Genomic DNA, 69765 nt, shown 5'->3' with positions numbered 1-69765 from the left:
CGGGGGCGACCCAGGCCATGAGCAGACAAAGGAGGAAATGAGGGCCAAGTTGGTTGATGATTACTTGCCGTTTATTCCATTCCCCCGGCCCCGTCCCTGCCCCAGTGTCCCTGAGCCCCTCATTCTAGTCTCACACTGTCCCTAATTCCTGTTTCCTCCTGTCTCTCCTGCTCATCTCTCTTCATGTGCCTGCCTCTGAATTCTTCCCCTGCATTCTTCTCCCTCTGTCCCCCTTGCTAGTCTCTCTGCACTCCATCTTGCTGCCCTGGTCTCTCTCTCCAACTCCCCAGCATTAGGGGTAGCCACCACACCCTGTCTGGTAGCAAAATCAACATACCAGAAGCCCTTCCTGACCACCCATCAGGCTCAAGGGCAAAATACCACCTAGGGGTGTTTCTCCTCTCCTTAGTTCAATAACTTAATTAATGTCTTAATTAACATCTTAATTCTACTCCTTAATATTAGTTATTTTGTATGGACACAGGAAGAGATACATTAAGCTTGTAGGGTGGCTCTCCTGGAGACATCTTGCCGCAGACTCAGTCTATAGTACTCAGGCTGGATTAATCATTCCTAACTTTAGCAGTGTCTGAATCTAGTTATTGCTTTTTGGATCATGACAGCATTTGTCCATGACCATGCTCTTAACTTATAGTTAAGCATTATGGCACTTTGGCCAGGCCTATTTTGATGCCAGGGTAGCACATAGCTCACAGCTTGCCCTGGGTCTATCCAGTCCCTCCTCGGGACCCTGCTTTGGGGGTGCTAGGAAGTAAGGGCAACTGAGGCTTAGGTCAAGAGAACAGATGTCTAGGAGGAAACTATCATTCAGAGCCAATTAACTCCCAAATTACAAAAGCATAGTGTTAACTGTCTTCTTGTGTTCATACAAAAAGGACATTGCTCTGAATTAACTATGAAAAGGACTTAAGGAGAAGAGAAAAGCAATATTTACAAGTTAATAGAGCACAGAGAGTAGTTTCAAATAAACACAGAGGAATGGGAGCACTGTTAAGGGAGTAACCCAGTAAACCTAAGCTCCCTGCGGCAAGGCTGAAAGGACAAACCAATGTTATCCTACAGGTTCTATCAGCTTTTTTTCAGTTTGGTTTTGGGGGGACCACACCTGACAATGTTTAGGAATTTGTCCTGGCTCTGCACTCAGGAATTACTCCTGGCAGTGCTTGGGGGACCCTATGGGGTGCTGGGGATCAAACCCAGATCGGCCACATACAAAACAAATTGCCCTACCCTCTGTACTATATCTCTAGCCACTATTTCAGTTATTATGAGACTATTATCAGGTGCATTTGGGGCTGTTGTATCTTCTTGAATTGGTACTCATATATTATGCAATTCCCCTCCTTTTTTTTTTTATTTTTACTCTTTGGGTCATACTTGGAGATGCACTCAGGAATCACTCCTGGCGGTGCTCAGGGGACCATATGGGATGCTGGGAATCAAACCCCAGGTAAGCTGCATGCAAGGCAAATGCCCTACCCGCTGTGCTATCACTCCAGCCCAAATAGTTTCTGTGTTATATATTTTTTATTCATTTGACTTAAAATAGACTTTATAGCATTTATCACTCTTGGAGCTCTTCTTAGATTTAAAATTTCTTTGTTTTGTATTTACATCTGGTCTATCTGAATTAACTTTTGTGAAGAGCACAATGGATGTGCGTAGGCCTATTTATTTATTTTTGCATGTGGATGTATTATTGTCTGGGAAAAGATGGTCTTATCTATTCCATTGGCTAAGCTCTTTGTAAAAGAACACTTGGCTATATTTATGTGAGTAGTTTGGAGCTCTCTACTCTGTTTCATCGATCCACTTGTCTGTTCTTCTGCCAGTCTCACAGTCTTTATTTATATAGCTCTGTTTTTTATTGAACTTTTAAGTTCAAAGTGAAAACAAGCAGAAAGTATAGAGGGTTCCTGTATATCTTGTCCCTATCCAGCATGACCTACTATCAACGTTTGAATAACAAACAGCTTTTAACCAGATGTCTTTTGCATTTTTTCTCAATCAGTGATATGTCTTTTCATTCTCTGTACAGTAACTTCCATAGAAAAGAAAATTTAAGTAATTTAATAAGGCCTCGTCTATTAATCACTTCCGTTATGGATTATGCCTTTGGTTTTATATCTAAGAAGTAACCATCACACCCAATGCCATAAGGGTTTTCTCTTATGATATATACAAGGCACTTTAAAGTTTTACATTTTACATTTATATCTATAATCTATTTTGAGTTAATTTTTGTGAAGAGTGGGTTGAGGATGAGGCTCAGTGATAAGAATACATGTATTGCATGTGTAAGGCCCTGAATGTGACTCCAAGCATTACAAAATTATTTTTTTGTAAAGAGCACAAGATCTGTATTTAGATGAGTTTTCATGTGGGGGACACTTCTGTCGGTGCTTGTGGGACCATGCAGTGCTGGAGATGCAACCTGGGACGGCCACGTGCAAAATCTGTATTTCAGCCACTTTGATGTCATCTCCTGGGCCCTAGATTTTTTTTTAATTTTTTAAAGTTTATTTTAAAATTGCTCACACTAATTGATTACATTCAATATTTTAACACCAATCCCACCACTATTACACCTTCCCACCACCATTATTCCTAATTTTCCCACCACCATTCCAAGCCTGCCGGTCACAGGCATATGCTAGATAATTGATTTTCTGTTGCTTATTATGGGTATCATGAGAGGTCATGCAGCCACAAAAGTGGCCCTGTGGTCCTGGAATTATAAAATTGTAAATCCTTGGGGTCTGGGGACATCTCTGTAGGGGGTTATCTGTAGATTTTTTTTTCTTTTACGTACAGATGTTCTATTGTTGACACAGTTTTTTGAGTTATGATCTTTTGTCCATTGTATTTCCTTAGAGCTCTTGTAGTACATCTCAACATACTATATTTTGTGGGCCTCTTTCTGGAATGTCTATTATGTTCTATCGACCCTTATGTTGGTCCTTTCACTCATACTACATTGTCTTGATAGCTAAAGCTTTTTAGCGAGTCTTGAAGTCAGTAGAATCAATCTTCCAACTTTGACCTTCTTTTTCAATATTGTGTTGAATATTCTGGGCATTTTGTCTCTACAAATAAAATTTAGGATCATTTTGTCTTTATCTACAAAACAACTTGCTGGGATTTTGTTTGGACTTTGGATTTTGATTTTGAATCGATAGATCAGGTTGGGAAGAACTGACATATTGATAATATTAAGTCTTACCCTGCTGAGCATGGATCAGCTCTCCATTTATTTAGTTCGTCTTTGAATTTTTTTATACTTTTATAATTCTACTCATTTATTTATTAGATTTATAACATTTCTTTTTTTTTTTGCGGGTGAGGATGCAAATGGTATTATGTTTTAAATTTCAAATTCTTCTTGTCCATTGCTAGAATATAGGGATATGACTGGCGCTTGGATTTTTTTTCCTTTTGGGTCACATCCAGCGATGCTCAGGGGTTACTCCTGGCTCTGCACTCAGAAATTACTCCTGGCAGTGCTTGGGGGACCATATGGGATGCTGGGGATTAGAACTCAGGTCGGCCATGCGCAAGGCAAACACCCTACCCACTGTATTATTGCTCCAGCCTGACACTTGGATATTAATTTAGCATCTTGCAGCCTTTCTATAATTGCTTGTTAATGCTCACCTGGGAAGATTTGCTTTTTGAGTGTGCATATGGGACCCTGGCACACTCAAGAGTATCTTCTACTCAGGGGACCTTTCATGATGATTGCAGAGGCACTAAAGAACATGAGGCTGGGGTGATGGAAAGAACATGCTGGTGGTGGTGGTGGTGGTGGTAAGAATCCAGCAGATAAAGTACTTGACTTGCAAGCAACAGACCAGAGTTCTGATCTCCTGCACTGCCTATGGTTTCTCAAGCACCACTTGGAGTAATCCCTTAGCACAGAGGTAGGAGTAAGTCCTGAGTGCAGCTTGGTGTGGCCCACAAACACAAACCAACCAAACTCTTTCTTAAAATCAAGTACTAATTTGGGACCCAGGATAAATATGGTCTTCAGCAAGGAAGACCATTTAAGTGCATTAGATTCTCAGATTTCTCATATGATGGGTAAAGTTTGATTTCTCCAAATTAGGAGTAGCTAATACTCTGGCTGGGCAGAGTTCAGATTTAAGGGGTTTTCATCAATTGCGACAAAGGGCTGAAGCAGACCCAAGGGCATTTCATTGATGCAGATTTCAGATTTGTTTTTATTGCCCAAATTCCATTCATATAAGCTCCTGTTTATAAGCATCTTAGTGGCAGCCTACATGTAAAAGGCTTGAGAATTTGTTTGGAAAGCTTTCCAATTATTATTATTGTTTATCAAATTAGGATAATCCTATTGACAAAGGAGCTCAACACAGCACTAAAAAGTGGATGCCCTGGGTGAATGGCTGGGGCCCCTGATCGGCATCATTTATGGCATTCTTGCTGTTTTCCCCGGGATTCTCTAGTGCCCATGTTGTTTGGGATTTTGTTTTGGTCTTTCAGGTTGCACCAAGAAAAATCTTCCAAGTCCTTGGGTAATGTAACTTCCAGGATAATGCTGGCTTCCAGAATTCTTTAGAAAAGTAGAAGCAGTAAAGGGACTATGTATTCTACCATATATTAAAATACATTACAAAGCCACATCAATGAAGAGAGGAGGGATATTATATAAACTTATAGCTCAATAGAATTATAAGCAGTCCAGAAATAAATAATTTTTTAGGGGGGAGCCACACCCTGTGGTGCTCAGAGCTTACTCCTGGCTCTGTGCACAGGGATTACTCCTGGAAGGCTCAGGAGACCATGTGGGATGCCAGGGATGGAACTCAGGTTGGCCTTGTAGAAGGCAAACATTCTATCCTCTACTGTGGCTAGCACCACCACCCCAAAATGATTTTTTTTTTTTGCTTTTTGGGTCACACCTGGCAATGCATAGGGGTTACTCCTGGCTCTTCACTCAGGAATTACTCCTGGCAGTGCTCGGGAATGTGATATGTGATGCTGGGGATGGAACCCCGGTCGGCCGCATGCGAGGCAAACGCCCTACCCGCTATGCTATTGCTCCAGCCCCTGCGAAATGAACTTTCATAGATAGAAAAATAGTAAATGCCCAAGGCAATGTTATGGATTAGTGTAGTTCAATAAATACGACGTTAATAATGGAGGGGAGGCGAGCAGTTAGCACTTTATTTTATTTATTGTTGATATGGACCGATAGCACAGCGGTAGGGCATTTGCCTTGCGTGCAGCCAGACGGCTGAGCCGGGTTCGATTCCTCCGTCCCTCTTGGAGAGTTCGGCCAGCTACCAAGAGTATCTTGCCCGCCGGAAAAGCCTAGCAAGCTACCCATGACGTATTCAAAATGCCAAACACAGTAACAACAAGTCTCAAAAAAAAATGGAGACGTTACTGGGCCCACTCGAGCAAATCAATGAACAATGGGAGGACAGTGTTTGTTTGTGATTATTATTATTATTATTATTATTATCATTATTGAATTTTGGAGCCATACCTAGTGGTATTTAGGGAACTACTTCAGACTTTACTCAAGAGATCACTCCTGGAGATGTACAGGGGATCATATATGATGCTGGGGATTAAACTGGGGTCAGTTGCATGCAAAACAAGTGCTTTAATCTTGCTACTATCTTTCTATTGTAATTATTTTTGCAATGTTAGGGATTGAACCCAGGGTTTCATACATACAAGGAGAGTACTCTACTGCTGAACCATATCCTCAGTCCAAATTGAGCACTTTATTCCTTACATCTAAAATTAATATGTGAACACCCGAGGATAATAGAGATAAGGACTAGGAGGATTGTTCCACGGCTTGGAAGCTGGTCTTACATGCTGGGGGAAAGGGCAGCTCAGATAGAGAAGGGACTACCCAGTAAAGGATGCTTGGAGGGCCTGCTTGGGATGGGAGATGTGTGCTGAAGGTAGACTATAGACTGGACATGATGGCCACTTAATGCCTGTATTGCAAATCACAACACCCAAAGGGAGAGAGAGTGAAAGGGAATGCACCTGCCACAGAGGTGGGGGGAGAGGTGGGGGTGGTTGTAGGGATACTGGGAACATTGGTGGTGGAGAATGGGCACTGGTGGAGGGATGGGTACTCCATCATTGTATGACTGAAATGTAAGCACAAAAGTTTGTAGGTCTGTAACTGTACCTCACGGTGATTCATTAAAAAAAAATTAATATATTTATTTTCTTTCATTTTATTTAACAACTATTTCCCTCCTGTAATGTTCAAGATAGGTTAAAATATTAACTATTAAACATAATCTAGAAAGTGGGATATTATATAAGCATAAAATTATTATAAAGAAAAATATTTAATTTTTTAGTTTTTTAATTGAATCATTGCAAATTACAGAATTACAAAGATACTTATGATTGAGTTTCAGGCATATGTTCTAACACCAATCCCTTCACCAGTGCCCCTCTCCTCTCCACCAATATCCCCAGTTTCCCTACCACCCCTTAGCCCACCTCTGTGGCAGACATTTGTCCCTGTCCTCATTGTCCTACTTAAGTCCTTCCATAACTTATGCCCCCCTGCTGCCCCACTGGCAAGCTTCCTATTGAAGATTGGTTCTCCTGCTCTTCATTTCCATTGCTGTTGAGCATTTGATATTCCCTTAGGAAGTTTCTTTATATCCTACATATGAGAGATCATTCTGAGTCTGTTCCTCTCTCTCTGACCGGTTTCACTGATTTCAACATGATACTCTCCAGATCCATCCATGTTGTAGCAAATGTATGACTTTATCTTTTCTTATAGCCAAGTAGTATTCCATTGTGTATCTATACCATAGTTTCTCTATCCAGTCATCTGTTCATGGGCACTTGGGTTTGATTCTATATTTTGGCTGTTGTATGTAGTAGTGTAATGAACATAGGAATGCAGATGTCTTTTCTGCATTGTGATTTTGGGCGCTAGGGATATATTCCCAGGAATGGAATTGCTGGGATCAATTCTTAGTTTTTTAAAGAATTCCCTATTGTCTTCCAAAGAGGCTGGGGCAATCAGCATTCTCACCAGCAGTGAATGAGTGTCCCCTTTCCCCCACTTCCTTGCCAACACTGGTTGTTGTTTTTTTTGGTGTGTGCCAGTCTCTGTGGTGTGAGATGATATCTCATTGTTGTTTTGATTTGCATTTCCCTGATGATTAGTGATATAGAGCATCTTTTCACACACTTTTTGGCTTTAAAAATTTTTCTTTCTGTGAAGAAGCTCCTGTTCATCTCTTTTCCCATGTTTTTTTGATAGGGTTGAGTATTTCTTTTTCTTATGGCATTGTTCCAGTGCTTTATATATCTTGCATATCAACTTTTTGTCAGATGAGTGGTGGGCAATTAATTTCTCCCAGAGTATGGGCCATCTTTATATTCTAGTTGGAAAGAAAAATATTGATACATTTAACATATATATTAAGGAGGACAAATTAACACAGAGATTTTTAAAAATAAAAATAAATGCCAATAGAGTTGATATTTTCTTTCTATAAAGCACTTACACAAATTGATCGGAAGATATAAAAACTGGCGAGAAATATTAGCCCCCAAAACACCAAAGACAAAATTAAAAACAAACACTCAAATTCATAGTAGAAACAGAAATAGTAAAAACAAAAGTGCTGAGAAGAAAATGTAAAATGTCTTGCTCCACAAGTTCCCCAACTTCTGTGATGAAAGGAAATATTATATATATATATTAACTGCTGCATGATTAATAAAGGAATGAAAACAATATGGGCTCCCCAGCAGTGCTCAGAGAACCTGAGGCTACTCCTGGCCATAATCAGCCGCTGGGTTTAGTGCTCTGGCCCAGGAATTCGAAGCTGCTCAGGCCAGCAGGGCTGGGCGCCCCCAGGGTGGTACTGGAATCAAACTTAGGTCCTTGTGTCTGTCAGGCACACACCCCTACCCACTGAGCTATCTTCCACAGGGAGCCCAAGGAATTACAATAATAAATAATAATAATAAGTCCTCCCATTGTTCATCGATTTGCTCGAGCGGGTCCAGTAACGTCTCCAACATGAGACTTGTTGTTACTGTGTCTGGCATATCGAATACGTCACGGGGGGCTTGCCAGGCTCTGCCGTGCGGGCGAGATACTCTCGGTAGCTTGCCGGGCTCTCCGAGAGGGGCGGAGGAATCGAACTCGGGTCAGCCATGTTGGCTGCGTGAAAGGCAAACGCCCTACTGCTGTGCTATCGCTCCAGCCCCAAGAAATTACAAATTTTATAAAATTATTTTTAATAAAAAATTTTAAAAATATTTCATGAAAACACTGTGTTTTACAAAATTATTCATGGTTGGTTTTAAATATACAATATTCTAGTACCAATCCCACCACTGGTGTCAATTTTCCTCGACCAGTGCTCTCAGGTTCCCTCTTCTAACCCCGACCCCCAGCCTGCCATTTGGAATCACACATTTTTCAGAATGCTGGTGTGGGTACCTCAGAATGAGCACTTTCATATAATACTATTGAAGATTTTTAATGTTTTTTATCTGGAAAAAAAATCTTGCTGTTCTTTTTGTTGCTGTCATTGTCATTTGTTTTTTGTTTGGGGGCCACACCTAGCTGTGCCCAGGGCTTACTCCTGGCTCTGTTCTCAGGGTCACGCCTGAGCCAGGAATTGTGGTGCCACAGATTGAATCCTGGTCAGCTACGTGCAAGGCAAGCACCTTATCCAGTTTACTATCACTCTGGCTCCTCAAAAACAATCTTGAGCAGTGAGTATGTAGAGTCTCTCCCTTCCTCAAGCCTCAGAGGATGCTCTTCCCTCTGCCCACATGCTCTTCCTCCTCATTGACCTGGGTCACTCCTCTTTTGGGTGTTGATTGATGTGCAGCCAGCACCTAAAAGAGTCTTTCTGGTGCTTCCTAGAGTGGAGTCAGATCCTCTCTTTACCTCTCTTGCTCTACGATTGGCATCTTGGGAGCTTTTGGGAGAGTGATGTTTGAGGATCTGGCCCTGCAGTACGTAAAAATCCACTTCAGGGGCTGGAGCAATAGCACAGGGGGTAGGGCGTTTGCCTTGCACGCAGCCCACCTGGGTTTGATTCCCAGCATCCCATATGGTCCCCTGAGCACCACCAGGGGTAATTCCTGAGCGCAGAGCCAGGAGTAACCCCTGTGCATTGCCGGGTGTGACCCAAAAAGCAAAAAAAAAAAAAATCCACTTCATTTCTCTCTGTTTCCTCTTTTTTTGGTTGGGTTTGGGTAGTCACACCTGCTGAAGCGCAGGGACCTGATTCTGCACTCAGGGACCACTCCTGGCGGGGCTTGGGGCACCATATGGGATGCCAGGGCTCAATGTAATTGAGCCCTGGTCAGTTACATGTACTATTGCCCCAGCCCCAACCTTTCCGTTCTTTATGGTGTTCCCATTCTAACTCTGCATGGAGTCTCCCTCGTGCTCTATTCTCTGTAGAGAGCAAGCTTCCTTCCCTCTTCACATTTTTCAGAGTGCTGGTGTGGGTACCTCTGGCTCAGATCAGAGGCTGGAGCCACAGCCTTGGGCTCGCGGCCTGCTGCTGTAGCTCCCCCACACTCTCTCTGACCCTCCGAGACAGTCTGTGCAGGAGGATCTTGTAACTTGCTCAGGCATTTCTGCGCTTCACCAGCCACAACGAACAGCTTTCACAACCCAAAAAAGCCCCTAAATTTTTAATTTAAGTATTTATGCTTTGACCTACTAACTTGGAATGTCTTTCCTTTAAGGAAACAGCATTTGGAAAGTGGTTCTGAGTAGAGCTACACCACAGTGCAATTTCTAATAGGGCCCAAGGGAGAATGGCACTTACTAAGAGGAAAGAAGATGAACTGCAGGTTGGGGCCAGAGAGCTAGCACAGTGGTTAGGTGCTTGCCTTGCACGTGGCTCACCCAGGCTCCACCCCTGCCATCACATATAGTCCCTGAAGCCCTGCCAGGAGTGACCCCTCTGCACAGAGCTAGGAAGAAACCCTGAGCATTGTGGGGGTGTGGTCTCTCAAAAACCAACCAACCACCAAAACAAGCAAAAAAACAATAAACCAAAGGCTGGTCAGAACATTTTGGAGTCCAGTTAGATGGAGGAACAAGCCCAGAGTGGGCTCAGGACCGACCCACATGGCACTTTGCCATATGCGGGGGCAAGGCATGATGGGGAAGGACAGACACTGGAACCTCAAGCAACCCTCTGGGTCAAAAACAGGGGTGGGAGTAGCTGGAGGTGAGGAAGAAGGTCCCAGGAGCCGTTTTCAGTCCTTTTGGAGTTTGTGGGAAAGGGAAACAAAAGCCCTGGAGGTCACCCCTGCAGCCAGCCCCTGGGGCCAGTGAGGCCGCATGCTGGGTGGGAAGGGATTTGCCTTCATGCGGCCCACACTTTCTATCCTGCACAGCCTGTGATGTTCACATGCTCCCCCACGTCACAGATAAGATGACCTTGGAGTGCGTGGACTTCCCAGTGCACCCCACGTGATCCACCCATTTCTTTGCTCCTCAGCAGATCAACATGAATTCAAGTCACAGGACCCAATCTGATTTGTGACCAGCCATCACTCATGAGCTAGGACCCAGCGTAGGGGTCAAGGTTCTCCCCACAGCGCTCCTCAGATCTAATTACCACCCACCGGCTTCACCTCCACTCCTTTCCTTTCACAGTGGGGAAAGTGAGGTTCACTAAGCAGAAGGGGTCACAGTCAAATGAGTGTGGCAGAAGATGTCAGGTCACCTCACTGCAGACTAGGGCTCTTTCTGTGATCTGTTATTAATTTAGATTACCATGGTGCTGAGTTTGTGGGGTCCTAGGTTAGAACCTAACCCTACTCTTCCCAACGAGCTAAGGCTCTGGTCACAGCCCTCACAAGTTCAGAGCAAGCAACTTAGAGAGGGAGTTACCCTCCTCCTCCAAGTTCTCAAATAAACCTGTTTCTGCCTTTCCAGGCTGGGAGGTGGGGGCCAGGAAATACTGACCACAAACATGGGCTCTTGGGGCCTCAGGCCAGGGAAATCTAAGACACTGACCTCTCCGGCACCATTGGCCTCTTACTCTGGAGAGGGCGAATCATTTGCAAGAGACCCTCTGCATCCTAGAGTGAGCTGGGAGTAGCCAACTTCCTTCCTGGTGCAGTTCAATCTCTCATGGAATGGACAAGTGAATGAGACCTATGGGAATGTAAGAGTTTCCTTGGGGAGTCTTACAGACTTGCTGGGGTATCTTATACTATCTTATAATAAACTCCTAAGCAGTGGCCCAGATCGAGAGAGAGAGAGAGAGAGAGAGAGAGAGAGAGAGAGAGAGAGAGAGAGAGAGAGAGAGAGAGATTAGCAGCAGAAATGCAGGAGGGCTTCCTGAAGGAAGTTTTGCTGCAGAGGATGAGAGAAATTTTATTACGTGACTTCCCTGAGTCAGGCACACTCACATGTGTTTTCTTATTGTATTTCTTGCCACGGGTGAGGCAGGCAGTGTTCTTTTATAGATGAGAAAACTGAGCAGAGAAGTGAGATGATTGACAGAGACCTGATGGCTCACTGCAGGTTAGAGGCAGCAGTTAAACGTGAGCCCCGGAGTTAAACAGCTCTCACCTTTCTGTCTTTCCTGGGATGCAGGCGTGCTGAGAAGTTTGCAGGGCTGGACAGTGTGGGGGGAAGGAGTGTTGCAGGCTGGCAGAGGAGAGGATGGAACATGCCAGGTGGGTCTGAGGACCTGGAAGAAGGCTCAGGAGAACACTGAGGGGACTGCAGAGGAGAGCCTGAGACTCATCAGACGGAGCGCCCAGGCAGATGGGCAAAAGTGAGGGAAGTTAGTTCAAGGCTGGCTGTGAGGAGACCCACCCGACTAGGAGAGGGGCGCTGTTTCCAACCTGCCGCAAAGGCGTTGTGACTATCGGAGAAACAACGGGCTGGGGAGCTGGAGCTGGTCCCCTGACGGCAGCCCCAGGCCTGCCCGGGTAGGAAGTTAGCGCCAGCTCACCCAGTGCTGCCTGCACAGAGACATGAGGCCCTGCTAGCGGGGGGCTCATCTCACCCAAACCTCCCACTGCCTAGAATGTACCTCGAACCCTAAGTCACCCCTCGCCCCCAGTGCTCTGCCGTTTCCCTGGGTACCCATGTCTGCCGAGGCTCCCGTTGAGCTTCCACTCAACTTCGTGGTTCTCCCCGTAGGCCTTGGCGCTCAGAGGCAACATTTACTTCCTCTACTCACCCCAAATGTCCCCTCCACTGTGTGCTGCTATCACCTGACTGTCATCGGGGAGGGATGGCAACCTCACAAAGGCATTCTAGTCACCCCTCTGGGGGACAGAGCAGACAGGGCAAAGGTGGGGAAGGACACACTTTCTCCCCACCCAATACCCCAGATCCGGGTGAAGTGGATGCAGGTGCTGGAGTGTGCAGGACTCGGGGACTCTGGGGTCAGCTGCTGATGTGGCCTGTGGCATGTCGCAGGCCATGCCACAGAAGTGGGGGTGGGAAGAGGGTCGCACTCAGGACATTTGCAAAGGCGGTGGGGTGGCGGGGGTTAGGATGCAGGGCACCGTGAGAGGCAGAATGGCTCGAGGAGACTAGACTGGGTAGGGTCAGAGACTCCTCACAGCTGGGCAGAGCCGGAGACTCCTCCCCACTCTGCCTGGCGGCACACCACAAAAACAGACACCCGGCTTGTGATCAAGGCCTGTTTATTTCAGCGGGAGGGGAGGGAGGGAGGTGCCCCGGGTGAGGGTGTGGGGGGATCCAGTCCAGGCTGCATGTGTGAGCAAGGCTGACCCAGCAGCCTCTACCAGCCTTTTTCTCTGAGGACAGGTTAGTCAGAGCACAGACAGTCCTGGCCAAGGGACTCTTCCAGGGATGGGGTGGATCGGCTCTGGGCTTTGAGGAACAGGTGAGAAAGGCCAGCAGACCTCTAACACCTTTGCCCAGATCCCCAGAACTACTCTGCCTGTACCTGCAGGGAAACCAGTGACCCTAGGCCACCAGGAAGACCCCAGATGTTCCAGGACAACCTGCCATCAGGTCATGAGGAGTGTCTGGCCAGCAAGCACCTCTCCCCGCTCCCCCATCCCCAGTCATCTGGCTGTGTCATCAAGGAAGGGCGCCCCAGGCTGCCAGACATCCCGGGACCTCTCTGTTGGGGTGACATGAGCCCCAGGGTCCCTACACATATTGCTTCTTAGAAGCAGAGCTGCTGGGGCGACTAGGGGATTTCCTGCCATCCTGGGACGCCGGGTCCGGGAAGAGGGGTGGCTGGGAAGCAGTGAGCCGCTCCTCCGTGGTCAGGTTGGCCCAGTTCTGCTCGGCGGAGGAGAGCCCGTTATAGGTGGGGCACGGGGGAGACGAGGGCCCCTCGCCCATGGGGAGGTAGAAGAAAACCTGGTCAGCGTAAGGCTCTGAGCCCGGGGCCGGGGCTGGGGGGCCCTCCCTGCCCTGCCGGACCCTCACCCCCCGGCTCAGGCAGCGGCCCGTCAGGTACACCAGCTCCAGGAGGTTGAGCACCAGGGAGATGAGTCCGACCACCAGCATGAAGATGATGAAGATGGTCTTCTCCGTGGGGCGCGACACGAAGCAGTCCACGAGGTAGGGGCAGGGCGCGCGCTGGCACACAAACACGGGCTCCATGTTCCAGCCGTAGAGGCGCCACTGGCCGTACAGGAAGCCTGCCTCGAGCAAGCTTTTGCAGAGCACGCTGGCCACGTAGGTGCCCATCAGCGCGCCGCGGATCCGCAGCCGGCCATCCTCGGCCACGGAGATCTTGGCCATCTGCCGCTCGATGGCCGCCAGCGCCCGCTCCACCTGGGGGTCCTTGGCGGGCAGCGCCCGCAGCTCCCCCTCCTTCTGCCGCAGCCGCTCCTCGCGCCGGGACAGGTAGATGACGTGGCCCAGGTAGACCAGGGTGGGGGTGCTGACGAAGAGGAACTGCAGCACCCAGTAGCGGATGTGGGAGATGGGGAAGGCCTGGTCATAGCAGACGTTGGTGCAGCCCGGCTGGGCCGTGTTACACTCGAAGTCGGACTGTTCGTCACCCCACACCGACTCGCCGGCCAGGCCCAGGATGAGGATGCGGAAGACGAAGAGCACCGTCAGCCAGATCTTGCCCACCACAGTCGAGTGCTCCTGGACCTGGTCCAGCAGCTTCTCCAGGAAGCCCCAGTCGCCCATGGCTCCCGGGCCTCCGACTGCAGACAGAGAGACAGACAGAGACACGGTCATCTGGTGACTTCAGCTCACCCCAGCAACACACTTGCAGAGAGTTCCCCCTGCCCATCTTCCTGATAGGGAAACTGAGGATCAAGATGGGGGTAGGGACTGGCCAGGACGTCACACCCAGCAGAGTGGTGGGGAAATAATATGTCGATCTCTGCATGGGGCTGCTGAACTCTACAGGGGTGCAACCAGGCCCCCGCTGTGATGCTTGACTCCCTGACCATGTCCAAGGGTTCCCAGCTGGAGTCCCAGGAAGATCACAGCTGTAGGAGGTGTGGTCAGGACGAGGGCCTGAGCCCACAAACAATTCCAGCACCTTCTCACAGAACACAGTGGGAATGAATCCCTCTCGCTTTGCCCCAAATGCTTGTTTCTGACTGTGTGTACATACACTTGGGAGGGTGGGGGGTGTCCCTGCTTCCTGCCATATCACCCCTCTCCCCACTGGCTTCTCAGCTAACCTTGAGCTTGTGCTGGAGGGTAGGTGGGGGCTGTGGTGGAAAGGTCGCACCTGCACTGGCTCCACCTGTCAGCACCTCCCGCGTGGAGGGTTAACCCGCCCCTCTGAGCACCCGCAGCTGTGGCTGCCTCTAGCCTCTGGAGAGGAGCCTGGTGGGGGGCACAGGGTCTGAAGAGAAGCTGGGTGGGGGGGCGCAGGGTCCGGAGAGGAGCTGGGTGGGGGGGCGCAGGGTCCGGAGAGGAGCTGGGTGGGGGGCACAGGGTCTGAAGAGGAGCTGGGTGGGGGGGCGCAGGGTCCGGAGAGGAGCTGGGTGGGGGGCACAGGGTCTGAAGAGGAACTGGGTGGGGGGTGCAGGGTCTGGAGAGAAGCTGGGTGGGGGACATATGAGGGGGGCCTGGAGGGAAGGAAGGCTCAGTGTGGGAAGGGGGAAAAGGCTCTTAGCCAGGCTCCTGCCCTGACCTGGGTTCTAGTCGGCCCCTCCTCTGAGCCGGGAGCTTGGATGGGGGATGGTCTCACGATGCTGGATGCTCTCTCACGGTGCCTGGATGTCTCCCCCAGAACAACACTCGGGACCCACCTCCCCACCGGTAGAAGAAGTCAAAGGAGGGGAGGCAGGCTGCGGGGGGCGGGGGGCGGGGGGGGGCTGGGCCCTTTCCACCAGACCCTGGCAGGTGGCACGCGGCGTCCCCTGCCCACTATGTCGCTGACAGGTGGTCCCCCTCCCACTCCCGCTGCCCAGCCCAGCCCAGCTCAACTCACCGCCTGCCTGCCGGCCAGCCCAGGTGGCGTGGGACGCGCGATGGCCTGCGAGCCCCGCTGGACGGCGCCGGCCGGCGGGGGCGCCTTAAATAGCGCGGGGCGGCGGGTGGGGGCAGGAAGCGGCGGACCGGGCGCTCGGGCCGGGGGCGGGGACTGGGAGGCGCCGCGGGCTGGCGGGGGAGCGGGTGGGGTGGGGTGGGGTGGGGGCGCCCCGGCCCCCTTCCTCCCCGCCCGGGCTATCCTGGGCGCCTCGGGGGTGCCGCAGGGTCCCCCCGCAACTCTCCCCGCAGGGGGAGCGCGCCCGAGATCGCGGCTGGGCAGGGCTGCAGCCCGCCTGCGCGGCCGGCTGTGAGGGGCTGGGACGCGGTGGGGGTGCCTAGACCCTGGCGGGTTCTCGGCCTGGCAGGAACAGGCCCTCTAAGGGTGTGCACCCCGGGTACCAGGCACATTAGACCTGAAGAGAGGAGTGCCAGTCTGGGGGACGAGGAGCGGGAGCTGGGGGGCGCTGGTGTTCTCCACAATCAGGGACCCCGGCCACCTTCAACTTGGACACCCTTCTCATGCCCCTAAGCCTGGGGTCTAAAGGTTTGAAGGGAGCAGCTGGAGCCCCCTGTTGTTAAATTGGGCACCCCCTGCCCATAAGGAGGTTCAGCTCTGCATGGGAGAGGGTTAGGGATTCCCCTAAAACCACCAGGGGTGGTCTTGGCTCTGAGGTGGCTGGGCTCAAGAGGCAGGGACTGAAGAAACAGCTCCTTGGGCACCAGCAGCATGGCTGTGGAATGTTCAAGAGGCAAGGGGGTGAGGCCCGGGGCTTGGCTCTGCCTGTTTCCTGGAGGAGACGCCAGTAGGCAGGTGGCAGGCATGAACATTCAAGGCACCAAGAGGAGCAAATGCCTTGGGCCCAGGACCCTGGCTAGCTGCCCCTGCTGTAGTGCTGCCGGGGAGGAGAGGAGGCCTCAACGCTGAGCTGAGACACCTAAGCTAACTCCCACAGGTGGGGTGAGTTTCTGCTGCTAAGGCCTCAGAACAGGGACCGGCTGTGCAGGATGCAGCAGGAGGTACTCAGGGGTCCCAGGGATGCACAGGGAGCATCCAAGTGAGAAGTGCTGGAGACACGGTGACAGAAGGGTCTGTGGTCCAGGAAGGGCTGCTGGGGTAGAAGCTCAGGAAAGGGACTAGGGCAGGTGAGGGTCGTGGCCTGGCACTGGTGGCAGGAAGGTCCATGCTTGTCCACCAGAGGATTCTTGGGCTCCCCAAGGGCCCAGCCTTCCTTCAGAGCAGGAGGGCTTCAGGGCAGTGTGGCCCACACTGGGGGAGCCTGTATGTGGGGGGCTCGGCTCAGCCCCCAGGCCTCAGGCGGCTCTGCCTTCCCATCCAGGCCTGTCCCTCAGGGCCGGCCTGCTCAGAGCCTCCTGGACTTCCAGAGCTTCCAGAGCTGACAACTGCACCCACTTTAGTCCTGACCCCGAAGGGCATGAGAACAGAGGTCCCTGGAGGCGCGTTCTCAGCACGCCCCACTGCAGCCTCGGCTCCCAGAATTCCTCACCGGGGGCCGGACCAGCCTCTCCTAAAGCCTTTCTCATTCCATGTCCTGGAAGGCGGGAGGCAGGGTGCAGACCAGAAGGCTGTCTTCACCCAACTCTGACTCTTCCTGGGGGCTAGGAAGGGCAGGGCAGGGTTTGAATGGTCTTGTCCCTTCCCCACAGGAAAGAGGAACAGAATGACCCCCCCTTGCCCAATACCCAATAATTTCCATCCTGGCCATACCATTTGGGGCGCGTCTCCCTGCCCGCCCCTCCCCACCGTCCTGACCCCATTCAGGCCTCTTCTATTGCAGCCACCTCCCAATGGGTCTCCTGGCCTCCAGCCTCCACCCTTTCCCAGAAACTTCCCTATCTCCCCCTGAGCACCCCTGTCCCGTCCTTGGGGAGGGGCAGACTGCACCCCCATAGCCCTCTACCCTTCCCACCGCCCAGGGATCCCTTGCCGGTGACCCCTGCAAATTGCAGCTTGGCGCTAGGTCAAGGACCTTCTGGTAGTCCTACACTCTGCTGGGGGTTTTATTTGTTTAAAATGTTTACTTATTTATGTGTTTAAAATGTTTACTTATTTATGTGTTTATTTGGAGTTTATCTGGAGCAATAGCACAGCGGGTAGGGCGTTCGCCTTACAAGCGGCCAACATGGCCGACCCGAGTTCGATTCCTCCGCCCCTCTCGGAGAGCCCGGCAAGCTACCGAGAGTATTCGATATGCCAGACACAGTAACAACAAAGTCTCCAATGGAGACGTTACTGGGCCCGCTCGAGCAAATCGACGATCAACGGGAGGGCATTTGGAGTCATACCTGGAGATACTCAGGGGTTACTCCTGGCTCTGCGCTCAGGAATCGCTCCTGGTGGCACTCAGGGGACCATATGGGATGCTGGGGATCAAACCTGGGTCAGCCACGTGCAAGTCAAGCGCCTCATCTGCTGTGCTACTGCTCTGGCCCAAAAACATTTATTTTTGTTGCCAGAAAGAGAGCTCAGCAATGCCCCTGAGCACCGCCAAGAGCAGTCCCCAAGCACTGTCAGTAAAAAAGCAAAAGCAAAAACAAAAACAAAAAAAACAATTTTTACCTGTGGCAGAAAACACAGGATATAAAATCACCTTTAGAAGGTTTAAGAAACGTGTGTGAGTGCACATTTTCGTGTTAAGTTCATGCACGTGGCCAGACCACAGAGCTCTCGGACATCTCCATCTCCCCACATAGCTACTAGGATGTGCTGAAAACTCCTTACCTGCCCTTCCCAAAGGCTTGGCACAAGCGCTCACCTGTCTTTCACCCCAATATACTAGGAACCTTGTTCTCATGCCCGGAGCCCAGCAGGGCAGCCGGCTCAAGTATGGATCATTGAATCCAACACATTTCCCAGAGCTCTCCCAGCTCCATGTCCCTTTTCACCACACCACAGAGCTGGGGAAGAGCAACAAGAACTCAGCCCTCATGGGTTGGCCATTCTAGCAGGGGCTTTTGGGGAGGGGGGGGACGCTATGTGCAAAGGGTCTGGTGCTATTTACACATTACTGAATTCAGTAAAGTCACAATAGAACCTCCTGTGGTGATGAATGCAGAGGAGAGTGAGGAGGTGTGGGGGTGTGGAGGGCGGGGAGTGGAGGGATGCAGGTGTCAGTACTGAAGAGGAGAGAAATTCCCAGGATGAGGCGGCCGATGCCCAGTTGTTCAGGCGCAGATGCCGCGCATCCTCGTGATGGGGAAGGAGGCCCTGGAGGTAGAATTGATAAGGGGAGGCTGCAGGGCCAGGAGACCACCATCTGGGGGCAGCAATGTGCTCTGCAGACCAGAGATGGACAACTAGTGTGTGAAGGAGCTGCCCCCTCGGATGGGCTCTCAGCCCCGTGAGCGTCTCCAGCAGTGCCCAGGGAGCAGGCGTGGTTCTCTCATTGCTCCGGCCTCCGAGCAACTTTTGGATGGGTCTGGTCTCACCTGGACTCATCTGGAAGGCGTGGCAGCAGGTAAGCCATCACCTCTACCTGGCAGCCCTCTGGCCCCCCACCCCCACTACCACTTATTTGGCTTACTGCCTTCCCCCACCCCACCCCCCGAAAAATGATCCTATGGCCCCTGGGAAAAGACCTTCTTTAAGCAAAGAGAAAGTGTCACCAACAATTGCCTGCTTGGACCACTGGGGCTCAGGGTGGTACCATCCACTTTGGGAAATACTGACGTAATCTGAGCCAGTGCCGGAAGCAGGCATGCTGTGTGGCCTGGGTAGTGGGTGGAAGGTTCCTGGGTGGGATGGGGCTGGCTTTGTGTTCCTCGAGTTTCTCTCTAACAGGTCCAAGGGTTCTCTTTGCCCTTCGGGCCCAGTCTCCTCTGCTCTGAGCAGGGCGTGGGGCTGACCTGAGCTGACCCCCGTGGACTCCCTTGCTCTCTGGCTTCAGGTTGGGGCAGGCCAGTGGGAGAAACTGACAAGCAGAAGAGGACAGAGTAGGCTCGGGGTGTTCATGTGGCGGCTGCGGCTTGGAGTTCCTGTGTGCCCATCCCATCTGTGGCCACCCGAGCCCAGCCCCAGGGTGCTGTGTTTCCTTTGTGGGTTTCCGTGACCAGGTCGATTGCCCTGTGGGGACCTCTGAGGTTAGCTCAGAGAGAGAGTGCCACCTGTTTCCTGCCGGAAGCCTTTTTGAAACAGTTCTTGTGTTGATGAAAGACCCAGTTTCTGCAAGCTTGACCACAGTGCTGTGTGGTGGAGCTGCGGGCAGGCCGTGGTTAAACCGTTCCTCTCTGGGGTAGTGTGTTGACCCAGGCCTGGGCCTTTTCAATCTGACTGGCGCATCCACTCCACTGAGGGGCACACGTGAAAGTAAAGGTGACCCATGGCCTGTTCCGTCTGCAGGGTGGCCGGGCCCTCCCTGCCTGCATCGGCTCTTGGCTGGCTGCCTCCAGGATTCTTGGCTACTGGCCTTGACGACCACAAACTGCGCCTCTGGTTAGTGTAGGTAGCCCCTTCGCTCTCCCTTCCAGCCTGGCTCGGATGTTGGTATCTCCTAAATTTCAAGTCACCCCTCAGTGCCAGGAACCGCGTCCAGGCGCGCGTGTGTGGGAGATGGGTGTGTTTTGGTCCTCCGGGGCTCTGAGCCCTGGGCGCTGAGGTCCTGCTCCCAGTGCAGCCCCAGGATCCTGCCAGAGGCCCCGTCTGCAGAAAAGGCTCCAGGAAACGAGAGGTGCTGACTAATGCTTGGGTGAGGCTGGGGCTGCAGACTTGAGAGGAGCCAATGGGCAGGAGGAATGAGAGTATGAGTAATAGGGATTTTGTGTACACAGGGCAGGGCTGGGGCTGTGCAGGGCAGTGATTTGAGTTTATGGAGGAGGAGGGATTTGGTTTGTGAGAACGCTATGTGCAAAGGGTCTGGTGCTATTGCAGAGGGAGCACATCGCCCTCTAGTGACCACATCAGGAATAGCACAAATTACACACACACTCATCAGCCTTGTCCCCCCTCCCCCCCCTTCTCCCTCTCAGACTGTTTACACTCCCCACTGTGTCAACCCCTGGTCCCAGCCCTCACCCTGGCTTTACTCCCAGCCAGGGAGCTCTCCCCCTTCAGAGGGCTGCCTCCCCTGCTCTCCCAGTCTTGTAGATGAGCGTGTGGAGGAACAAGACAGAGCCAACCTACATAAAATAGCCTTTATTGACTGCAAGAAAATTGTCTTGGGATCATGCCTATCAGCGTGTCCACCCCTAGCACCTGGGCACAGGGTCTGAAGTGGCCCTTGACCGAGCACATTGGCAGGGAGGAAGATGGGAGCAAAGCTGCCTGGAAGTGAGGGTATGCGTGGGAGAGAGTGGCTTTCCCTGCGGGCATCTGACCAGGTTGGGAGTCGCCAGAGCCAACCCTGCCCTCCCCAACTCCCCATAGGGCCCTCAACTGCCCACTGCAGGGACAAACATCCTCTTTCCCCAGGAATCTGCGTGTTCCCCAGAGGGCAGGACGGTTCCCTTGGGTTAGCAAATACCTTTATTGTGGCATCCATACCTTTGCCATTCTTCCTGCAGGGGCGCGCTTCTCTCCTGTTTTCAACATACCTGCCTTGAGCACCTCACTTGAGCACCCCTTCCTGGGCTCCGAGAGGAGCCCTTTATGAGCCCTGCCAAGTCTCCTTGCGTGCAGCCTTTCATTGCTTGTTTAACTGTCTTCTCCCGGGCTGGAGAGAAAGTGCGGCGGGTAGGGCATCTGCCTTGTGCGTGGCCAACTGGGTTGGATCCCCGGCATCCCATAGAGTTCCCCGAGCACCTCCGGGAATAATTTCTCAGCGCAGAGCCAGGAGGAACCTCTGAACATCACCAGGTGCGGCCCCCAAACAAACCAACAACAAAATGTCTTCACTCCCGAGGACTAGCACTGGACGTGGGGTATGACCCAGACCCAGGTAGACAGCACAGTGCCGACTGCCCAAAAAGTCCCTGCCCCCCCAAAGAAATGGGATAGGTTAGTGAGTTCAAAGCCCCTGTAGGACCCCTCCACCGGTGCAAAACCTTCCTGCCTATCCCGTCCTGGCGGCAGCCCCAGTGTCCCCCAGGGCGGCAGCATGCACTCAGATGGGGGTCAGCGTGGGCGCTGAAGCGTGCGTCTTGTCGTTGCCGTTTCCGGGGTCAGAGCCCTCTATCAGCTTGTGGTGGCAGCGGCAGGTGGAGGCCCGGCTGGAGGAGGAGGCGGGGCCGCGTCCCCTGGAGGAGCCGTTCTTGTGCAGGCGCCGCAGGATCCGGTGGAAGATGAGGTAGCAGATCTCGCAGATGGTGAGCACGATGCAGACCGCTGAGGCGCCCACCATGAAGTAGGTGAAGATTTTCTTCTCCGTGGGCCGCGCGATGTAGCAGTCCACAGTGTTGGGGCAGGGGGCCACGCTGGCGCACTGCACCAGGCGCGGCATCTCGAAGCCCCGCCAGAGGGTGTGCAGCAGGTAGAGAAAGAGGAACTCGATGAGGAGCTTGAAGACCAGGCTGAGCAGGTAGGTCCACCAGAGGCCGCCGTGCTTCTTGCCTGCGTCGCTGTACAACTTGGCGCACTGGTCTCCGTGCTTCTGGCGGTGGCGCCGCTCACGCTCCTCTCTGTAGGCCACATGCAGGATGACCAGCAGCGAGGGGCATGTGACGAAGATGAGCTGCAGCGCCCAGAGGCGGATGTTGGAGATGGGGAAAAAGTTGTCGTAGCAGACATTGGTGCAGCCGGGCTGCCTGGTGTTGCAGTCAAAGTCCTTCTGCTCGTCCCCCCACACACGCTCCGCAGCCACCACATACACCAGCACACGGAAGACGAACACCACTGACAGCCAGATGCGCCCGAAGGCCGTGGAGTACTTGTTCACGCCGCTCAGAAGGGCCTGGAGAGTCTTCCAGTCCATGATGCCTGGTGGGGGTGCCGGGGGCCAGGCCCAACTGGTGGAAAAGTAGGAAACAGAATGTTAATGGTGAAATAAAAGGGCCTTGGCCCGGTGTTCGGCCTGTGCCGGGCACTGTTCTGGGTTCCTTAGGTGGACAGACACCTGTGATGATCACAGGGCCCTCTAGAAATCCAGAGGGTTTTCTTCCCTGAGGAACAGATAGGGTTAAAGTCATAGGGCAATTCTGCTGGAAAGAAGAGGACCAACACTTGCAGGTTATAACAAGCCACCACCTATGGGGCGTTTGTGAGCTACCACATTGCTAAATACTGTATGTGCAAGAACACACTTAGTCCTAATAAGGATCCCACAAAGCAGATACTTTTCTATTCCCCACTAACAGAGGAAAAGAACCAGCAAACTAAGGAGATAACGGTCACAAAATATTTTGCCCATTGTATGTGCTCAACAAATGCTCCTCACCTGTGAAGTCAGAGAGGTTAGGGGGCTCATTTAAAGCCAGGGATGCAGGGGCCAGAGCCACAGTACCATGTGCAGGGCACTTGCTTTGCTTGTGGCTGACCTGGGTTCCATCCCCAGCCCCGTATGGTCCCTTGAGCCTGCCAGGAGTGATCCCTGAGAGCAGAGCGAGGAGTAAGTCCTGATCACAGCTGGGTGTGGCTCCAAAACCGACCAAATAAACCCCCTCCCTCATGACAAATAATCCCCTCGCCCCCACCCCAGTAACCTTCAAACTACAGCGGGATTCAGGCTTCTGTGGCCAGAGCTGAGAGACCCACTCCCTCTTCTCCCTTTTTCTGCTGGATGCTTGCCCCAGAAAAGGTGCTCACACTTACCTTCCTGAGGTTGGGTTTCCAAGCCCTTTCTAGGAAAGGGACCTCCCCAAGGTCTCACACCCAACGTGTGGTGAAGGTGGAGATCAGCTTAGGTTGGCGGTACGGGGTTGGGTAGGTAATGGTCTGACTTTGGAGAAGACTCCAGACCCAGGGAAACGAGAGAACCTCCCTCGCCCCACTCTGAGCCGAATCCTGGGGAAGCCCCAGCACCTCCGTCTGTGCTGGGTGTCAGGGCTTTGTGATGGGGAGTCATGCGTTGTTCAGGCCCCCGAATCACACTCCTCTCTGGTTGCCCAGTGACTCAGAGGGTGTGGTGGGCGTGCCAGCCTGTGGTGGCTGCCCTGAGTGTGAGCAGGCTTCTCTCCACGTCCCTCTGCAGCCTACGTGCATACAAGAGTGCACCACAGCTGCTCCGGATCCCACACGACCACCCCTCCCCAGCCGCCACCTTGGCTGGCCTTTCCTATCTCACCTTCTCCCTTACCCATGTGATGGCCACGGCCTCCTCAGTGGTCTTTCAGCAGCATCTGCCTGTGCATGAGATCGGATTGTACCACCCCTGTTTAAAGCTGCCTGCTAGCTTCTCATCACACTTAGAAGGAAACTCGGTCCCTCTCTCTCCCCCTGCCTCTCTCAGCTCTAGCCACCCACCCCTAGGCCTCTTGTAAAATTTTTCTGGAATGGTCTTGCTCCAGAAACTTGCAGGGCTGGATTCTTACCTCTGAGGTCTCTGCTCCACTGGCTCCTTAGAGATCTCCCCAGTTAACCCTCAATCTGGGAGGGTTAAGTCGCCAGCCACTCTGCTTTCGTCCCCTTAATTTCCCCCTAGCCTTTAATTACCATTAGAAGTATGAGCATTGGTTGGTGTGTGTCTTTTGATTCCCCCAGTCGGCCGGCCACCCTCCTAGTGCCTCATCCCAGTGCCAGAACGTACAGGCAGGATGGCGTGAGGGGCAGCAGGGCCTGGGGAATGGAGTTGGGGAAAGGCTTCCTTGCTCCGGAGGGAGGGAGGGCTGGGTCTTCTCAGGATCTCAGCCCTCCAAGAGGCTGCTTCTCCGGACTCTGGGGTGGGGTGGGGGGGGGGGGAACACGTGGACATGGTGGGGAGCAACGGGCTCCATCCTGGGCAAAACTCTCCCCCTCCTTCCATGCCTTCTAAGAACTGGCCTTTGCAATGGGCGACAGACTGTGCAGCCACATCTGGATCCACACCTCCACTCTGCACCCATTCTTGTCCTGAGCCCCCAGACTTTCCTTGCTACTGTCAGGTCCTGAGAGACCTCTCAGCCCAGCCTCACTGGGTAAGGGTTTAAGGACAGGGCAGTGGTGGTCGCAACCTTGTGAGGTGCCCCCCCCCCCCCCCCGTGCTTCTTAAACCCTCCCATGGCAGCGGCGCTGTGGACCCCCACATTCCACCTTCCAGTCCTGATGGATCTTTTCTACAGACACACCCGGGAACGCAGCTCAGTAGAAAAGAATTTCCCTCCAAGGGCAGGCGGGGACTGGTGGAGCCGGTTCTGGCTCCCTCTGCCGGCCTTGCACCGAGATCCCCACCAGGGGGACGCTTTTCCCCAGGGGGTCCCTTCCCATTCCAGGACCAGAACTGCCCCCTGTCCCCGCTGCTCCCCGACCTCCTTCCCCGAACCACTGCAGGCAGTTTGGGAGTTTTCAGACCGGGGTGTCCCGCGGGCGCTTTACTCCGTCCAGAAGGGAGGGGTGAGGAGGCAGGGATACCGGGGCAGCGCACCAGTCCCGTCCCCTCGCCCCCATCCCCAGCCTGGCCGGACAAGCGGGATCAAGCCCCAGCCCTGCTGCGAGATGGATGGGGAGGGGGCGGGAGTCACTGGGGAGAGTGGCGCGCCCCGTGCGTGTGTGTTGAGGGGAGAGGCTTGCGGTGGCTGGGACTGGGGGCCCGCCCGCCTTGGGCACTTACCCGCAGCGGCGCGGCCAGCGCGGGGCCGGGACCCCGCGTGCTCGTGGCCAGCAGCAGAGGCGAGGGAGGCCGCAGTTCGGGCTGCGCCGTGGCGGTCCGGGTGCTGGCCCGCGGCGGGCGCAGGGCACACCCAGCGGGCGGCGTGGAGGAGGGAGCGTCGGGGGGAGGAGCTCGGGGCCGCGCGGCCGGGCCGAGGGTCAGGATCTAGTTCCCGGGGTGTCCAGCGGAGGCTCTGCTCCCTCATCCGAGCCTCGGTTTCCGCGGGTGTGAACCGGGGGCGTCGGTGGCCCTGGGCAGGACCCGGCTCCAGTGAGAAGTGGGGCGTGAGACGTAGCCAACTGTTGGGTGCCCAGAGCCGGGACGGGCGCAGTCGCCTCGCCCACGCGCAGCGCCCCGAGATGCGCCCGCGCCCTGCCCGCGCGGCCCGCCTGCGCCCGGCCCTCTCCGGGGGTCCGCGAGGGTCCTGGGGGGGGGGGGGGGCGGTGTCAGAGCGCACCTGGGACAATGCGGGACGGCAGCACCTGCGCCTTCCGCGAGAGGGAGGTGGGGGTCCTTCGTTTAGGGCTGAGCGTGGATGCCGTTGGGAGGTCGCTGCTGGCACTTACTGGAGGGGCAGACCCTGTGTGTATGTGGATGGGTGTTCGGGGGTGGGGTGGGGTGAGTGGAGCTAGGATACCCCGAAACGCCCCCACCCCCCACCCCAGGAGGTGGACGCGCTGGGCTGCGGACAAAGACGCCTTGTCTAATTGAAGAGTGCCCCGTGACGAGCAGCTAATGAGAGCCCCTGGCGCCCTCGCCTTGTGGGAGAAGCCGCAGAATTTCCGGCCTCCCTGGCAGCTCGGAGACTTAGTCACCCACGGGCGAGTCCTATATCCACCAAAATGACTAGCCCGGCTGGCAGGGGAGGCCTCGCGTTTTCCCAGGACTGTACGGTTCACTGCCCCCAGGCTCTGGACAATGAACCGTGCCCCCTTCGACGCTCCAAAGTGCCCCTTCATTTTGGGGTACCACTCCCCGCTCCTGGGACTCCTGGCTCGGGGCAACTTAAACTGCTCTGAGGGCTGGGAGACAGCTGGGCGCCTAGCTCCTGGTTTGTTGAATGAAAGTGGAGAGGCAGCGGGTTGGGTTCTTCCCCCCCCCTCCCCCCCACACACATCTGGTTTCCATAGATGGTGAGTCTCTGGACAGAGTCAGGCCACAGGGTAGAGGTCAGTTGAGGCCACGATGGCCATAGATAGCCCTTGAAAAGTGGTGCCTAGTGGGCCAGAGAGAGTACTGTGTGGTGGGGAAGAAACTTGCCTTACAGCCCACCGCAGCTGGCTCTCTGGCATCTCACAGTGGTCCTTTGAGCACTGCCTAGAGTGACCCCTGAGCTCAGAGCCCCGAGTCAGCCCTGAGCACCACTGGGTATGCCTCTCCCTCCCCCACCCACCAAGAAAAAGAAAAGAAGAAAAGCTAAAGGTCTTGATGGCTGAGCATGTTGGGGTGTTTGTATGGGGGTGAGTGCACAGGTCTGTGGGGATGTGAGTAGGAGGCACCGTGGAAAGGCAGCTGTGACTGGGGCTCAGGGCAGACCCATTCCCTGCATCCTCCCCTCCTGTGTGAGAATCCTTCTGTGTGAGAATCCTCCATCCCTGCCACCCACTGGGCCCTGGATGCCCCAGAGTTCCAAGACAAAATCCTTGCAACTGCCCATCCTGCAGCCTCATGGTCCCCGCCTGCCTGGCCCTTTCTTCCCTTTCCCCTGGCCTCCTGGCCTCCTGCTCCTGCCCAGTCCAGCTCCCTTCTTCCACCCAGGCTCAGCGGGGAGGGCACCCCAGTCTTGGGGCATTGCCAAGCACTGCTGGGTGTGGCCCTGAAACATAAAGAAGGCTTTCTTTTCACATTCACACTTCTTTACTTTCACTTAAAATATTAGACGTTTTCTTGTTGATAGAAGAGTTTGTTCTCTTTCTCTCTTTTTAAACAGCTGACTGAGATTCCATTTCCCCCTATTAGTATATGAGAATCTCTCTTTCTCCTTCTCTCTCCCTCTCTCTCTCCCTCTCTCTCCCTCCTCCCTGCCATTTTTGGAGAAGCATACCCAGCAGTGCTCAGGCAGTGTTTGAGGGACTATATGTGTTGTTGTCAGGAACCAAACCTGGTCTGGGTATGTGCAAGGCTAGTGTCTTATACTTTGTACTATCTCTCTGACCCCAAGGGAGTCATATTTTTAGTTGAGGCATGCAATTCGTGGTTGTGATGCTCTCTAGGGATCCTGTTTCCTGGCTGTCTCTTAAATAATAAGACACAGCTGATATATTCAACCAGTTGCAAGTCAGTGACAATTAAGGCTGCCTATAATCTTGTATTTCTATCTCTGTCTATTATACAAATAGAGTGCTTCACCCCAGGTTGATTATTGTTATTGTATATCATACTAGTGTAGCCATTGGGCTACACTAGCACGCGACAGGGACAAATGGAGACGTTACTGGCGCCCGCTCGAGCAAATCGACGACTAACGGGAAGTTAAGTGATTTTTTTAAGTGATATCATACTTGGAGTTTTTGCCTCCTAAAATTAAGATTTGCTTTTTGGCAGGTGGTGTCATAACAGATAGTGCTTGGGAAACCATGTGGTGCCGGGGATCACACTCAGGCCTGCCTACAGAGGATATGCTCCATCCCTTTGAGCCTTCTCCCTGGCCCCAAAATTAAACTTTAAAAATAACTGTTATGCTTCGGGTTTGGTCATAATTAGAAATGATTTCCCTAGGCTGAAAATGGAAAACTAACTTTCTTCCTTTCTTTAATTCATTTTCCTTGGCTTCTGGGCCACACCTGGCTGCAGTGATGCTGACCCTGCTCTCAGCGACCATTCTTGGTGGTGCTTGGGGTGAGGAGTGGGGGGTGGGGGTGGGGGTGCGGAAATGGAATTGAGGTCAATTGTGTGCAATGCCAGTGCCTTAACCCTGTACTGTCATTTTCGCCTGAGAATGGAAAACTTTCCTCCCGTGGTTTCCTCTAGCTGAGTAATGCTTCAGTGACACGAATCCAAGCATGTCACTCATCCATTCAAACCCGAAGGCGCTGAGCTTTGCCCTTAGTGACACCCACTCTCTGGACATTGGCCTACAGTGACCTCGCCCCCACCATCATACGACCCTGGGCCGCCCCTCTGCAGTCACTCGTGGTCACCTCAGTGTTGGTGCTGGCTTGGCCTTCACTGTTCCCTCTGCTGGGACTGTCTTCCCTGTGGGGTTCTCCTGACCCTGGTTTCCCCATTTTTAGAGCTCTTCCTTGGTCATTCCATCTGTAGTGACCTCACACGTGTCTGCGGCATCCACGCTTTAGAACAGTCTCAGAAAGGATCCCCAAGAGGGCAGGGAACTTAGCCGAGGACCTCAGCTTACCCAATCGGATGGCTAGGAGGCAGCCGACCCCCAGTTCCCCTTTGTAAAGCAGATGTTGAGTGCTCTGTGGCCGGGTCTGAGTGTCTCTGCAGGTGAGGTGGGGGTGCTCGTGTGCTGTGGATGTGTGTGATTAGGAAGTGTTTGTGAGGTGGAGTGTGTGTGAAGTGGGTGTCTGTGTGCTTCTGTGAGGTGGGGTGCATGTGTGATGTGGGGTGTCTGCATGTGTGAGGTAAAGTGTCTGTGTGCTTGTGTGAGGTGGGGTGTGTGCATGTGTGAGGTGGGTGACTGTATCTATGTACATGGGAGATGGGCTGTCTCTGGGGTACTTGCGTTAATCTGCTCTGGTGACCAAATGATTCCATTGCCCAGATCCTGCCATTCTGACTGCTGGATGCTGTCCCCTCACTCTTTTTTTGTTTGTTTGTTTTCTAATTAGGCCGGAGTGATAGCACAGCGGGTAGGGCATTCGCCTTACACGCAGCCAACATGGCCGACCCGAGTTCGATTCCTCCGCCCCTCTCGGAGAGCCTGGCAAGCTACTGAGAGTATTCGATATGCCAGACACAGTAACAACAAAGTCTCCAATGGAGATGTTACTGGGCCCGCTCGAGCAAATCGACGATCAACGGGAGGGCCTAATTAGGCCAAATATTTGTTTATTTGAAATTATCAAGAATAAAACAATTAGGAAATTCACATGATATAATGTACAAAAATATATTTCCAATTAATCCTTAGTTAATATTTCCTATGGTGATTCATTTTTTCCCCCTAAAAAAATCCCCTCACTCTTGACATTGGGCTGGGCCCCCAGCACTGACTGATGCTTTTTCTGGAGTGTGCTGTCAGAGTCCCCCATTCTCAGAAAGAGGTTCTGGGAACCCTGCGGTCCTGTGGTTCCTCTCTCAGTTCTGCTCCTGGAGCCGGGGAACGTGTGGGAGGCCATCTGGGCCACCCACACCCCTAGCCCTTAGGGTGAGGCCTGTTTCAGCAGGACTTGGCAGCTGCCCACCTCCCCCACTCCCCTCAGGGCCTCCACCTGCTCTGGGGAGCGGGAGCGGCAGGCCCGCAGCCTGTCTCTGAACCTCTCCCAGCCCGGTCCTTTGCCCATTCTGGTCATGCTGCCCGGCCTCCCCTGGGTCTGGAACCCTGCCCAGGCCTCAGGCAGGGGCTTCCTGAGAAGGGGCAGGATCTTCCCTCTCAGGCTGGGACTTCCCTTATGTTTGTGTGTGTGACCGAGACTGGGCCTCTTCTTTGAGGAGCAGACAGGTGGGGCAGGCGGAAGGCTCTGGAGCAAGGCAGCCGGATGAAGGAGATGGCTCCTGTTCAGGCTGCACCCAGAGTCATCTGCAACAGAATTCTGCCCACACAACTTCATCAGCAAATGGCAGAAAGTCCGTGACCTTCTAGTTGTGCTCAGGGCACACCCACTGTAGGTGTTGTGCAGAAAAGCTCCCTTGTCCCCCACCCTGTCATCCACCATCCACCCACCGCCATCATTAGCCTTTGGGTCTTTACTTCCCCATTACAGTAAGCCAGCTGGAACTTTCCATCTTAAGTGACGAGCTTCCCTCCCTCATCCTCTTCAGGCAAGTTCTTCTTTCTTTTCCTTACAGCAGTCTTTCCCAAAGTAGATCATACTTCCCCCAGGGGCGCTGGGTCAATCCAGGGGGGCGATAGTAGCTTGGGACGTAATTGAAGGGCACCATATGATTTCTAGGGGGCAGGTGGTGAGCCAAATAGGGATCCCCCAGAGAATTGCCTTGATTCATTGACTTCATTCTTTTCACTTCTTCCCTTCTTTTTTGAACTCAAACCAGGTGTTTGCTCCCTATAATTCACCCAAACCAACCTTTTAGGTTTTCTTCTTAACTCAATAAAACTTTGCAGCTTTTTTTTTAAAAATGGGATCACTGTGAGATCACTGTATCACTGTCATCTTGTTGTTCATTGATTTCCTTGAGCAGGCACCAGTAACGTCTCCATTCGTTTTAGCCCTGAGATTTTAGCAAGTGCCACATTGGAGGCTCCTTCAGGGTCAGGGGAATGAGACCCATCATTGTTACTGGATTTTGGCATATCAGATATGCCATGGGGAGCTTGCCAGACTGTGCCGTGTGGGCAGAATACATCAGTAGCCTGTCGGGTTCTCCATGAGTGAGAACTAGACAACAGAAATGCAGCCGTGCACTTCTGGGAGCTGGGTTTTATAGTCCCTGGGTCTTGGCCGTTGATGGGATAACGCGGTGCTGGAGGGAGTTGGTGGGTGTAACGTCTAGCTAGGGGAAGATGGGGGATCTGGGTGGAGGAAGCCCAGTCCCGATCTCAGCAGGCCTGGAGATTTCAGTCACGGGTCTCGCACACCTGGGTTCCTCTGCCAGTTCCTTCATGTGTGAGGCTCGACTGGACGTGTGGAGAGTGGTCTTAAGCATGGCTGTGGCTGGTTCTGGACGTCTTCAGCTGCCCGTGCTCTGCTCAGGGCGGGAAGGAAAACTTAACCTGCCCCCCTCCAAGGGGCCCAGGTGAGGACAGCCAGGAGTGGGGGCAGGAGACTGTGAGATACACAGTTACAAAGCTGTTCATGGTTGGGTCTCAGTCATAGAATATTCTAACATCCATCCCTTTACCAGTGCACATTTCCCACGACCAATGTCCCCAATTTCCCTCCCTAACCCCAACCTGTCTTTATGGCAAGCAGGCACTTTCCTTCCTCTCCCTCTCTCTCTCCCTCTCCCTCTCCCACTCTCTCTCCATCTCTCTCTCCCTCATCCCTCTCCTTCATCCCTGTTCCTGTTCCTCTCCCTCCTTTTAGGGTTTGCAAAACAAAAGCTGAGAGGTTATCATGACCCAAAAACAATCTTGCTAAGGTTCCCAGGGCTAAGTTCCAGGGTCCAACCTTACCTTAAGGCAACTAAATCAACTGTGACTGTTGGTGTGTCCTCATAGACCTCTGTCCCAGAATGCTTCTTCCCTCTGCCTTGGAGCATCGCACAGCTGGACCCTTGCTTCCTTTTGGGTTCTTCTATTTTAGCTGCTTTGCAGATTCCTTCAGATCTCCCTGATTCCTAAGTACTGGGATGCCTCGGGGCTCAGTCCCAGAGTACTTCTCTGTCCTTACTCTCTTGGCAATGTCCTCCAGTCTCTTTTCACAATGTCCAGGTTAGGCTGACAACACTTCTCACTCAGACTCTGCCCTCCATCCAGACTATAAAGCCCTATGGGCCCTGTCTCTGTGGCTGGAGTCTGCCGGATGCTGCCAGCCTCTCCTACCCCCAAACAAGTCTTCATTCTTATTTGGTTGGTCAGACTTAGGGATGAGCCAGCAGCTCCCCTCCAAAACCAAAAACCAAATAAATACACGAAAAACCAACCCATGGGTTTGGAGGTATAGCACGGGAGTTAAGGCACAGGTCTGCAAGCAGCTGACCCTGGCTTGGTTCTTGGTACCACATGGTCTCTCAAGCATTGCCAAGTACAGCAATGGGGGATCCTGAATCTTGCTGGGCACTGTAGGACCCCAGCTGCACCGCGTCCTTTATTTTATTTTTTAAATTATACCATTGTGAGATACATAATTACAAAGTTGTTCATGATTTGGATTTGATCATATCCCCTCACCACTGTACATTTACCACCACCAATATTCCCAGTTTCCCTCCTTCCACCCCCCACCTGCAGTCTGCCTTTGCAACAGCATTGCATCTTTGGGACCAAGCCGGGTTGTAGAGAATCTGGGGATGGGGTCCCTGGGCCTCCTGGGCATTGACTTAGGATAGGGGTGTAGGGAATTTTTCTTTTCTACCCCCCCCCCAAAAAAAACCAATGAAAACAAATCTAGAATGTTTAGTTAGATTTGAATCTCAGGTAGTGTGTGGGACTAAAATCCTTATTTATTATCCAAGTGGGATTTACATTTAACTAAATTTTATTTAGCAATTGTTCCCTCTGTTCTGCTTCTCTTCTCACTTGCTTTTCCAGTAAATGGCAATTTCACCCACTTGTTGGGGCCCCAATATTCAAGTGACTTAGTTCTCTTTTTCTCTAAGTCATGAGAGAGACTCGGTTCTCTCTCTCTTTTTTTTTCTCACCCCACATATTCTATGGGTGGGAATCCTGAGTTATTTTAGGAGGATTTTCAGTCTTTCACTAATATAATCAGTTTATCCTGTTCACATTGAAGTTCTGAGTGGCTTCTGTCCTTGGTACTCACATAGCCAAGAGGGCACACCCCTTCTTATTAAAGGGCTCCAGAGGAGTCAGAGAGTACAGCAGGTAGGGCACTTACCTTGCGTGTGGCTGACGCAGGTTCCATCCATAGAGGGTGCAGAGAATCAGCCCAAGGTTAACCACATGTTAGGCAAACACCTCACCCACTGCATTATTTCTCTGGTCCCTCTTTTTTCCTTTTTTTTTTTTTTTTGTTGCTTGGGACTAAACCCAGGGTCTCATGTACTTAGTCGACAAAGTCCTTGTCAAATGAGTGAATGAAACCCCATCAAAGCATAATTAGCTCCTGTCCCAGCCCATCACACGGCAGCTGTTTGTCTATTCCCTTTCAGCTTCCCATTCCCCCTTCTGACACAAGTCCCTCTAGTTTCCACCAGGATAAGGTTTTTCTACTCCAGTGGTCTACAGCCATTTCCTGCACCTCCCCCTACCCCAAGTGGTTGCCGTTAACACAATGCTCTCAAATGCTCTTGGTGCTCTTGGAACTTGTGGCCGAGTAGAGGCAGACAGCACTACTGCAATGGGGAAAATACACTGGAGGGTGTGTAAAATCGCCATTTTTCCAGCCCATGAAACATCTATTTTTCATCACCCACAGGTGTAAAAGGGTTAAAATCCACTGTTCTGGGAAGCTCTCAAAGCTGAGAGGGAATCCAGGAAGATTCTGAGAAATAAATATCTCAGAGGGGATGGGACATCATGTGCCGGTCACATGGACCAGCCCGCATGTGCCACCCTTCCTACTGCCTCGAGGCCCAGAGTTCAAGTATGTCTGGCCTCATGATAAGCTTTTTGCTTGACTATCCTTTGAGCTACCCAGGTATGTGGCAGTGGTGCTGGGGCAAGCAGCCCTGGGCATCATGGCCCACACTGGCTTCCTGAACTCACATATGTGCCTGGTAGGCAGATTGTCTTTAGCTGAACTGGGAAGCACAAGAAGAGGAGGAGCTGGGGAGATGCAGAAGGGAAGCCTTGACTTGGCTAATGATATATGTGTTTAGGAATGATATTCCAATGTGGACATTTCACAAGACCAGAGGGACATTCAGACTTACTTGTAAAACCCTTATCATGATGCAAGCCACAGCTTTGCCCAGTCCCACACTCCATCCCCGAGTCTCACCTGAAGCTAATATTTAGGCTGTCCTAGAGCCTGAGGGTGGGGTGTGGCTTGTTGTTTTTATACTGACAAATTGTCCTCTATACCCAAACATCCTGCTGGTGTGTGTGTGTGTGTGTGTGTGTGTGTGTGTGTGTGTGTGTGTGTTTGTGGGGAGGTGGTCTGAGTTCCTTGTGGAATAAGTGTCCCAAGGCAGGTAGACACATGAACTGGGCCTCGGGAAAGAGGAACTGGAAGCCTGATGCATTGTTGGTACACATGCAAGATGCTGTCATTGCTGGGCAGAACAACTGGGCAAGCCCTCAAAAAGTTAAAATAGAGCTGCCATGTGACCCTACAGGTCTGTGCCGAGGCATCTACCTGAAAGGGCCCTCAACGGGAACACAAACAAGTAATATGCAGGTACCTGTGATAGCAGCACTCCACACTGGCCAAGGCAGTGCGTCTAGACAGCCTAAATGCCCATCAAACGGAGAATGGATGAATCTAAAGTAGAATATTATTCAGCCATAAAAGGGACTATTTTAGAGGCCAGTGCGATAGCATAGCGGGTAGGGCGTTTGCCTTGCACGTGGCCGACCTGGGTTCAATCCGTGGCATCCCATATGGTTCCCCAAGCACTGCCAGGAGTAATTCCTGAGTTCAGAGCCAGGAATAACCCTTGAGCATCGCTGGGTGTGACCCAAAAAGCAAAAAACAAACAAAAGAAAAAAGGGACTATTTGTTTTTTTATCTGCTGAACTATGATAAATCTTGAAAACAGTAAGCTTAGGGAAATAAGCCAGGCACACATCAAAGAACACAAGTTGTGTGATTTTACTCCTATGACGTGTCTAGACTCGGTACATTTTTAGAGAAGAGACCTGGGGAGAAGGGTAAAGCTGCTATCATTCAGTAGGTACAGAGCTTAAGGGTGATGAAAAAGATTTAGAAATAGTGAGGATAGTTGCATAACTTGTGGATGTAACAAATATCTCAGAAATGCACACTAAAAATGGTTAAAATAGTAGCTCCATGTTGTGTGTATTTTGTCACAATTAAAAATTGAAAAGCAGGAGAGAGAAGAGGGATGGAACTATTTAGGGGTCAAGAGTGTCCATATGGCAATGAAGGCCCCACAGAAGTTTGGGAAGGCAAAGGAGGGTCAGGGCCTGGGCCCCAAGTGACCTCCCCAAGGGAGAAGGGATGAGGGAGATTGAGGGGACCTGGGAAACTTGAAGTGCCCAACACCCAAGGTATTGGCACTCTTGCTGGCAAAGGGCAGAAATCCAACTCAAATTAGTTTGGGCACCAAAGCAGTTGTGGTTGGAGGTTGGAGAGCCATGGACAGGGCAGGGGTCCCGAAGGGCCCCAGAAGTGCCTGGCTGGAGAGAGTTCTGGATGCCTGTGGATTTGGGTCAGGCTTTAAGCCTCTCCTTTGCTCCTCCCTTGACTCCTGGCTTTCTTCTCTCAGGGACAGGTGGGCTTTTACACAGGGTGCTCTTTCTCCAGAGGCTCTCTCTGATTACACCTCCCCATGTTTTGCTGTTTACCAGTGAGAAAACAATTCGACCAATGGGTGGAAGTTGGGACGGCTCAAGAAGCCTCACCTGGAGTACATGTCCACCCTGAGCTGAAGGGACCAGTACAGACAGTCATTCTGGGGAAGGCACAGAGGTGAGAGAGGGACGCTGTGCCAGGGTGGAGGGGACAGGAGTCCAGCAGTCCCCTGGAGAACATGCTTCTCCGGGCACTGCTGCCTTCTCTGAGAAAGAGGATGACGTGGGCTTGAAGGTTCTAGGATCGTGGAGCGGGTTTGAAGAGCAGCAGATGGAGAGTGAGGGTAGTCAGGTTGGACTGGAGAACTTGAATCTGCAGCGGCCTTATTCTGGGTGTTTGACTCACGCCAGCAGGGCCCAGCATGGGGGCTGAGAGAGGTGTCAGGATAGAAAAACAGTTAAGTTAATCCAACCTGGACTTTTTTTTTTTATGTAGGAGGGGCAGTGGGGTTATTGGTAGTTCAGCAACTCATTCCAGTCATCTCAGCAAATATTCATTACTCCTGCACTGTATGCCAGTCACGGTAGAGGGCCTGAAGGGGCATTGGCGGAACAGAAACTGCTCTTGCCGTGGGAGAGTTTGCAGTGTGCCCTGAGAGAGTTTGCAGTGTGAGAGGGAATACAGACATGGGCTAAGCAGCTCTGGGCTGACATGAGCCCAAACAAAGTCTGGAAAAAGAAGAACATGAACATGGGAGGATGCTGGCAGGAGAGGAGAAGGTCAAGGTCAAGTCTGATGGTGGTCGCCTGCTCATCTGTGTAAATGCCACAGACAGATATTGAGGACAGGGTTAAGTGAGAGGACTGGGGGGGAAGCTGTGGTCAGAGTGGGGAGACCACCCCTGGCTCCCCACTCCCCCCTCTGACCATAGCTAACCAAGCCTCCATCTGGCCTCTGGCTCTCTCTCCAACGCTCTTGGGAACCTTGACCTCTTCAGGTGAACTCATCACTTCACTAAAATGGGCCAAGTGGTTCTCACTAAAAAAAAATATTATTGATCATCTCCATTCTTCTGCAACTTTTATTTTTCTGTTCTTCTCATTGCCACCACTTTCCACTTGCCATCTCCGTTTTCTTGGTTCTCATTCTCACTCTCCTGGCACCTCATTGGGACAGCCACTTCTGCAGCTCCGTTCTCAAAGGACTAAACTCTTGCCATGGAGCCAATGACCATCTCATGTTCATTTAATGAACTTGCTTCTGTCCTTATCTGATTGGACCCACACATTGTTTGGCCCTGATGAAAACGTTCTCCTTCTCTAGGAATTCTTTTTCTAGAACCATCTAGAAGCTCTATAAAGTTCTTCAAAACACTGTCTCTTGGCTCCTGTAGCATTATCTTCCTTCTCTGTGAAATCATTCTCTCTTGGCTTCTGCAAAGACTCTTTATTCCACAGTCCTGTGTATGGCTTCCCCCATCCTGTTTGTTCTCCAAGCCTCTATTCTAGGACACCTTTTCATCCCTTCCCTCCACAGTGTCTGTACAGGGGGAACCACTCTTGACTCCAGTTACCACCTACCAGAGAGGCCCAGATAGATTAAGACTCCAAATAAAAAACAGCGCCCTATCTTGCCAAGAGCCCACACTCTAAAATTTAAGAGCTCATTTGAATACATAGTACATATACAGAAAAATAATTCATTAACTTAGTTTGCTCGGAGAGCCCGGCAAGCTACTGAGAGTATTCGATATGCCAAACACAGTAACAACAAAGTCTCCAATGGAGATGTTACTGGGCCCGCTCGAGCAAATCGAGTTTGCTGTATATTAAAAGAAAATCACATATAGAACAATATAGTAAGAAGTGGTCCCTTCTCCAAATTTTATAAAGAAATTTAATTTAAACTTTTAACATCATTCTTCAATATCTGGGGCAATAATGTTAGATTTTTGTTATTAACCTTTTACAGAACACACAACTTAATTTTTGCCCAACTTACTCGTGACACAGAACTTTTTGATTGAATGATGCTAGAAAGTTGATTTCTTACCACAAAGCATATTTGCATAAAGTTAGATGACATAAATAAAAAATCTGACAAGCATGCATTTGTCATCTTCACACGACAGTCACTGTCTTTATTGTTTTTAAGTGATTTTTTAAAAAGGACTTGCTTAAAAAGACAATACTTGTAATGACAAGGCCATACCCTCAGAAGTAATGATTAAATCTGTGTGAAATGTCTCTGCCTCTTTTTTTTTTTCTGAGTCTGCCAGGCAATCTCCTTGAATATCCAAAACTTCATTGATTGAGGTTATTTCAGGCTAATGAGTTCCCCCCAAGAGCGTTTTTGTTGTTCAAAACACAATAATTGAGAGCATGCCCCAGTATTCAGGAGACGTTGCAATGACTTGGGTAAAAGACAATTCCTTCCTACCTGAGGGGTAATTTTAGAGAAAAAATTTATTTTATGTTCAGGCATGTGGTCTGTGTCAAATGGTATCTCCCAACCAGTCTTCCATCCTTATATCCAACTGTCTTCTCACTCTCTGCAGCTTAGTGTCATTCCCTGAGTTGGTGGGGGTCCATTTTTACTGAGTATTTACTATGTGTCTAGCACTCCTTTAAGAGTCAATGAGTAATGGAGTGAACATGACTTCATTCTTGTTCTCAAGGAGCTCTTTCTAGTGTGTTGAAGCAGGACAATAGACACTCCAGTCTAGTGAACGCACCAAGGAGATCAAATGGGGGCTGTGTGGTAGGAGAGATTTTGTGTGGTGTATGTGCTTCACTAGAGGAGGGCGTGTCAGAAGGAGTCTCCAGAGGAGAGTTAGCATTGAGGTGTGATCGCCCAGGAGATAGTTCTATGAAGAAACTCCGAGGAAGAGTTTTGGCGGCAGAAACCAGTGCAAAGGCCCTGAAATGGGGAGCGGAGGAGGTCAGTGTGGAGGGGATGAGCATGGTCATAAGGAAAGGGCCCCAGGAAATGCAGAAGTAGCCTAATCAGGGAGACATTGACAAAGACTTTGGTTTATCTCTATTTTTGTGGCCATGATGGGAAGCCACTTGGAGGGCTATGAAGGAGGGAGGAACATGGAGTTATGTGATAGAAAACTCTCTTCAGCTGCATGTGGAAGAGGAATTACAGAGGGACCCAGGGTGGAGGTAGGGGATCAGCTGCTGCAGGTGTCCAGGTGCTGAAGGAGGTGGCAGGACCTAGGATGGATGCACTTGAAGATGGTTTGAACAAATTTTGGAATCAAACCTAATAATGCTTGTTTTTGGTTTTGGGGTCACAACTAGTGGTGCTCATGGCTTACTAATGGCTCTGTGATCAGGGGTTACTCTTAGGTGTGCTTAGGGGACCATTTTTGGTGCTAGAGATTGAGGTGGGGTTGACTAAGTGCAAGACAAATCACTTAATGACTGGACTATCTCTCTGGCCCTGAAATAAAATCCAATGTCTTGCTAGATGTGTGATTATGAGAAATGATATTTGTAGATTTTTGAATTGATATCCCCATGCATTTGGGTGCAGAGGGATATCATCTTACAAAGTGGGAAAGACTGGGAGAGAATGGGCCTTTATTCTCAGGGGATTAGGATTAGTTATGGATGACCAACAGGAAGCTAGATACATAAGTCTGTTTAGGTCTGAACATTGAAGTTTGGAAGTCATCATTTTATAAATGGCTTTATAGACGGTCCTGAGTAAGGTCACAGAGGCAAAATTGCACATGGAGAAAAGAACCAAATCCAGGGTAGCTTGCATTTAGAAATCAGCAAAAGGAAGAACAGGCGTTCATGGGTATCAGAAAGGACCCTTGAGTGAGGAGGAGTACCAGAAAAGGGGATGCCTGGATACCAAGGGAAGACACTAGTTCAGAAGAGGGGGTTCTCAGTGGTCAAATATTGTTGAAGGGGAAATTGAAATTCAAGAACCAACTATTTGACTTGGCAGCTAGTTGGCCACTGGTGGCCCTAACAGTTGCAGTTCGTGCTGGAGAGGGTTAAAATGTAAGGAAGTGGAAAGACAGTACAGATAGCTTTGGGGATGATTTTGGTTTTTGTAAATGGGATAGTAGCTGAAAAAGAATTCATGTCAAGAGAGATATTTCTTTTCAAAAGGGAAAGAAAAATGTTATAGCATATTTATAAGAAAAGAAATTGTGTGGCAGGAGAGACACTACCTGTGGAACATAGTCCAGAGTCAGGCCAGATGCTGGTGTCCAGTGCCAGATGGAGTGGTGTATCAGGCTCAGGAACACTTTATCCATTTGCCGGAGAGAAGGCAGAGCAAGTGGCACTCACAACAGGAAGCTGGCAGACTTGGTGACTAGAAGTTGAGATATTAGCAAATGTTTAGCTATTGATCCTATTTCCCAGAGGCCTGGATATCAGCCAAAAGTGGATTAGTAGAACATGGGACTGGGGTTTCCAGAAAAGAGGAGGAGCTATGACTTAAACATTTTGGAGAATAGGGTTAATGTTTTAGGAGAATACAGAATTTCCGAGAGATCCCGAGTGCTCATTTGAGCTTTGTGGCCCCAAGTTTTACTTGAAACCAACCAGCCCAGTTCTATTCTTCTCTAGGTGCTCTGGAATGAACGAGTTGGATTTTCCTGTAATGAAGGTCTTTCCAGAGGAGTAACTAGAGAAGCACAGAAAGGCTGAAGAGTTGGTTCTGGGACCCACGGAGTTGAAGCTGGGAGAGGTGAGTAGAGAGGAAGTACAGGGGATGATGGACAGTAAACTAGTGGTGAGTCAATAGATGGGTCAATGATTGAGTACAAACTGAGCTGCATGAGCTGGATAGATAGGAGATGATGAAGGAGCTGGTACAGATAAGGTCTAGGGTGCCACATGTGGGCGAGGCCCATGGGTGGAAAGGTTGTTGGCAACAAGGAAGTCAAGGAATGGAGAGGTCAAGGTGTTGGATGTGAAGTCACCAAGAATGATAATAAGTGCAATAATACGGTGAATAGTAGGGAACCAGAGGCTGAAATGGTTCAGGAATGAGCGTGGAGAACCAGATATCTTATTTTTTATTATCCCACACTCATCATGTCTGAAACTGAAGGTTTGAATATCTCCTTCTAATCGGCACCTCCTCCTGGTTTCCTTGGCAAATGGCACCATCACCCAGAGCCAGAAACTTGGGTGTCACTTGGGCTCCTCTCTCCACTTGATCCCCACACCCAACCAAATCAAACTATCTTTCCTATTTCGTAAGTATTTCTTAAACACAGCCACTTCTTTCCATTCCCACTGTACACACCCTAGGTTGTTTCAGGATATTCTTCTTCTTCTTCTTCTTCTTCTTTTTTTTTTATTTGTTTGACTATTTTATACCAGAATCTGAACAGGTCGCCCTGGATTAGCCCCTCCACACTGTAACCAGACACCCAGAAAATGGAATCATTTCACATTGTGTTAAGTCTCTCTAGTAACTTCTTGCTGTCCTAACTTCAGATAAAGCCCGGAACCCACAGGAATGCAATCATTTCTTGGCAAGTACTGTGAGCTCCGGTCCTGGTTAACATCAGCTTACTGTAAGCCCCTCGTGTGGCTCAAGGCCTCTTGGATGACTTCCTGTCTTTGCCATCAGGCTTGCTCTCCTTTCCTCCTTTTGTAGTCTGTGTCCCCTCTGCCTAAAAAGATAACACTCCCCCCCCACCCCCTACTTTGTTTTCCAAAATCCTCTTCTTTATCTAGGTGTCAGCGTGGGAAGTCTTGAGGCATCTTTTATGGAATGCCAGAATGTTGGATCCACTGCCTTTCTCCCCAAGACACCCTGTACCCTCCTAGTGTGCCTTGAGTTTAGGAGTTGCCCTCTTTGCTAGAACATATGCCAAGTTCACAAAGTCAGGGACTGTGCCTGATTGTACCCAGGCAGATCATCAGCTCCTAGCATGGGGCTTGTCACCTAAGAGAAAACAATCAATATTTGTGAACTTGAATCAAGTGTAAGATTCTAGAGGTGGAGTGGTTTTGGCGAGAGAAGGCGAGGGCGTAGCCCTGAGAGTGCGCAGCTAAGTGGTGTGGAGGCGGAGGTCATGGACTCAAAAGGAGAATGCTGCACAGGTGGCCCGCGGCCTGGGTCTTGGGAGAATGTCTGGGGACCCTGAATGAGAGGAGGTGGGGTTGAAGGTTGAAAAAGGGCCTAGGCTGAGTGGAGAATCTGCAGAGGGTAGACTGGCAACCATGATGATGGTGAATTCCATGACAGATGTGTTTCCTAGAAGGCTCCTCCCAGCCTGAGAGAGAAGGGGGGGGGGAGAGAGAGAGAGAGAGAGAGAGAGAGAGAGAGAGAGAGAGAGAGAGAGAGAGAGAAAGAGAACGCACAGGAGAGCAAGTGAGTGAGCAAGAGAGAGAGAGAGAGTCTCAGAGGGTCTGTGTTCACCTTGCTCCCACCTTAGGGCTTTTAGGGCTTAAGAGGCCTGGATTAGCATCCCTGAAGGGCCTGGGATGTGTGGATCACATGCATATCTAGTGTTGGCCAAGGTACAGTTAGCCTGGAATTTTGGGGTAGTTGACTGTGGCTGCCTGAGGCCTGCCCTGAGGAATCAATCACCTTGGCTGGGTGATGTGGGGCTTCTGGGTTTGGGCCAGTGAGCACCATCTTTTGAGATTTTGAGGTCACCTCACTGGTCTGGGTTAAGAGAGGCAACTGCCTGTGTTTCTAGGAGTCAGGAGTTCAGAAAATGATATGGGTACACTGACTGTGTCCCCCTTCCTGGGGGAACTGTCATTTCCCAGATATGTGTATCATCAGCTTGGGTCTTATTACAGTCCCTGGAGAATAGATGTCATTGGCTGGATGCCAGCTCCCTCTTGCCCTCCTGCTCTCAGGGTGACTTGAAGCCAACACTGACTCACCTCTTGGGGGTTTCTCTGCAGGAGAGCCTATGGCAGGAGTTGGGGTGGTGGTGGTGGTGGTGAGATTTACCTTCTTCATGCCTCTTACCCTGTAGGGATCTGCTTCAGCCCCTTCCTGTCCCACATCCCTTGTTTCTGCTTTTAGCTGCACACAAATTCCTGCCACTAGCCTCCAGGGCCCCTTACCTCTGAGCAACCTTCTGACCTTGTCCTATAACCAGTGGTGGACCTGGGGTTTCTCCATAGTCCACAGGGGACACAACCTTGGCTAGGTAGCCCCTCTATGTGGCTTGGAAGCTCCCTTTCCTTTTTCAGACCCAGTGAGGTTGTGAGACTGGATTTAGCAGAAGTGGCCACAAAACCCACGACGAGAGTCGGAAGCCTTGCTGGACTCCCTGGTTTAGGTGTGGTAGAGGATTGAGTGAAATGAAACACGGTCTCCCCTGCCAGGCAGCTCATGGGCTGTTTCCTTCTGTGGCCCCCATTACTGACAGTGGCTGGGACCTGGATGACTCAGCATCCCCTGCAGAAGGAAGTACTCTACTCTCAAATGGGGAGAGCCAAGCACCTGGAGACAGGTTAGGGGCCCGGTGGGCCCAGGGTGAGGCTATCAAGGCTGCCCTTTGACTGAAGGAAGGTTCTAGGGGATGAGAAAGGCATCCAGGCAGATTCAAAGCACAAGGCAGGAGGTGGAGGGAGGGGAGACAGAAGCCAATGGTGGGAGATGGGTGCAGGAGGGGAGGAGGCATGGATGGAGCTGAATAGTGGGAGGTCAGGGGTCCTGGGGAAAGATCGGTGGTGAGGAAATTTTGTGAAAGCAGAGGAATGACATGGTCACATTTATGTAGAGAATAACCAGTCTGTGTCCTTGGTAGAGGTCAGTGGGGAGTGGTCCAGAGGCAGTAAAGGTGTGTGGGTAAGGTATGTGGGCCGGGACGAACAGGGATGAGGAGGGTAGGGATAAGGATTGGGCCAGTTTTTGACTTGGATAACTGGGTGGGCAGTGATGCCACTTATGGGAGGGTAGGTAGGATCTGGGAGATGACATGACATGCTTGGGAGCTGGCGAGTGACAGATCTGGGAGGTTGATCTTGTGGTGGCTCCAGGGCCCTGGGGCTCAGAGGTTGGTGCAGCTGTGAGAGTATTTGGGGGTGCCCCAAGCCTGAGTGGTAGGGTTTGAGAGAGAATGGGGATGTCTCTCCCGGAACACTCCTCAGACTTGACCTGGGCAGAACTCCCAGCCAGTCCTTGAGCATGGGGACCTGCTTTCTACACTCTGGAGGATCCCCGTCCTGGACCCGCCTCCCACCCTCAGGAGGGCTTTCCCAACCTGGGGCCTGTCCTGGGGGTAGGGAGGCTGAGATGGGGAAAACCCCCACAAACTGTGAGCGCATTCTTTTGTCTGGTGGATATTTACTGAGAATCCCCACTCTAGGCACAGGCTTTTTGGGGGAACCTCTCTCTGGGGCTGGCTGATGGCAGAGCCCAGAGAGCCCCCAGAGTAGCCGCTGTCATTGGGAACTTTCCTCCACACCTGGGACACAATGTGTGTGTGTGTGTGTGTGTGTGTGTGTGTGTGTGTGAGTATCTGAGAGAGAGACAGAGAGTGCTGCCACAGAAACTGGGTCTGAAGTGTTTTGGGGCTCAGGTGCCCACAAAGTCATCTTGGGCCCCCTCTCTGAGGTCCCAGACTGAACCCACTAGTCTTCCCATCTCACACGCCCCACTCTGCTTACAAAATACTGGGAAAATCTCATTTATTAAGAGTTTGGCAAGACCCTATTGCCAGATACAAAATCCCTCCCTCCCCCCAACCAACCGCTTCTTTTTCCTGAGCCTCAGGACCCAGAATTGCTCTGCAGCACTGGCCCCTGGCTAGGTTTCCTGAGCACGCTGACCCCGCCCCCCACCCCCCAACACACTCTTCCCTTGCCCTGTTGCAGAGAAGGTGCCTTGTCCCAGCTGTAAGCTGTAAGGGAGCAGGTGGGGGACCTGGTGACCCCAGGACCTTGCTTTCAGGTCACGCATAACCACCCACGTCCAGCGTGATTGAGCCTGCCTTCATCAGGACAGAGTTCCCGTCTTGGGGGTGCTCCCCGGGGGAGGGGACATAAGGTGGGCAGGTGTCGGGGAGGTGGTTTCTGTGCCGGGAGCGCCGACGCCGGGGCCCCAGAGTCTCTAGGCACCTCTTGGTGACCAGGAAGATGACCTCGCTGAGGTTGAGCAGGATGCAGATGATCGCCGTGGCCACCATGAAGTAGGTGAAGACCTTCTTCTCCGTGGGCCGTGAGATGTAGCAGTCCACAGTGTGGGGGCAGGGGTTCTGGGTGCAGGCCACCACGCGGGGCATGTCGTAATTCTGGTAGAGGCGGTGGAAGATGTAGAGGAAGCCTGAGTCCACGGCCGCCTTGAAGATGAGACTCAGCAGGTATGTCCACCAGAGCCCACCCCGCTTCTTGCTGGGGTTCTCGTACAAGGACGGGGCATTGGGCCCGTGTTTCAGGCGGTGCTTGCGCTCACGATCCTCGCGGTAGGCCACGTGCATGACCACCAGCAGCGAGGGGCAGGTGACCAGGATGAGCTGCAGTGCCCAGAGGCGCACGTGGGACACGGGGAAGAAATGGTCGTAGCAGACATTGGGGCAGCCGGGCTGCTTGGTGTTGCAGACGAAGTCCTTCTGCTCGTCATCCCACACGTCCTCGGCCGCCACCACATACACCAGCACACGGAAGATGAACACCACCGACAGCCAGATGCGGCTCACGGCCGTGGAGTACTTGTTGACCCCACTCAGGAGTTTCTGGAGGGATGCCCAGTTCATGCTGAGGGCCTCCTTGGTTCTTCAGGAACCCTGCCCGCGTGTGCCCTCAGGGCCAGGAGCTGGAGGGGGGCTTGGGGAGGGGGGTGCCACAGGGCCCAGGAGAACCCAGAGAAGGGTGCTTGGGATTAAGGTGCAGAATTCCTTCACGACCACCGTGTCGTACCCTCGCCCGCCAGGCTCTGCGGGGCAGTGACAGCCATGATCCCCAGGCCACAGGGGTGCAAGTTCAGGACCAGAAAGACTCCCACTCAAGGCCTCACAGCTGGATGTGGCCACGTCAGTCTTGAATGTCCCTCTTGAGGTTCCAGAATGAGGGAATATTTTATTCTACAAAGTAATAGATCAGTGAAGGAAAGTCACCTCAGACACTCCCTGCCAACCCTCTCTGACACCAAGTTTCAGCCCTGTGGGTCACATGAGTTCTAAAGAGCTGTATGGAATGGCAAGATTGGCTTATCTATCGAAGGCAGGACAGGAGGCCTGCCCCCCACTCAGGGAACCCTGCCCCCGATTTCCATGAACACCCACAACGGATAGGCCCTATGCTGACTGCCACTTGCACAGACCTCGGCACCCTCCTTATGTTCATTCCTCCTCTTTGGCCCTAGGTCGCCTCCAACCAGGCCAGTCACTCCCAAACTGAACTGGCTCTTCGAAACCATGGTGCCTTGGCCTCATCTTCCGGCACTGAGCCCCAGGGCTGTCTCGAACACAGGACGGAAAGATCTGTGCCTGGTTCCCGGGGATTCCAGCATTCCTGCATGCGGAAGGAAGAGGGCAGGTTCTGCGAGGGTGCTGCCTCCACACTCACCAGGGCTCCTGCTGTCTCTGTTCATCCGCAACCCTGCACTCTGGCGCTCACCTGCCCTTACCTGGAGAGCCAGTCCGTCCCCTGCCCAATTCCAGCCCCCCTGCAGGCACCCTGTGCCCCAGCACAGTTCTAGAGCACCCCCACCCCCTTTATCTTTGGAGGCCAAGTGCGTCCGCGGCACCCAAAGACTCATTTCCCCATCCTCCGTGCCAGATCATGACCCTCAGGAGGGCAACCTCCGCACCTCGGCCTCTGTCCCAGGTCTCACCAAACCCTCTTGGGGACCCTGTCTCCTCCCTCTCCTCTCTGGTCCTCGATGGGGCCCAGCAGAATGTCCCTCCCCCTCCTAGAGCCTCCCTGGCATTTTCCCTGGGACCCTGACCCTCAGGCGCCTCCTTAAAGTCCTGCCCATGGCACAACTTATCCCCGCTGCCCAGCCCGGTCCTGCCCGGTCCTCACCTTGTTTGGGGGCTCAGCAGTGTTCCTGTCCAGGGCTAGTCTGGTCTGCCCCGGGGCCTCCCAGAGGCAGCTTTTGTTCCTCGCTCCCCTACTGGGTGGGGCTTTCTGAACCAATGAGCCAAGGGTGCGCAAGGGGGTGGGCAGGCTGCGGGCGGACTTCCCCGGGCACATATTCAGAACACCTGCGGCTCCTCTCGCCTGGCCCACGCCTTTCCTCCAGTGGGGTTGGGCAGGGCCCATCTGAGCGAGCACTTGGGGCCCACAGGTATGTGGGAGAGACTGCGGAGCGGGCTGGCTGGCGGGGGTGGGGCAGGATCCTGGGATTCTCCTGCCCCGCCGAGCCAGCTCAGCATCTGTGGAGCCCCTGACTCCTTCCCATAGGTCTGTTGTCCTCGTCGGTCTGTCCCCAGTTTTCCTTCTGCCTTTTTCACCTCTGAGGGCCTGAGTCGCCGACATTTAGATTTAGGGGAGTCCAACTGAGGTTGAGCATAGTCTGGCCAGTGGGGACATTTTGGGGGACCAGAGGCTTTGCCGCCTGTAAGTGGTGAGGCAGGTGATGGCAGGGACTACTATGACTTGTTTCGACAAGGCCACTCACTGCCTTGATGGAGATAAGGAATGCGAGCCCGCCGTGAGGAAGGCCCCAGCTGGCACTGGGCGAGCAGCCAGACCCTGTCCTCTGGGCCAGGCCTGTGGGCGCTCCACTGGGCTGCCAGGGTGGTCGCAGAATGACAGCTGGGGGCTGCTGTGGGGCCCTGATTGGGATAGTGAAGTTAATATGTAGCCAGGGAGGGGCTCCACTGCCTCATTCCCCACAAGCACCTCTGGAGCACTTCCTAATACCAGTAGTTAACATTTATGTGGCCTTTGCAGCTAGTGAACCCTGTCCGCAGTCGTGAGCTCATCCAGTAATCATGGCAAACCCCCAGGCGGCTGTGATTAACCCGCTTGGGGGAGAAGTCACTTTCCCAGCAGAAGCTGGACTCTCGGCAGGTGTTCTAAGTGGTGGTACTTCCCAGCACCAGCCAGCCCTACAGAAGCATGTGTGCCTTGGCTGGCCAGCAGGACCTCAAAGTGCAATGGAGGCAGAGGGGAGGCCGGAGCATGAGCCCCCGGGAGGGCTGGGGAGCCGTGTCCAAGGTGGGAGACACTTGGGGGCATCAAGGACAGCTTTGGAGTGGCTGAGAGGTTGAGCCGGTGACCTGGTGAGGATCACAGAGGTGGAAGCACTGGAAGACACTTTAAGTCAATGCACAAGTTTTTATTAAGCCTGACTGGGGGTCCCACATGCTGAGGGCATGTACACCCCTCCTCACAGTAGCAGTCACCTGAGGGAGAGGGTCTCTGTGTCACCATATTATACAAGCCAGCTGGGGAGCAGTGCAAAGGGGCTTTCTTGCCCAGGCCACACTGGAGCTGAGCAATTAGCTTTTGGGTTTTATTTATTTATTTATTTGGGCCACACTGGGCAATGCTCAGGGGTTACTCCTGGCTCTGCACTCAGAAATCCTGGCATTGCTTGGGGCACCATATGTGGTTTGGGGGATGAACCCAGGCGGGTTATGTGCAAAGCAGGCGTGCTACCCACTGTTCTATTGCTCTGGCCCTGAGGAATCAGTTTTGACTTCAGCCTGCCCAACCCTCCCCAATGCTACCCTTGCCTCTGCCACCCCAGGGTGCACTAGGAGAGGCGTTGGGACCTTTCCAGTGGGGCCTGAGCCCTCACACCATGGTCTTCTTCAGATAGTCTTGAGGGTGGCTGGGTAAGAGGGGAGGATGGGTGTCAGAGCCCAGGAAGATGAGGTCCCCTGAGAGGAGGTCAGCCTGTTTGCCCGAGGCCTGGGCCTTCCTTGAGACCACACACTCCCGGCACTTCTTGCTCACCAGGTAGGCCAGCTCCACCAAGTTGAGCAGGATGCAGACGGCGGCTGCAATGACCATGAAGAGGGTGAAGATGTTCTTCTCTGAGGTCTTGGAGATGAAGCAGTCCACCGTGTTGGGGCAGGGAGCAGCCTGGCACTTGACCACACGGGGGAGGGTGTAGTGGGGGTACAGCAAGTAGAACACGTAGAGGAAGGCTGTGTCCACGCCAGCCTTGAACACCAGGCTACAGACGTAGGTCCACCAGAGTCCGCCCCGCTTCTTGCCGGGGTCCGGGTAGAGGCGTCCACCCTCATCGCCGACCATCTCCCGGTGCTTCTTCTCCCGGGCCTCTCGGTAGGCCACGTGCATGACCACCAGCAGCGAGGGGCAGGTGACCAGAATGAGCTGCAGTGCCCAGAGGCGCACGTGGGACACGGGGAAGAACTCATCGAAGCAGACATTGTTGCAGCCGGGTTGGAGGGTGTCACAGTAGAAGTCCTTGTGGTCGTCGCTCCACACACGCTCAGCTGTCACCAGATACACCAGCACGCGGAAGATGAAGACCAGAGACAGCCAGATGCGTCCGAAGGCCGTGGAGTACTTGTTGACCCCGCTCAGGAGCCCCTCAAAGATCCCCCAGTTCATGGTGGACCTGCGTGTCAGCCGCTCCTGCAGGGAAAAAAGTCAGTCATTTCCGCCTTCATAGACTCTGGGCACTGAGCCCTTTAGGGGAGTATATGGGTGTATTTAACCCTCACTAGTGAGCTGGCTTCTATGGATACTAATTTTAATTTTTAGTTTTGGGGGTTGTGGGGGGGGGTTGGACCATATTTGGCAATGCTCAGGGCTTAATCCTGGCTCTGTGCTCAGGGATCTTCTCTTGAGGTGCTGGGAGATCGTATGTAGTGCTGGAGATCAAACTGGGGTCACCTGCATGCAAACAAGGCAAGCACCTTAACCTCCTTGGCCCCTGACTTCTATTACCTTTCCCATTTTACAGGTGGAGGAAGCGGAAGTTTAGAAGGCTTACACTAAGCGACACAAGTATTAGGTGTGGAGCTGGGGTTTGCGCACAGGTAATTAAGTCCAGGACCAAACTCTTACTTCTGAAGGTGGGCGAAGGTGTGTCCAGCACCTAGGCTCTGGTCTTGCTGAACTGCTACATGAAGGTAAAGCTGTGGAACCTTCTATTTTCTCTTCTGCTTCGATCCAAGCTCCCCTTCTCAGGAGATCAAGCCTTTGCAGGCGTCTCTCCTTTTACAGCACTTTCTCTGTCCTGAAGAAACTGACTCTTTGCCTGGACTCAGGGATAGAGAAGGATCTGGAGCCTTGGCCCTCAGTGCCAATCTGGTCTGCATGGTTACCAGGCGCGAACTACACAGGTGGTCCAAAGCCACTAGTGGAAAGTTAAAGGAAGAAGCAGTGGATTTCTTTGAACCAACTCCAGAGAGGGCCCTGAATATTCCAAGACTTCCCAAACTGCTGCTCCTTGGAAGCCGGTTCTATAGGCTGATGTTTGGGTTAGTCAGAGAAGGATTCCGTGTTCAAGAAATTTTTGCATTCAACCAAGCTAAACAGGTTATCTGTGCTAATCAATTCATGGTATAGACTCTGAAGAAGGCAGATATATAGTATGGCCCAAACTCCTTGGACCACAGAACTCCTTGGACCACAGAGATCCCCTGAAACTTTTGTTTGCTTTTGTCACACCTAGCTGTGCTCAGGGCTTACTCCTGGCTTTGCTCAGAGATCACTTCTGGCAAGGCTCGGGGTGCAGGAGCTCAAAGCATGTGCAAGACAAGTGCTTCACCCATTGTACCATCTTTCCAACCCTAGAATTCCTTTAAAATCAGTTTTGAAACAACCTTGCCAAGACATCACCAAAGGCTCCTCTGGCTGGTTCTGCTGTGGGTTTGGGTGATGAAGGTGGGAACTGATATTCTCTCCTAAGAGAGCGAGCTGTCAGAGTGATGGGTGCTCGTTTCCTTCCTTCATAAAGTAACAAAATGGGAGACTAACACCCAAGAGTGGCCGAGATTAGTACCAGGAATTTTGCTCTTGGAGGCCAGCCACACATTCTAGGGGAAAGGGGAGCTCAGATAGAGAAGGGAGCACCAAGTAAAGGGTGTTGGGAGGATCCTCCCAGGATGGGAGAAGCATGCTGAAAGAGGACTATAGACCAAACATGATTGCCACTCAATGCCTCTTTTGCAGACCACAACACCCAAAAGGAGAGAGAGGGAATGCCCTGCCACAGAGGCAGGGTGGGATGGGAGGGATACTGAAACCCGTGGTGGTGGAGGATGGGCACTGGTGGAGGGATGGGTACTTGATCATTGTATAACTGAAACCCAAGCACAAAAATTTGTAAGTCTACAACTGTACCTCATGGTGTTTCACTAATAAAAATTAAAAAAAAAGTCCTTTGTCTGCCTCCTCAGAAGTCTACTGAGACCCATGTTCCCTGTGGGACCCTCTGGGAGCTCAGGGACCCTGCCAGCTCTCAGGGGTTGCTGATCCCCGAAAGATTGTCCAGATTACAGACAGATGCCCTCACCCCCACACCGGAAAGCCCTGTGGCCATAGCAGGGGCCAGGAACCAGTCTGGAACTTTGAGCACTGTGTAGAAAGCAGGACAGGCATCCAGCGAAGGGCTGTAGTAATTTTTAGTTGCAATTTACAGAGGAGAAAAGTTATAGAGAGCTTGACTCACTGTCTTGCGATCACACAGCTAGAAAGAGACAGAATGGGGATTTGAACTCCTGCAGGCTGTCTGGGTACCTGGGAGCCCTCTAGAAAAGTCTAAACCTTTCTGCTCACCTGGTCTGGGTCCACATGCTCTTTTGCCTCATGGGTCCCGGGTGAGGATGGGGCGCCTTGCTACTCCGCCCTGTCTCTCCACTGTTATGTCTACACCACCTCCCCCTCAGACAGGAGGCCCTTGTTCTGACTCATCCGTTTGTCTTTACTCAGTGCTCGCTAAGACGGGTGGAAACCCTTGGCAGCTCCTTAGCAAACAAGTCGGGAGGCCCAGCCCTCCCCCCCCCCCCCCGGGGCTGTGCAGGGTGCGGGTGGGGCTCTGCAGGCCCGGGCAGGGCCGGTCCATCCCCTCGGCTCCAGGAGAGCCCCCCTCTCTTCTCCAGGCGGTGCGGCGGCGGCGCTGCCCCAACGCTCAGCTGGGGAGCCACCAGGAGCAGAGGGAGGGGCCTTCCTTTCCCCACCCCCAGGATCCAGTTGCATCCGGCCACCTCCCCCGACTCCCCATCACGGAAACTTCTGCCAGCGGTGCTGGGGTGTGGCCACGTCCCGGGGAGCCCCTTACCTGAGCGGCTACTCCTCGGAGCTCAGCAGGACGACTCCGGGCTGGCCGCAGCCGTCACCCTCCGCGCAGCAGGACTCATGACAGGAGCAGACACGACGTGCCTGCGTGTCTCCGTCCGGGGAAACCTGTTCCAGGGCCCGCCTGGGAGCAGAATCCCGCCTGGGTGTGCTGCTGCGGGGGGAGGGGTAGAGGGAGGGGAGGAGGAGGAGAAGAAGGAAGAGGAGGAGGGGAAGAGGAGGAGGAGGAGGAGGAGGAGGAGGAGGAGGAGGGGGAGGAGGAGGAGGGGGAGGAGGAGAAGCTGGAGGAGCTAGAGGAGCTAGAGGAGCTAGAAGAGCTGGAGCTGGGGCTGGGGCTGGGTGTACCGCTGCTGGGGCGGGGTGGGGGAGCAGGAGGAGGGGGAGGAGGCGGGTCGGGGCTGGGGCTGGGGCTGGGACTGGGACTGGGACTGGGACTGGGGCTGGGGCTGGCTCTGGCTCTGGCTCTGGCTCTAGGCCTGGGGCTGCCGCTGGCTTTACCCTTGGCTGGGCCCCAGACCCCCCACACTGCCTCTGATGAGGCCCTCCAGAACGCTGTCGTGTCCTGTCTCTGGTCTCAAGCGAGAGATGCTGAGCCCTGTCTTGGGCTCTCAGCCCACCCAGAAATCCCTTTATTGGTCCGGGACCTCTGGGCTGTGCTCTGGACTCTGCTCTCTCTCCGTTGCCCCGTTGCAGCCTTTCCTTTTTCAAGACTTTCCAATCTCCTCCAGAACCTCCATGACTCCCAAACTTGCCTCCACCTCAAACACTGTTTCTCCTTCAGTGACCTCCACTTGGATGCTCTGCCCTCAGCTCTCCCTGCTCTGGCCTTTACCTCCAAGAAGATTCCCTGATTGTGCTGCTCCATGGGGCATGGGGCCCTGTTTCTGGACTTTTACATCATCATCAGGGTGTATTGGAACTATTGGGGTTATTTTGTTTGTTTGTTTGTTTGTTTGCTGTCTGGCTTTGCACAGGTGTTACTCCTGGCTCATATACTCAGGAATTACTCCTGGCGGTGCTCAGTGGACCATATGGGATGCTGGGAATAGAACCTGAGTTGGCTGCGTGCAAGACAAATGCCCTACCCTATGTGCTATCGCTCCAGCCCCTGTATTGGAATTATTGATCTCAACTGGGTTTGATTCAGATAGGACCTCTCTGCGGAATGACCAAATCAATCCATATAATGTGAACAAATAATAATGCACTGTGGCACTGTCCTTCCATTTGCTTGAGCGGGCATCAGTAACGTCTCCATTGTGGGACTTGTTACAGTTTTTGGCATATTGAATATATCATGGGGAGGTTGCCAGGCTCTGCCGTGCGGGCAGGCTGCTCTCAATAGCTTGCGGGGCTCTCCAAGAGGGATGAAGAAATCAAACCTGGGTCGGCCACGTGCTAGGCAAACACCCTACTTGCTGTGCTATTGCTCCAGCCCAAACAAATAATCACAATCACGATCATCCTGTTGTTCGTTGATTGTCTCGAGCAGGCACTAGTAACGTCTCCTTCTACCTAAGAGCCATTTCAATGCTCTTTCAGGATTAGGAGGATGAGACCCATCATTATTACTGGTATTTGGCATATCGAGTACGACACAGGAAGTTTGCCAGACTCTGCCGTGTGGGCAGGATACTTTTTGTAGCCTGCCAGGTTCTCCAAAGGAAAGATAATAAGATGTTGCGCAATTTGCGGCCGCGCGCTTCCGAGAGCTGAGTTTTATAATCTCTGTGTCTTGGCCGTTGATGGGACCAACCTGGCGCTGGTGGCAGCTGGTGGGTGTGATGCCTACCTACTGGAAGATGGGTGGAGAAGGCCCAGTCCCAATCCGTGTAGGCTTGGAGACCTCAGCCCCGGGACCCGCATGCCTGGGTTCCTCTGCCAGTTCTTTCATGCATGAGGTCCGTCTGGACGTATGGAGAGTGGTCCCAGCATGGCCGTGGTTGGCTCCGGAGGTTTTTTTTTTCTTCATCAGTTTAAAACATATAATAATAATAAAAATAATTTTTATTGTGGAAAGGCATGCCTAGCAGTACTGGGATCCAACACAGGGCCTCACACATGAAGACGAGTACTCTACTACTGAGCTACATCCAAGCCCACCACGAGCTGTTTTTTGGGGCTTGTTAGAAGGACTTAAAACAGACCTTTCTTCCTTCCTTCCTTCCTTCCTTCCTTCCTTCCTTCCTTCCTTCCCTCCCTCATTCCTTCCTTCCCTCATTCCTCCCCTCATTCCCTCCTTTCTTCTGTGATTTATAAGGAAGATTGTAAATCAATCTTTGATTTATAAAAGAGTTTCAGGCATATAATACCCAACACCAGTCCTACCACCAGTTTCAATTTTCCTCCACCAGTGTCCCAGATTCCCTCCTACCTCCCAGCCCCTGGGAAGCTTGCTCGCTCTTTCTTTTTTCTTTCTTTCTTTCTTTCTTTCTTTCTTTCTTTCTTTCTTCCTTCCTTCCTTCCTTCCTTCCTTCCTTTCTTTCTTTCTTTTTCTCTTGTTCGTTGACCTTCCTTCCTTCCTTCCTTCCTTCCTTCCTTCCTTCCTTCCTTCCTTCCTTCCTCTGGGAGGCACTTGCTTCCTTTCCTCCTCTAATTTTTTTTGGGCTACACCTGGTGATGGTCAGAAATTACTTCTGGCAGTGCACAGGGCACCATGTGTGCATGTCAGACCATATAAGATGCCAGGGATAGAACCCAGGTCAACTGCATGCAAGGCAGGAGCCCTACCCACTGTCCTATCACTCCAGGCCGGTTTTTTATTTAATGCCAGAGAGTCTAAGTTTGGGGAAAGAAAACGGGCAGAAGTTTGGATTTTGCAGAGTTTGGATTATTTGAGTGCACCCTGCTTATACAGGTCTATCAATCAGCCCTAGTTTTTAGTGAGAAGTTTATCTCGTGGCCCTGCTATGTGCTATGGGTTTGCTTGGTCTGAGCTCCAGAGATAAGAAGAGAGATTTAAGAAGATGGGGGAGGGTCACCCAACTGGGACAGGCCCTAGCTTCAGAGATAAAGGAAAGGCCCCAGGTGAGGTCCAGCATGGAAGAGACTGAACTGGAGAAGGTGCCTCAGATCAGATCAGGAAAGGCAGCACACCCCAGCATCTGGGCTCCCCTCGTTCACTGGAAGTCTCATGGGGAGTGCCAGATGCGGGCCTCTGACCTGGAAGGGTCCTCAGCAGCTCCTGGCATTGGCAACTCTGCAGCTCTGAGATCTGGGCAGCTATCCTGTGTCCCTGAGGCATTTCCTGCTGCCCTAAGCGTCTGTAGCACAGTGGCTGTGCAGAGCCTGTGTCTGGCTCTGCTTTATCCTAGCCGTGCTGTGCTCACTCCATAAGGGACCACGACATCATCTACCTGGTAAGGCTGGTGCCAACTGAGCCAGCTCAAAGAGGCAGGGCCTTAACCAAGGGATGAAGGGGTGATCCCTGCACATATGGACATCAACCCTTTCCCCCGCTTTGCCTGGTTTCTGCATGTTTTCTCTCTGAGCTGTAGCAGAAGCAGGAAGGTGGGTGAGAGAAAAGTCTCAGGTATATGGAGATTGCCTTTGGGTTGAAAGATGGTGAGCTGGCATGGGTGGGGAGGCCAGGCTGGGAGTGCCCTGGGAGGCTTCTCATGGGTGTACAGACATAGTTCGTTAGCCTGATTAATTTCTAAAATGTCCCTTCCTTCCTTCCTTCCTTCCTTCCTTCCTTCCTTCCTTCCTTCCTTCCTTCCTTTCTTTTTAAATTTTATTGAATCACTGTGAGATACTGTTACAAGCGTTCATGTTTAAGTTACATTTGTACAATGATCAAACACACATCCCTCCACCAGTGGACATTCCCCACCACCAATCTCCCCAGTGTAACCCACTTTCCCATCCTCCCCCTGCCTCCATGGGAGACAATTTCTCCCATACTCTCCCTCTACTTTTGGGCATAAAATGGCCTTTTCTAAAAGGGCTGGGGATCAGCGGACGAGGTGCCCAGGAGCTGTGCTCACCCCCACTCCCCTGCCCCATCTACAGTGAGCCCCCCTCACTCGCCGTCACACACAGACCACACAGGGAGGTTGGGGCTGCACACACAGGTCCAGAACCTCGCTGTCCCTCAGGGCCTGGAACCAGTGCTAAGTTGGGTGTCAATTTCTGCTTATTGCAAGAATGCTGTACGCCATGCATCCCCCAGAGTGATTGCTGGGAAGAGGTAACAGATCTGGCACAATCTAGTGAGAAGCACTTCAAGAGACTAGCGGAAGAGAGTGCTGAGTTCTTCCCAAGGGAGACAGAGGAAAGGAGACACTGAAGAGGGGTCTTGAGGGATGTGTAGGAGTTTGCCTAGATGCATACTAGTAGGAAGACCTTTGAGGCAGAGAGCACCGAGTGGGCACAGGACCCCTTGGAGGCGATGGAAGAGGTTTAGGGGGTGGGGAGGGGCCAGGGAAAGGTCCTGGAAGGATGTCCAAGACCTTTTGGGCTTGGAGCAGCAGCCTCAAGAGCCTGCAGGGGAAGCTGGCCAGAGGGAGGGAGCTCCACTGTCAGATTGGTAGAGCCAATGCTGTTTATTTGTGCTCGTTATACCCAATAAAGACTCCATAAACACTGAACTAGCAAATACTGCAATTTTTAGGGGAAATTCCTCTGAGCTTTCGGTGTCAACATTTCCCTGAACGGATCAATACATAACCTTGTTTTGTCTGTGTTTCTCTTTAAAGACATCTTATTTAATATATATCGTTGTGTCATTAACATTGACCTCACGGCCACCGGCACTACAATTCACGCTGGAAGTAAACTCCTCTAACATGTGCATTTTCCTCCTGGCTCGACCCAGCCACTCTGGTAACTCTACATGGCACTTCAGCTCTGCGCTTCGGGGCCCGTTTAAACAGCAAAATCACCGTCGCAAAGCACAGAGATGTGGGGAAAGTGGCACTAAATCGATCCCAAACAGGACCCTCTTTACCGGCTCCGGAAAGGCAGGAAGGCAGTTGCCTTGTTCAGCTTCAGCCAGGAATGTGCCTGCTCGTGACTCAACTTTTCCTTGCCCCACGCGTCGGGAGTGGTGGAGAAAGCCAAGAGTACTTCTCTGAGGCTCCAAACATTTATCAGGGAGCAGACACACTCCCAGATGTGGAATCCGTGACTCACAAGGATCACTGTGTGTTTGGAAAGTTCTGTGGGAGAGGAGGAGACCCGGTGCTGAGACTGGGAGCAGCCTGAGGGCTACATTTGGAAGCTGTGGGGAGGGGATGGGGGGGTCTGTGGGGAGGAGGGAGGCTCAGTGGGGGACCCAGGGGGCAGCCTTCTGAGAGAAGTGAGGGTCCCGGGGAAGAAGCAGGCCAAGCGAGGGGGCTGGGGAGTGCGGATGATTGGCACAGATGCTTCCCAGATGTGGGAGAGGCAGTGAGGTCCTTGTTCCATGTGGGTGGGGTGGGGCCGTGTGGGGCACGCCACGGGGCTGCCCACGGCCAACAGCTGGCAGCAGATGCTACTTTGGGATGTGCTTTCCCGTTCCCAGGAGGCGAAAGGAGCCACAGGGCTGGACAAGGGGGTTTGGGGAGGTGGACAGAGGAAGGAAAGAGGGTCCAGGTTTGGGGCACAGGCCCTGGGGTCAGGTGCGCAGACCCTGCGTATGCGTGTGTGGGACCCTGGGGGACCACGTGCCCTTGAGCACCACTGGGTGTAGCCCTAGAGCCTCTCCCACCCCTTAAAGCAATGTTGAGTGTGGTTCCCGAGGCTCCCAAACTCTGCTGGCGTGGCCTGGTACCATAGGGCCTGAGCAGCGATGCATTCTTGGATCCTAACATTGAACCCTGACCCATTGGCCGAGTATCTCCTCATCTTCTGGAGTGGTCCGTAGGCCCCCTGAGCACTGCTTTGAGGCCCGCTCAACTCCACAAATTAAAGAAAAGAAGGTCCAGGCAGAGCTCTGGGGAGTTCTGACATTTAGGAAGTGGGCAGAGTTGCAGCGAGTGGAGGAGAGAAGGGAGGGCTCACAGACAGGGGAGATGGGGGGAGACTGAAGAGAATCCCCCAGAACCCTCTCTTCACACCTGCCAGAGCCAAACTGTAGGGCCCGGGGGATGGCAGGGAAGTGGACACAGCAGTGTGGCTTGAGGAAAGGTAGAAGGATTGGGACAGACTGACTCTCCTTTGGACTGTGCAGAGGTTGGTCAAGAGTAGGTGCCTTCTTTTTACAATAGCCAGAATCTGGAAAAAAACTGAGTGCCCAAGAACAGATGTCTGGTTAAAGAAACTTTGGTACATCTACACAATGGAGTACTATGTAGCTGTTAGAAAAGATGAAGTCATGAAATTTACATACAAGTGGTACTACATGGAAAGTATCATGCTAAGCGAAATGAGTCAGAAAGAGAGGGATAGACATAGAAAGATTGCATTCGTCTGGGGGATATAAAGTAACAAAATAGGAGATTAATACCCAAGAATAGCTGAGATCAATACCAGGAGGATTACTCCATAGCTTAGAGGCCAGCCGGGCATTCTAGGGGAAAGGGCAGCTCAGATAGAGAAGGGAGCACCAAATAAAGGGTGTTTGGAGGATCCTCCCAGGAGAGGAGATGCATGTTGAAAGTAGACTATGGACTGAACATGATTGCCACTCAATGCCTCTTTTGCATACCACAACACCCAAAAGGAGAGAGAGAACAAAAGGGAATGCCCTGCCACAGAGGCAGGGTGGGATGGGGTGGGGGGTTGGGTGTGGGAGGGATACTGGGATCCATGGCGGAGGAAAATGGGCATTTGGGATGGGATCAAATACCCTGGTGAAGGGATGGGTATTTGATCATTGTATAATCGAAACCCATATCGAATACACAACGGATAGCTTGCCAGGCTCTTCCGTGCGGGCGGAATACTCTCGGTAGCTTGCCAGTCTTCCCGAGGGATAGAGGCTTTTGGGGCGACCTCTAATTGCCCTCGTAGGTGTTACCATATTTGAACCCTATCAAATATGGTACGACAATTCCGGAAGATGGGAATTTAGTGTCTTATGATGTGTCTGGAAAGCATCCTGGAGTGTGGCGGCAGCTGGTAGCGGAGGTACCGCTTTGCTGATGACATTGTTTTAATAACACCAAACATCAGCCAAGTGACACAAATGCTGGCCGACTTTGACCGTGAGTGTGGAAAGGTAGGACTACAGCTGAATCTTACGAAGACAATGTTCATGAGAAACAGCCTCATTCCTGACGCCCCATTCGCTCTCAACGGAACCACCATCTCCGAATGCAACAGCTATGTGTACCTAGGTCGAGAAGTCAACATGACAAATGGCACCCGAGCTGCACAGGAGGAAGAGAGCGGCTTGGAACGCCTTCAAGAACGTCGAAGAAATAGCTAAGAGGACGAAGAACCTCCGGCTCCGGGCACATCTCTTTGATTCCACTGTTCTTCCTGCATTAACATATGCCTCAGAGACCTGGGCCCTATGCAAACAGGATGAGAACGCTATTCAGGTCTCCCAAAGAAGAATAGAAAGAAGAATAGAAAGAGCTATGCTTGGAATATCATGTTTCACTCAAATGAAAGAAAGAATCCGGAGTTCCAACATCCGTCGACGATCAAGAATCAGGGACGCTGTCTCATTTGCCAAGGTGTCAAAAATCAGATGGGCTGGTCACGTAATGAGATTTAAAGACGACTGCTGTACTAGAGCTGTAACCGACTGGATTCCACGGGATGTCAAAAGACCGCGTGGCCGCCCACCTACCAGATGGTCAGACTTCTTCATCAAGATCATGAATGATCGGTTTGAGGCTCTTCATGTTCCCAGAGCGAATAGATGCCATTGGGCTACACTAGCACGCGACAGGGACAAATGGAGACGTTACTGGCGCCCGCTCGAGCAAATTGACGACTAACGGGAAGTTAAGTGATTAAGTGATTAAGTGATAATAGAAACCCAAGCAGAAAAATTTGTAAATCTACAACTGTACCTCATGGTGTTTCACTAATAAAAAAAAAAGAAAAAAAAAGAGTAGGTGCCTGATGGGTACTTGAGGATCAATGAATGAATAGGGTCAACACAGCACAGGGCATTGGAATGATACTGGTTTAAGAACCCAGATGCACAGATTCTCACCCTAGCCCTCCCAATACCTGACTTATGACCTTAGGAAGATTTCGTTCCTTTCTTTCTTTCTTTCTTTCTTTCTTTCTTTCTTTCTTTCTTTCTTTCTTTCTTCCTTCCCTCCTTCCTTCTTTCTTTCTCTCTTTCTTTCTTTCTATCTTTCTTTCTTTCTTTCCCCTCCCTCCCTCCCTCCCTCCTTCCTTCCTTCCTTCCTTCCTTCCTTCCTTCCTTCCTTCCTTCTTTCCTTCTTGGGTGTACCCAGCAATGCTCAGAAGTTATTCCTGACTGCACCCAGGAGAGCTTGGCGGTTCTTGGGGGACCATGTGGGATGCTGAGGATCAAACCCGAGTGGGCTGTATGCAAGGCAGATGCCCTTTCTGCTGTACTATTGCTCTGGCCTCGAGCCTGGGAAGATTTCCGAGTCTCTCTGGGCCTCTGTATCTTCACTGGAATCTGGGGACCACTCTAGTGTCTACCTCAGAGGAGTCGAGGGAGGATGTGATGAGCAACAAGACCAGGACCATGGGTTCTTGGTACATGAGAACCACTTTCTGCTTCCTTTCCTCTGTTTGCTGATAGTTTTTGGCAGTGCCCAATCACAGCTCTCTTCCTGGGAAATGGGGGGTTGTGGGGGAGAGATAAATGGCTGAGTAGGCAGAGCGCCTCACCTTTCAGTCACAGGAAGAGTCCAGAGAGACTCTGCACCCGCTCTCTAGTGGCCTATGCTCTCAAGGGGAGTGGGGGCAGCCCCAAAGCATACAGGGGACGGCCAGGGGCTGCCCTTCCAAACGGTGTCCTCTGTGGACGTCTGCATTGGCAGCGCCCAGGCTGCAGAAGCAGGGCTTTCCTCTGGAAATGACAGTGGAACGTCTCAGCCCGTGAGGTTCCGTGACTGCATTTTCAGGAGGGACATGGCGAGGGGCCTGGGAGGGAGGGAAACGGGAAGGCAGGCATGGCAGAAGCAGCGGAGCCCAAAATTCCTAGACAGGTAGAATCTACCCAGATCTAGGTTTGAATCCCACTTCTGCTCCCTGGTTGGCCAAACATTTTCTCCGTGCCCAGCCTTACTTTCTTTTCTGTTGGAGGAGGGCGAGAGAGCTGTGGGAACAGACTTGGGGAAGTCTGGGAGTTACAGATGGCATCAAACCCTCCTTCCTGCCCCCATGCTCCTGCCCTCTGAGAGGAAAACTGATATTCAGGTTGAATTTCCCAGGGCTCCCTGTGGTCTCATGGCCAGGCTCTTCCTATTGGAATTGATTCTCTCCACAAACTTCCATATCCAGCCTGAAGGGCTGGGCTGTGCCTCTGGGGTCTCTCACCCTTATTTCTGAGCTCTGGGCAGGCTGGCTAGTGGGCAGCAGTGAGACCCAGAAACCGGGACCCTCCTGCTCCCTGCAGCCAGGCACACAGTGAAAAGGATGGGTGCTCCCAGCCATCCAGTGACTGCTGTCTCTAGCAGGGGGCTGTCCCCTGTGGGATCTCTGTGGCACAACACTGAGAGGCGATGAGCACTTCCTGCAGCTCTGGCCCCTGGCCACCACTGCCCCTGCTGCCATTCTGGGACCACAGTTAGCCCAGTGGACTTAGCATACAGGAGACTCAGGGTCCAGCCCTGTTACCACTTGGTCCCCCAAGCATGACTAAGAGTCACTCCTGTGCATAGCGCCAAAGTAGTCCCTGACCACAGCTGGGTGGGGTCACAGACTAGAACAGAACAGAACTCTCCACTCTGGGCTCTGGCCTCAAGGGTTAGGGGGGAATTAGGGGCTTCTGCAAATAGTCAGGCAGACCTGGCTTCTAAGCCTTGTTCCACAGAGGACGCATGAGAACAAGGGGCGGTCCAAGGGGCAGATGTTGGTGGTACCTGTCACCTGGGCTTGGCAGGCCCACTCTCCAGCAGCAACATTTGCCACTCTGCCCCAAGAGCTCGGGGCACTGGAGGGCCTCTCTCCCTGCTAATGGGTTGGCTGGAAGTGCCAGGGAGTCAACTCTCACAGGGACAGCCCTTCACTGATGGCTGACAGAAGTTAGGGGACAGAGACTCTAGCCTCCTCCAGGGGCCCCACTGATCTGGAGGCCTCTTTCTCTGTCACATGCCTTTCTGGGCCTTGTGTCCCATCCCCATGCTGATACTGCCTGCAGTTGCCTCCTGGATAAACAACTGGCCTGCACATCCTCATCTTAGGTGCGTCTTTTCCAAGAAGCCCAGACTCGGAGCCCCGAGACAGCTCTTGTTTGACAGCAACCTCCCAAATTCCTCTGTGTCCTGCAGAATTCTCCTCCTTGCTCTCAGACCAACCACAACTCACAGAACGAGCTCTCCTGTGGACTGCTGAGCAGTTAGGAATGGAGATGACCAGTCCTCCTGATCGTGCTCAGAGGATTAGGCCACTCGGATGTGCTCAACGTCCTTCCTGGGGATGTCTGAACTCAGGACCAGGAACATGTGCATCCGATGATGAACACCAAGACAGAGGCACAGGGATATTGTCTGAAATCCTGCTCAGGGGTGACACAGTGATTCTGGGGCAGACAGAGAAGCAGACGCAAGAGAAGGTGTTTTTCTCTACAGTCATCTGGCACTGGAGTCCAGTGACATTGGTCTCCTTTCCACTGATGCGTCTGCCTCCGTGTCCCTAGGCCCACCCCTCTTTAACTTAGATTTCTGTTTCTGGCAATCAAAGATGTTCATGTGACCTCAGAGTCCTGTCAGTAAGAGAGCCTGCTAGGCAGTGCGTGTTAATTAAGTGGGTGTGCAGTGAGTCACTTACACCCCATGTACCCCTCTTTCCTCCCTGGCATGCTGGGGGTCAATAGACTTCCCTTGAAGGTGCTGGAAAGACGGCAGAGAACACAGAGAGGAGGAGGGCAGGGAAGGCAAGTCCCCGGGTGAAGGTCTAAGCAGGGTCTGTGTGGCTGGACAGGGCCTGTCAGCTATGGGCGCTGCGTGAAGGTGATGAGGGGATTCGAGTGGGGGGATGACCTAGTGAGACGGAGACTTTTTTTCTTTTGAGAAAAATCAATAAGAAGGGCAGAGACAGAATTAATGTTTATTGACTCAGGGCTGGAGTGTGCACTGGGCGCAATCCTCACATACATCAGAGAGTACAAACTGGAGACCAGGAGGCAAATGTTTTGTTTGGCATCCATGGTGGTAAAGAAACATTTCAATTAACGGTCAAATATATACATATCTGGAGATGCCATGTGAAGGCATGGCCGGGGCTGCTCTTGGAAAGTTAAGTCACCTGCTTGGAGTCACACGACATGGATGAATGGTCTGGCTATAAGGAGCCGAGAGTGCGGGGAATGGGTGAAGTTGGAGATGGGCGGCTGCCCCCTCTCTATGGGACATCTGCTGTCCAGAGTGCCACAGGCCCCACCAGACTGCTTTGCTCATGGACATTCAACTGACCTTCTCAACAGCTCTGCCTGGTGGGAAGTTCCAGGACAGCCCTCCACTCTACCTCCAACCCCTGCCCATTAGGCAGAAGGTAAGACTGAAGGCCTGGGTGAAGTGATTCGCTCCAGGCTACACTGGCCAGAAAGGAAGGAGATGCAGATGGGATTGTAACTCACACTCTTGCTAGGTGCAGGGACTATAAACAGAGGTGGGGGGGGGTGGAGGGAGGGAGGGAGGGAGAGAGAGAGAGAGGGAGAGAGATGGAGAGGGAGGGAGAGAGAGGAGAGAGAAGGAGGGGAAGAGGGAGAGAGAGAGATAGAAGCAGGGAGAGAGACACACAGAGAGAGAAAGACAGAGAGGGGGGTGGTCTTGTTAGTGGTTAGTGGTTGCGGAAAGGTGTCTGAGTTGGCGGTGGGGGAGTGGGGGGGCAGAGGTGGTCTCATCACCCTTGATTTAAAGGAACTACAGGCCATTTAGGTATACAGGACCCCTTCATAGAAAATGTCTAGAATATGGACGCCAATCTCGGAGGTCCCAGGTAAGCAGAGAAAAAAAAACATGGTGTGGTGGTGATTAGCCAAAGGGAGGCTGGGTGAGAGCGGGGAGCCCCGGGGAGGGGGCAGTGCGGGGTGGGTGTGAGGCAGGGCGGGTGGATCCAGCCGGAAGTGTTGCTCTGAGGGTCTGCAGGACAGAGGCAGGGTGGTGAGCCTGGGGGAGTCGGCTCGACAGGGCGGGAGCTCAGGAGAGGATCCCAGGCAAATCTGTGGTCTTAGAGTTGGGTGGGGGTAGGAGGAGTAGCCCCCATCATGCTCTCTGACTCCCCCTATCCCCCTGTCCTCCTCACCCAGTGGGACCCTCCATAGTCAGCTTCCCTAGGGATGTTTGAGCCAAATGGATGAGAGCGAGGCTGGTGGGCAGGCGGGAGGGAGGACTGGTTATCGCTTCCTTTGGCTCCGAGTGGGTAATTACACAGCTCCGGGACTAAGCCGGGCAGCAATCCACAGACAGCCTCTCAAAATTAATGGGCCTCCAAGGGAGTTGGGGAGTGGGGAGGGCCAAGACGGAGAGAGGCCGAGGGAAGATGAATTGGAGGCAGGAAGGCACCGCGTGAGAGAAAGAACCCAAGAAGCAAGATCTGAACCAGAGATTGGGAGGGAGGGAGGGAGGGCAGGAGGAAATGGAAGACCAGAGAGCTTAATCACCTGCTTAGAGTCACACAGCATGGATGCTAGGGCTGAGCACCTGTCTCTCTGCCTGTAGAGCTCCTGAGCTCGGCTTCCTCGGTGGTTCAGCCGTTGTCCTCATTGAAAAGTTGCCAGGAAATTGGTGGGACAGAGATGCTGGTGGGCGGAATGCAGAGACCAGAACCCAGGGAAGAATGAGTATTTTCTGGAGATGGAGAAGGACAAAGGGTGTGTGTGTGGGGGGGGGGGGGGGGGAAGGGGAGGCGACCAGAGCCACTGTCCGATAAGACTCAGCTCAGACAGGCTGAGGAGCCCCCAGGGACTAGGGTGTCCCTTGGTGCCCGGAACCAGCTGCACCTCCTCTCTCTGAGATCAGGACGGGAAGGCTTCTCTCCACTCAAGCCATTGGGATATTTGCTGGGTTTTGATTTTGTTTTGGAGCCTCTCCCAGCAGTGCTCAGGGCATCACTCCTGGTGGGGCTCCAGGGACCCTCTGCCAGAGATGGAGCTGGGCTCGGTCACATGCAGGGCAAGCACTGTGCCCGCTGTATTTGAGGCTGTCCCACTTGACACAACAAACAAGCCCACACATCTGTCCTTTCTGGCACTAGGGTCAGACACGTGATCTTGTTTGGCCTCCAACTGCCCCCAGGCCGGACATTCCCTTGATGCTTTAGATCTGGTCAGGGTAATTGTCTCCTTTCCTTATCACTTTAGACTGAGAGTGTCTTGAGGGCAGGGCTGGGCCTGGAACAGTCTCAGGCTTTTGATGCTTGGTTGCATGAGCTGTGCAGGGTGGAGAGCCTGCAGGAGCTCTCTCTGCTACATCTGTCCTTTTCACAGTGTCCCCTATTCAGGTTTGCTTTGGGGGATGGTGGTTATGGTGGTGGTTGCGCCACACCTGGATGTGCTCTAGGGGTTTCTCTTGGCTCTATGCTCAGTAATCATTCCGGATGGGTGTCAGGGGACCAAAGGCAGTACCAGGGATTGGGCCTGTGTTGGCAGCATGCAAGGCACCTGTATTAGGGATCTCACCCTCTCCCCTAGTTTGTTTATTTATTTATTTATTTGTTTGTTTGTTTGTGTGCCACACCTAGTGATACTCAGGGGTTACTCTTGGCTCTGCACTCAGGAATCACTCCAGGCAGGGCTTGGAGGACCACATGGGATGCCGGGAATTGAATCTGGGTCAGCCGTGAGCAAGGCAAGTGCTCTACCCACTGTGCTATCACTCCAGCTCCCCTTTCTCCTAAGTGTATTAAAGTTAAACAACAGCAGAGATTCCAACTGTCGCTTAGGAAACAGCTTTGCAGGGGAGGGGCTAATAGGGGCCGGGCAGAGATGGGGCCCCAGAGCAAGGAGGCTGCAGAGAATTGATTCAGGACTTGCTGCCTCCCTGATCAGGCTTAAGTCTTGTGGGATACCCTGGTTAGGGCAGGACCACGGACTCAGGACTTCACATGGTGGGGCATCACCAGGGCGTGTGATCAGTGAGACTGTCTTTTCACCAGGAGGGGCGGGTGGAGAGAAAGTCCTAGAAACATCCTGCTGGCCTGCTATGTGCTTCAGGCCTGTTGCATGCCTGTGGTTTCCTAGGCTGCCCAGCATGTCTTTGAGTCCTCACAAAATTCTGACCCTCTGGAGCTCAGAGAGATTAAGTAGCTTGTCTGAGGTCACACAGTATGTCCTGTTCCAGAGGATTCTCATACCCAAATAGGATTTTTTTTTTCTTTTTTAAAGATTTCTTAACTAGATACTGAAGCTCTTTCAGATTTCTGCAGGCAGATGTTGCCGCGCCCCTAGGCCTCGTGCAGCCTGGAACACAGGGGCCAGTGGGACTGAGGGTGCCCTCCAGTCCCAGACCTTGGCTCTTGTCTGCATTCCCATCTAACACTGTCCTGTCTCTGGCCCTTCCTGGCGACACTCAGCCGCTCCTCTGTCTCTTGCCTCCAGACCCCCATTCAGCGGAAGGATTGGACAACAACGGATCCTGGACTGGCCACTGTAGCCCCGGGCAGCACAGGTGTGGGTGGATGAAGCCTGCAGCTTAGCAAGGCTTGGTCCCTGGGCCTGCAAGTCCCGCTTCCTCCCCACGTGATCTTATTAATCAATGAGAAATAAGCCTGCTGCCTCACCTTTCTGTGCTCTCCATTCATCAGGGTGGCAATAACGAGGCCTTTCTCAGGGGCTGCTGTGAGGTATGAATGCAGGAAAGTCTTATGACAGTGCCCAGCAGAGGTGGCAACTCATCCTGCAGGACTCACGATTCTCCTGGGTTCATCATACTCTGATGATTCTTATTGCTACTGCGATTCCCACTTGAGTGAGGGAGAGCAGTTTGTGAGCTGGTCAAACTGAGGGGCACACCCCAGAATGTGTCCAGCACCTGCCCTGCGATGTCTGTGATTCTGTGTGAGGGACGCACACTATCGTATGTGGGGTTGTGGGTTTTTTTGTGTGTGTGAAGTGAATTTGACTCTTTCCCCACACCATGGTGGTTGAGACCTCCCTTGGGGTGCTCTAGCCCTTGTGTCCTCACAGAGGGCACCTCCCAACCTCAAAAAAGCACAGAAGGGTTTGTGTAGATGGTGGGCTTTGGGGAGGGTGCAGGGGCTCTGTCTGAGAATTGCGAATCTTCTCAAATTCAGGTTAAGGTAGCTGGCAGGTGGTGTCCTCAGGGGAGAGCTGATGAGTTGGAACTCCTCTCCTCTGCTCAGGAACCCCTTAATTTAATTAATTTATGTGCTTTTTGGGGTCACACCTGGCAATGCACAGGGGTTACTCCTGGCTCTGCACTCAGGAATTACTCCCGGCGGTGCTTGGAGGACCATATGGGATGCTGGGAATCAAACCCGCGTTGGCTGTGTGCAAGGCAAATGCCCTCCCCAGTGTACTATCACACTATCCCCTGAGGGACCCCTTTAAAAGTCTCCTTGATACCCAGCTCTGGGATGCTGGAGAGCAGGGGCAGGAGAAGGATAAGGGTCTTGGGTTGGGCTGGATGTGGGAGGAGACTGAATAATCCAGCAGCCCAAGGTTTCTTCCTCTGCTCGATCCTGGCCGTGATCCCTCCAACAGCCTAGTAAGGAGCAGATGCTCATCACCTCACATTACAGAGAAGGAAACAGGCTTACAGAGGACCCCAAACTTTATTTTGTCCTGTTTATATGGAGTCTGCTCAAATCCAGGGCCTCAGATTGCCAACAGGTCAGGGCCTTGGAATTCTCTCGCCATGTAATAAATTGCTCCCAAAGTGTAGCTTATGATAACAAATATTTATTATCCTGAACTTCCTGCTTGCAGGTCAGGAGTTGAAGAGCAGCTTCAGGCCTGCATAATTTCTCTCGTGGGACTTTTCAAGGATGACTTTGTCCTTGTTGATCCTTGCCCTCTTAAGACAACCTCAAAACTCTATTTTGTGAGTGTGTGGGCATAAAGATGTATTAATAATATATGGAAATGTTTTATTTGACCTAAAATTTTCATCTCCTAATTTTAGTAGAAAAGGAAATGCTCTTGTGGGTTCAAAAGAAATGCTGAACACTGGACTGCAGGCTTGCCTTCTGTGGCTACAGGACAAATCATCCCCCTGAGCTTCACCGCCGCGCTGGCCTGTGTCTGGGATGGGGCCTGAGCATCTGCTCCAGCACGGTTCCATAGGGCTGCTGGAGCATCTCATGCTGTGGCTTCGTTGAGTGAACAATCCAAAAGAGACAGAAGCAAGACATTCTCCTAGGACTCTTCCTGAATTTTAGGGAGGGGGCTTCTGCTTGGGAGCCACTCACTGGCCACGGGGCTGGACAGTTCAAAGCTCAAATCCGGGGATGTGGGCTGTTTTGGCCCTGTAGTGCCGGGGGCCATCATGGTAATGGGGTCAAACTTGGTCCCACACATACAAAGCATGTACTCCTGGTCATGTGCTATCTCTCCGCTCCTCCCCAACACCCCCGCCCCCAATCAATTCTTTTATGCTTTATCTTAGAAGCACTGCCTGGTGAACACACTTCTGCCACAACTTACCTTGGACATGTCACTAAGTGTGTTCTGCACTTACAGGGCTTAAGAGGCTTAATTGGATCTTCTTTTCAAAGGCAGTAGACATGTTTTGAAGAATTTGTGGTTACACGTTATAGCCATTGTACCTAGCTTCAAAGGCACCTTCTCTGACCACCACTTTTTCACCATGCAGCCACCCGCTTTGTACCCTCAAAACATCACCCAGTGCAACCCTGCGAGTCTTATCTGCCCAGCCTGAGAGGAGAGCCTGTCTGCCAGCCCACGGCGGATTGCTTTAGCGCTGAGTGTCCAGCAGAGCCACATACTGAGGCAATGAGTGAATAAGAAAGTGGGTGGGTGGATGGATGGTGGTGGAGAATGTGGTGATGGAGGGGACTTTGGAGGGGCTGAAGTTGTATTGCAGTTAGTGGTCCCATAGGGAAGAGGGAGAGCAAGGTGGGAGGGTCGGGAAGTTACAGAGGTGGGTCGAGCAGAGGTCATGGGACAGTAGTTGACCTCTGACCTTGAGGGCTTTGGAACGTGAAGCTTCGCTCACATGCAGATGTTTTTCTCTCCGTGGGTTCAGCATTCACAGAGTCACCCAGTCACAGATCTGGTTTCTGGAGAGCCATGATAGGGACAAAGGTGTCTGAGGCATTTAGTGTGGGGGAAAGTGGCCTTAAAACTGATCCACATAGATGGCTGGAGTTAAGTTTTGGGGGTGTTGTCACCCCTAACCTGTTGGCTGACCATTCATTGTTCAAGAGTCAAACATTCTTCTTGATCAGGGACCTCAGGTTATATGGTCTAGCAGGGTAATCGGATATAGGAACGTGTAAATTCCAAAGTGTTATGACAGATGCGTGATAGAGGGCGGTTTGGGACCCACTGGACTGGATTTCGACACCGTCAGTGGTGGCGGAGACCCTTGGTTTGGGCCCCACCTGCCTGAGTAACGGAGTCTGTCTCACACAGGAGAGCTCTTCTGCCTGTGCTGCTCCACTCAGCCGCTGGGTGGCAGCAGAGCTGCAAATTTGACTGCCGCTCCCCAGCTCCGCGGCCTCCGCCATCAGATGCAAGAAGCCTTTCTAGGCCGCCAGCTCCAGTGGACTGGGTGGGGTACAGGGGTGCTCAGGCCAAAGGATGGTGGGAACTTCCACCTGCGCTCCTGTTTTTTTTCTACCTGCCCTAACATCCCCCTAAGCAACCCCCACTTTTTGTGTATCCTTTCCTCCTCTACAAGTCCTTTTCTTGGAAGATAGGGGTGGGGGTGGGGAGGAATGGGTGGGGGGGTGGGGGGTAGTGGGGGATGGGCAGGGAGCAGGACTTGTCTGACTCCTACAAAGGAGCCTCATCTTTCCCTTAGGGCCAAGGAGTGATCACTGAAATGCTTGGAACAGGGAAGCAACGACAGCAGACTTGTTACTTATTATTAAAAATGAAATGGCAACAGTGTCACTCCCCTCCCCGCCCTCCCTCCCTCCGCCATGGCTCTGATGGGGCTTGTGCACACAGCATGCTGGAGAGGGCAGACTTTGCTGTGACTGTGGCCTCAGGGATGGCGGTATGGCCTGCCAGCTAGGGTCGGCAT

General features: G+C 52.4%; 4 protein-coding genes across 4 annotated transcripts; all 4 read right to left on the bottom strand.

The window, feature by feature from the left end:
- Window positions 1-12722: 12722 nt before the first annotated feature.
- GJA4 (gap junction protein alpha 4) lies at window positions 12723-15495 on the bottom strand. The gene is made up of 2 exons (XM_056123307.1): window positions 15444-15495; window positions 12723-14196 (listed from the first exon to the last, which is right to left on the bottom strand). Exon 2 carries the CDS (start codon window positions 14177-14179, stop codon window positions 13178-13180), a length of 1002 nt encoding a protein of 333 aa, XP_055979282.1. The 5' UTR covers window positions 14180-14196; window positions 15444-15495; the 3' UTR covers window positions 12723-13177.
- A 6045-nt stretch (window positions 15496-21540) lies between these two features.
- On the bottom strand, window positions 21541-25222 carry GJB3 (gap junction protein beta 3). Its single transcript, XM_056123524.1, has 2 exons — window positions 25117-25222; window positions 21541-22381 (listed from the first exon to the last, which is right to left on the bottom strand). Exon 2 carries the CDS (start codon window positions 22345-22347, stop codon window positions 21541-21543), a length of 807 nt encoding a protein of 268 aa, XP_055979499.1. The 5' UTR covers window positions 22348-22381; window positions 25117-25222.
- A 19016-nt stretch (window positions 25223-44238) lies between these two features.
- On the bottom strand, window positions 44239-45039 carry GJB4 (gap junction protein beta 4). The gene has a single exon (XM_056123491.1). The coding sequence runs from the start codon at window positions 45037-45039 to the stop codon at window positions 44239-44241; it is 801 nt and encodes a 266-aa protein (XP_055979466.1).
- Window positions 45040-47985: 2946 nt separating this feature from the next.
- Window positions 47986-51555, bottom strand: GJB5 (gap junction protein beta 5). The gene is made up of 2 exons (XM_056123486.1): window positions 51495-51555; window positions 47986-48841 (listed from the first exon to the last, which is right to left on the bottom strand). Exon 2 carries the CDS (start codon window positions 48815-48817, stop codon window positions 48032-48034), a length of 786 nt encoding a protein of 261 aa, XP_055979461.1. The 5' UTR covers window positions 48818-48841; window positions 51495-51555; the 3' UTR covers window positions 47986-48031.
- Window positions 51556-69765: the final 18210 nt, after the last annotated feature.

This window comes from Sorex fumeus, unplaced genomic scaffold, assembly GCF_029834395.1.
Source record: "Sorex fumeus unplaced genomic scaffold, SorFum_2.1 ptg000047l, whole genome shotgun sequence".
Lineage (NCBI taxonomy): Eukaryota > Metazoa > Chordata > Mammalia > Eulipotyphla > Soricidae > Sorex > Sorex fumeus.
The sequence above is the reverse complement of the archived record's forward strand: the minus strand, read 5'-3'. Positions and strand labels throughout refer to the sequence as shown.

Bases quoted from the DNA above. Each gene is read 5' to 3' on its own strand.
- GJA4 (XM_056123307.1), bottom strand. From the start codon at position 14,179: ATGGGCGACTGGGGCTTCCTGGAGAAGCTGCTGGACCAGGTCCAGGAG.
- GJB5 (XM_056123486.1), bottom strand. From the start codon at position 48,817: ATGAACTGGGGGATCTTTGAGGGGCTCCTGAGCGGGGTCAACAAGTAC.
- GJB4 (XM_056123491.1), bottom strand. From the start codon at position 45,039: ATGAACTGGGCATCCCTCCAGAAACTCCTGAGTGGGGTCAACAAGTAC.
- GJB3 (XM_056123524.1), bottom strand. From the start codon at position 22,347: ATGGACTGGAAGACTCTCCAGGCCCTTCTGAGCGGCGTGAACAAGTAC.